The 72,089-nt window shown below is 37.3% G+C and overlaps 1 protein-coding gene across 1 annotated transcript; it reads right to left on the reverse strand.

Annotated features, from left to right (window-relative positions):
* Positions 1–2,273: 2,273 nt before the first annotated feature.
* On the reverse strand, positions 2,274–45,359 carry LOC145981860 (uncharacterized). Its single transcript, XM_083115310.1, has 8 exons — positions 45,098–45,359; positions 35,473–35,658; positions 27,316–27,943; positions 20,123–20,438; positions 17,274–17,441; positions 7,024–7,230; positions 5,292–5,478; positions 2,274–3,699 (listed from the first exon to the last, which is right to left on the reverse strand). Exons 1-8 carry the CDS (start codon positions 45,236–45,238, stop codon positions 3,661–3,663), a joined length of 1,872 nt encoding a protein of 623 aa, XP_082971436.1. The 5' UTR covers positions 45,239–45,359; the 3' UTR covers positions 2,274–3,660.
* Positions 45,360–72,089: the final 26,730 nt, after the last annotated feature.

Here is a 72,089-nt window from a genome sequence, read left to right on the forward strand (position 1 = left end):
TGTAAAATATGCATTTTTGGTCATGTTATACGTGACTGTCCCTCCTCCCGCAACACACATTTTTTTCTACTTCTTCACTTATTTTTTTGTATCATTACTGTGTAAAATACCAAAAAGTTACTATAAAACTATAACCGATATGTGCCTCAATACATTAAAAACATTTTGATTCAAAATGCACAAATACATACATGTGAATGTGTAGCATTGTATTTAATAAACTTATTAAGTAATAAGAGTAGTAGAAGTTTCAACTCGAATTAATACACATGTCAGGTAACTGATCTCGTAAACCTTCCCTCTGTAGTGGGTGCTCCCAATTCTTCTGACATTTTCAAATATCTTTCTTCACCACATTTATGGAGAAAAAGGAATGAAAATCACAACTGCTTTAGGAAGTAATTCAAACTAAGTTTTTCATAATTTCTGATGAATCAGAGTCACATTGGGGGCTATTGTGACCAGAATAATGCAAGCAAATTTAAAGATTTTAATAAGATTCAGACAGCTGCTAGATATTGCTAGAGGCAATTATTTTTGGTAAATAAAAAAGCAAAATTTCGGTACAAAAAGCGAGTCAACTTCAGGTTCAAAAGCGGTAAATAAAATACAATTTTGCTGTTATAGCGGTGAAAAAGCGATACATAAAATGACATTTTGGTTTTAAAAATGTGAATGTAATTCCAAATTTGATTTAAAAACTACACTATTACACAAAATACACATATCCCTTCTAATAGCACATTAAATCATTACCAGAATATTAAGTTTGTTCCTGTATAAAGGGGTCCATTTTTGCTTCTCAAATATTTATAGCAAAATTAATTAATTTTCTATGAATTGCATAACTCACAGGATACTTCACACTACAGAAAGTATAGCGTCGGTATATAAATAGTAATTTCGTGTTTAAGAGTCTATTTCGCATTTTGCAGTTCATTTCGCATCATTTCGTGACAACACAGGGTGTGAAAATGTACCTCACACCTTTCAGAAACATGGAAAATTAACTTTACAATGCGTTATTTCACATTTCATGTTTTCGTCATAAATGAAATATGCATGCTTCTAGATATTGCATTTCAATGAAGTTGGTCAAAGTGTTTGAAGAAGACAGACTTTATATCTACGAAACTTACAATTTGCTTTTACTGTGGTCCTATGATACCGCACTTTTGCAGTAGATGTATGATAAGATATACCTAGTCTTACCATAAATACTGTAACAACTTTTGAGGGTGGCTGTACCTCCGACCGTACAAGCATGCACATGCTGGAACTGTGACGTGAAATGTGAGTCATTGCTGGTTGAGGTGCAGAAGTGGAAAGTCGTGTGTTTGAAGTGTTCAAGATGGAATGGGGCGAGTACGGGAATTGTGTGGTTGTTATAGCTCTGCATAAGGTAGGGCAAATCTCCAGGGGAGATTTTCAAACTTCTGCAGAAGCTGGAAATTAATAAGATTCGTTTGCCGCACAATCCAGCGCTTCATTGAGACTGAGGCTGTGAAAGATAGCCTGAGGCAAGGCAGACCACGCACAGTACGGACTCCATAATTGGTAAAAGCCGTGGTGGCACGTGTCAGTGATGACTCGAGAGCTAAAATATCCAAAATGTCTACGTCTCGTAAGTTAAGCAGTGACCTTGGACTCCATGCTTACAAACGACGCAAAGGACACTTCCTGACAAGTGAATTGAAGCGCCAGAGACTCCTAAAATCAAAGCGCTTACTGCAGCGTTACGTGACACATTGACATCGTCGCATCTTTTTTACAGATGAAACGATTTTCAGTATTGAGGAGACTTTCAATGCCCAAAATGACAGGGTATATGCCAAGTACGCTAGAGAAGCTGGTGAAAAGGCTGCAAGGGTCCAGAGGGGTTATCATCCTTCATCAGTCATGGTGCGGTGGGGTGGGGTGTCAGCTACGAGGGCACAACGGAGCTCCATTTCTGTGAAAAATGGGTCAAAACATCAGCCAAAGTGTACCAGAAGACAGTGCTCGAGAGACCATGGGTAGAACTGGAGCTTCCAACAGGATTCAGCCCCAGCACATAAGGCCCGAACAACACAACAGTGCCTGAAGGCAAATGTTCCAGACTTCATTTCCACTTCAGATTGGCCTTTTGCACGTCCGGACCAAAACCCTTTGGACTACAAATTGTGGTCCAAGCTTCAGGAGATGGCTTGCAAGAAGAGACATCCCAATATTGAAAGTTTAAAGCGGTCTCTTCTGAAGGCAGTTGCTGATTTTCCAGTCGATGTGTTGCATAATTCAATTGATGCGTGGCCACAAGGACTTACGGAATGTGTGCGTGCTAAGGGTGGCCATTTTGAATAATGATTTGTGATTTTGATTTTTCATGCATCCATTTCAGTAATGTTATTAGGATATTAAAATATCTCTTAGCATTTTGTGTCAATTTACTTAAAACTTTGTGAAAGTATTTATGGTAAGACTACATATAGAGAAACCCCAATTTTACATTCCTGGATTTTAAATTTACCCGCATTTTAAGTTTTTTCAGCTTGGTCCCCTCAAAAACATAAAATCGAGGTTCCACTGTATTTCTCTTACGTTATTACTATTGTTTCTGATGAAAAAGTATTTATTGTAGCTGATATTTGGCAGAAAAATACTGTCTCAGTATTGTTAGTACCAAAACCCTATCATAGCAGGAGACCTAATTGTAAAATGTATACAAAATGGAGCACTTCAAATTTGCATCTCAAAATTTTCATTATTTTCTCACCAAAATGTATCTATCTACCTTTCTTTGTTCAACAAGACTTCGCACAAATATACCAACATAACAGAGATATGTATTAAATTTATTTTTATTTACTTTAGTTTAATAGGATGGCCATAGTGGCCTGAAGAAGAAGAATTATTGTGTACAATTTCAATGTTCTTCTTCTTTTAACTTCCATGACAATTATTTGGAAGGCAAGTGTATAAACTTAATTTCCCATGACAGTCTTGTGGTTCAGCAAAACAGAAAAGCACACTTCACTTCTCCATGATAATTACTTCTTCTGCTATGATCTGTTTTGCACATCATAGCATATTTGAAAAGTTTATTGGAGGACTTACAGGCTGTCCACTACTGGTTAAAATTAAGAAAATTATATATTTTGCATTAGATACAAAGATAAAGGCTAAAGAAGAATGTGTACTAATGTGGGTTCACTGATTTGAGAAAAATGGTAAACAGCTAAAATTTTCCTAACCAAAAAAACTGTGGAGGTGAAAACTTTTCTTTATCAAAATGCCAGTTTTATCTTACCACCTCTAATTATGATGCACAAATTAGCAACTGATATCTTTTAACATATCCTATGCCACCAGTAGCATACTAACATCTCATAAAAAGCACTAATTTAAAAACAGTTGAAATGAGATAATACCACATAAGTAATATATCCCTTTTCAAAATAATCACCAATAGTAATAAAATAACACAAATTAGAATCACATGATGACAAGAAAGAAGAGACAAAAAAAAAATCCACCAATAAAATATTAGACAGTAAAATGTCTATTGATAAAATGAATTAGCAAATTTCACATTACAAGATGGAAGAATACGTGGAAGAGTTTCGTGTCCTGTAGAGTAGAAATTGCATTTTTGCTTGGGAGGACATGTTTGTCTTGAGACTTCTATTTACTTCCACCATCACTCAATGGTTCTGGACTATCCTGTGTGTAAAGACAAATTTACATACATATTAGATACTTGTGCTATATATGTGTGTGAGAGATTAAGATTACATATATACACACTGACACAATACGTATCCATACACGGTGTTCAGAAATTATTTGTCAATTTTGTAAGGCCATATTTTCACCAATGGTGTACAGAAATACATGATACTACAACCATTTGAAAGAGGAATATTTGCATAAAGTGGGCTTAAAGCAACAACTCAACTCATTCCAAGAATATAACTTCCATCTACTGACATATAATTTATATATACACATTTCATATTGTTACATTTCATCAGAAAACATGTTCTTTTTGTCAGACATATACAGTGGTCCCTCTATAATCCGGCACTTCGCCAATGCGGTCCCTCCAGTAGTCTGACATTGAGCGAGCGGGGAGCATAAAAGGGAAAGCAAGTTACTGCATGTCGGTGTCAGAGACCTTGACACAAGGTAACACTAGGCTTAGTATAGTGATCTGTACATGTCATTGTTGCACACGCAACCCCACGTGCACCTTTTTTTGTCTCAGTGTTAATTACGTGTATTGCTGCAAGTGCTGTGAGTGAAAAATGTCCCTACAGAGCAAACGAAAACATAAAACTTCATCTCTAGCTGAGAAACACGCAACAAAAAGGTGAAAAGTTCGTGACCCCGCTAATGAATTTGGAGTAGGCCATGCTACAATACACGACATAAGGAAGAACAGTGAAAAGATTAAATCTTTCTTCAAAAACAATGAATACGAGAAAAGTTCACGCAAAACATTAAAAACTGGTGAGTTTCCTGAAGTTGAAGATACTCTGTATCTTGGTTACATCATGTGCGAGATACAATTGTAGAAAAGCTCGTGGACACAGCAGATGACCTGACAACAGACGACGTAAGCAAGTGGCTCGCCAGTGGGTAAGAAGAAAACAACCAGTTTTTGACAGATGATGACATAATCAAGGATGTGACGACTAAAGAAGAGAATGAGGAGGGGGATGAGGGAGAAGCAGCAGCAGCTGTTAAAACAATACCTCACAACGCTGCCACGGATTCCTTCACTTCGTCCATTACATGGGCAGAAGAAAATGGTGTCTGCACGGGTGATATCTTGGTGTTAAAACGACTTCAGGAAAAAGTGTTAAAGTGTCATTTCAAGCAAACAAACAAGACAATTGACATTTTATTAGACCTGTTTCCTCAAAGCAATAATAATAATACACCATACTACAGTGCAGAAATGTAAATTTATCTCTTATTTTTGTTATAACGTAAACCTAACGCAGGCCTACGTAAGATTATGTAAACTACAGGAAAATGCAATATGTATCTTGTTTTCTATTTTTTACAACACTAATTTCCATATGTTTTGCTTTTAAAATGCATTTTTTTAAATGAACCTTTGCTAATCTGGCAGTCCTCTGGTCTGATATCTGCCGGATTACTGAGGGATTACTGTACTTGCACCCAAGGTCATTTCTGCTTTACAAATATATGACTGATGAAAAGACTGATATCTCTGGAAATATAACAAAAATCTTAGCAATAACTTTGCTACATAAAGAATTGATACATTACTAAAATCTACTGACCTCATTTCTTGCATCCGAAGTTTCTACATTAATTGGTAGGACTGTAGGAAGAGCTGGTAGGACTGTAGGAAGACCATGTTCTTTTGCATGTGCTTTCAGACTAGCTTCATTAGAAAATATTTTTCTGCATATATCACAATAGAAATACTTTGTGCTGAATGGTACAAATGCCGTTGGTTTCTTTAACCTGGAAGTAAAAACAGAAGAGAACAATTTTAAAAATAGCAAAGCTTATGTGACAACAAATGTGAAGAAACCGTATACCAGTGATGGAACTACTGCTCACCTCTGTATATATACGAGGGCTAGGGAGAAGATAGTGCTATGTCAAAATTCAGTTTTTATATTTGTAGGCTTAGTCTGATTTGGTCTCCACTTTATGCATAGTAAGGCTAATCTGAACTGAACCGACAGCTTAAAGAGGGATCCAAACCACTATGTGCCTCCACCGGGTATCGAACCTGGGACATCTTGATTACAAGGCAATGACGCTAGGTAGGCTTAGTAGATACACTCTCTTCTGCTATAGTTAATGTTCTGAATTTGTCAACAGGTAACAACAGAGTCATTTGAGTTTATTCTTCCTACGCTCAGGCTTAAACTTTTGTGCTATGTTTTTTTCTTCTTCAAAATGTCAATGTGCATTGTGATGCTAGCACTTCAGGCTCTAGAAAAATAATTAAATTTACAAGTATTTCTAGTTCCATCAGTGAAGTGACAAATGAAGATAATGCTGAGTGAAAAATTGTTCATAAAGGGTCTGGCAGGGAAGTCTGACGGTTTTTGAAATACTAGTACACGGTTGTACTTTGATACAAAACAAAATGTATTTTTTTGATTTATGAATCATAACAAAAAAACTAGATAAAGAAATGTGTATGTTTTAAAAATGATGTCATGCAAATGACAACCACCCTTGCGAACGCACTCTCGCAACCTGTCACTGACATTCCGCACAGCATGTTGGACCATACATATCTTGTGGAATTGCCGCGATTTCCCTACGAATTGCAGCTTTCAGTTCTTTTGTAGTGCGTGGTTTGTTCATAAAAAGTTTCCTTTTTCCCCATAGAAAATAATCGCATAGCGATAGGTTTTGTGTGCGAGGTGGCCATGGCATGTTGCCTTGTTGAGAGATGATGTGCGCAGGAAATATTTGTGCAATTTAATGCAGAGCTGGAAGTCCTAAAGTAATGTATCCACAACAACATTGTGTTCTGAGTAGGAACTCTTCCGTGATGCCCAATACTGAACTGCAACCTAAACGCTTGTTGGGTTCCAATTACAGTTTCTCCCATTTTTTTTAAAAAAAATTCCAGAACAAAAGCACGATGTACAGCATTCCACTGCTCCATGCCGACTGAAATGGAATCACATGTCTAGCAAAATCTCAGCTCCCGCGTTAAGTTTGACTCTGCCTACCAGCAGTGTTGCGAAACTAAAACCATTCCCTGGCAGACCCTGTATCTTTTGTAAGGACACATCATTTGGATTGCTAAACAAAAAGAATAAATGTTATTATAAATTTTCCAAATTTATGACTATTTGTAATTATGAGAGAACTACAGGAAGGCCAAGAAGAAAACAGAAAGGCAATGTTGAGTTGAGTTACATAAGGATGGGTAAGAGCAAATTGATGTTGCTCAGGATAGTAACTGATTTGTGTTGCTGCAGCAGTTTCAGGAATAACAGAGATAGTTAGTTATTTAATTCTTGATTAACCAACACTTACTTGACAAACTGAGTATCCAATTCTAAAATTTGGGTAAGTTCGTCTCTGCGCAAGCCACGTGACACCCTTTTTCCAGTCTGGAAGCATCTTTTTTGACCTCTCCAGTATCTTATGTTGGCCTCTGGAACACCATAGAAACGCTCAGATGCTCTGTTCCCATGCTTTTCGGCATAATGGATTACTTCCAGCTTAAATTCTGTCGTGTACCTGTAATATGCACTACATAATAAATCTATCATTCAATACTTAAACAGTTAAAAGTTAACCCATAAAAATAGTTAAAGTAACAATTCCTAGAGCATTTCCTTGCACATAGCAGCATGTCAAAAAACTAAAAGCAACAGTAGCTCACCAAGCAACATTCATAATTGGGATAAAGAGACGCGGTACCATATAAATATGGAGAAACTAGTACTCACTTTACCTCCAACAACCAATATAAATGGTTTGCCTTCCCCTACCATCCCACCACATCCAACTGCATATCCAAAGCCCTTCTCCCATATGGCATCAAAGTAGCGCACAAACTCAATGCCAAAATAGCTGATAAACTAAACAAACACAAACGGTACTTCCTCTCCCCCTTGATAACCCAGGTGGATACGATGCAGAGTGCGAGTGCAAGGCACATTACATTGGCAGATCAATCAGATCTGTCAATGAAAGAATCCAACAGCACCTATCAGATGCGAAAAAAGCCCAACCCACTACTGGTCTTGCCAAACACATCAAACCATAGCCATAAAATTCAAAAGGTACAGGTCAAACACACTGCTCACACACTCGTAGACACCAAAATCAAGGAAACGCATGTCATAATGCACTTCCTGAATGAGCTGAACATCGATAGTGGACAGGCACACCACACTTGGATTCCCCTACTACAACAGTTAACACCGGGAAATAGCAGATGACACGGGTGCGGACATACAGTTAGCAACAGTGCACCTAGCGGCTGCCGGAGAACTACAAACAAAAGACGCACGCCAAGCAACAGTACAGCGAGTTCCAACAAGGATGGTGGCAGTGGCCACAGAAATTAATAGAACAAAGAAGAAAAAACAGTTTCACGGATAAAGTGAGTACTAGTTTCTCCGTATTTACAAGCAACATTTTAAGTTCCCGAGAGGATGGTGAGAGTGGTCACTGAAATTAATAGAACACCATGCTTCTTATGGTCATGTCTCAGAAGTAAACAATCCACACTTCCTTAATCGTTTTGACCTTACTCCAAATAAGGGTTTTAGAGCTCACGAGGACATTGAAGATATCTCATCAAGTGCTCTCTATGGAAAATCGCACTCACAAGCCAATGTAGAAATAAAGTCAGGAACATGCAAAATCTTGTCCGTTACACAATTAAATGTGAGTGCTGGCCATTCTGTGCAATGTCGCAATTTGAACAGCATGCGAACATCAGGTCATGTGCAAATTCGTGCAAATTCGGAAAATCTGCTTCAGAGATGCTATCGAATCTGGAGTAAGTATACATGATACTGCACTAAAGAAATCCACAGTTTCCAACTGTTTTTTCTAAGTTTCCAATGGACAGGTGATAGAGACTGCCAGTGTAGTGTGAGGCCTTCCATATCCAGAACCAAAGAAATGGTTGAAAAGTGCAATACATGATTCGGTCTGATCCAAGAATGACCATCGTTGGAGATTGAACAAGACATTGGTATCCTCTCATGGATCCAATCATGTGATTCTGTTCGACAATTTGAAATTGAGATGTGTCAGTGCACACCAAGCCACTCACGATTTGTGCAGAAATTCATCACCAAGAAAGCATCTCAACCACTGTACTCTTCAGATCTCACTCCGAGTGACTCTTGGCTGTTAATTGGTCTCAAGGGCATGCATTTTACAACAATGGAGGACCTCAACTTGAATATGATGGCAAAATTCCAGAATATTACAAACAAAGTTTTCCACCTGCTTCCAATGGCAGGATCAATGAAGCAAGTATGTGTGTATGCAAAGGTTCTTCATTGAAGGTGATTATTAGAGCCCGGAAGTTTGGAAAAATGCCTCTTTTTATCTACTGCATATATTGATAAAATTTTTCCAGACATATGTTTTTTATGTTGTTTCGAATGTTTTAGAAGGCTTTTCATTTTGCCTATTTTGCCTACTTGGGACCCCACTGCCTATTGTTAATTATAATGCCTTTTTTTTTGCCCTTTTCAATGATTTTTTTTTAAAATGTGTATATAAATTATTTTTCTCCCAAAAAACGTTGTTGGCATTTATTTTTCTTCCGTTTATTATGTGAATAATTTTTGCCTTATTTAGGTAATATTGAACTCGCGCATGTTTCAACATTGCTGAAAGAGAAAAGTGTGAGAAAAAGTATTTCATGCTGATTTAGGATATTGCCTTTCGGTTAACATTTCCTTGTGCATGATTGACTGCTGAAAACCTGTTGCAGAACACCTGCACAATTACGTCATCACGTCCAGCATCCTTGTCAGGAGGTTATTGACAAGAAACAGCACTAATGCCCAAGGGCCTTTGCATGGATTCCAAAATCAGGTTCTCTATCTTTAGTTTAGTTCTGCACTTTGGAGGGAAAGAATCGTGTAGTTGTCATCAAGCTGAAATTTAGTGTGCCATGAAGTGATACGTTACATGATTACGTGCGTGAATTTGGTGAAAGCACATTTTCGACAGACAGTACTATTCTTCTCTGCAAGATATGTGAAAAAACAATCAACCATGAGAAAAATACTTTATATCTCAGCATGTGTCAACAGCAAAACATAAATCTGCAGCTGCTAAAATGATCGGACAGAAGAAGATATCCCTAATTTCAACAGTGGGCACTTCATCCAACAGGCAATCTCAGTTTTCTCTTGAACTGTGCAAAGCTTTCATAGAAACGGTGCCGTCGGAATCTACGCTGCAGAAAACATATTTAAGCATCTGCTATGAAGAATTCATGCTGAAGTTGGTGGAAAAAGATCTGGATTTCAATAGATGGAAGTACTGACACTATGGGATGCTACATAACCAACATCATCATAGGAACTATGGATGCGGAGAATCCTCGTCATTTCTTCTCACGTCAGAACAACTAGAGAGAGCTAATGGTTCGTCAATAGCTCAGTTATTTTCAAATTCCCTACTTCTGCTCTGGCCAGATGGTCTACATCATGATGAAGTGTTACTTTTTATCAGTGATGCAGCTCCCTATATGAAGAAGGCTGCCATAGTATTGAATATTCTCTTCCCGAACATGCTTCATATCACATGTGTAGGCCACGCAATGCACAGAATCGCCGAAGTTAGTGTGTTGCACCCAGAAGTAGACAGGTTGATTTCGAACACAACGAAGATATTTCTGAAATCTCCCTCTCGAACCCAAAAATTTCAGGAAGTTGTGCCTGAGCTTAGTTTACCTCCGCAACCAGTCTTGACGAGATGGGGAACCTGGATATCAGCAGCTATATATTATGATAACCACCTTGAAAAAATCAGTGAGGTGATCGATGCTCTTCCAGAAAATGAAGCAGCTTCAAATCGTGAAGTGAAAAAACTCCTGTGCTATTCAGAACTGAAGAATGAACTGTCATTTATTTTTGAACATTATGGTGCATTGCCAGAGACAATTACAAAGCTAGAGAAAAGAGGTGAGACTCTTGTAGCATCCATGAAAATCTTCGAGGAATCTATGCAGCAGATGATGGAAGTGCCAGGAGAAAAGGGGTCAGCTGTTGCGGAAAAGTGCAAACGGGTAGTGAGCGCAAATGAGGACTTGAAACAATTGAAAACAATTTGTGATATTCTAAAAGGTGAAAATGCTGTTACCGAAATGAGTCCAGCTACATTAGCTTGTTTTATGTATGCTCCAATAACTTCTGTCGAAGTAGAAAGATCATTTTCTAGTATGAAAAACATTCTATCTGACAGACAACTATCAATGAATGTTGGGAACTTTAAAAAACACCTTGTAGTTATGTGCAATCAAGACGGAGAAAATTGAAATGCTCTTCCCAATGTAGATTTTAACATTTTGCCAGAAATTATAGATAAAAGTAAGCGACTTCCAAATGTGCCTTTTTTCCGGTTTATTTTGCTTTTTTTCATTTTTAGTGCCTATTTTCCACATTATAAATGCCTTTTTGCCTGCCTATTTTAACGAAAATAAATGCCTGAACTTCCAGGCTCTAGTGATTAGGTAAATGTTGCCAAATGTCCTGATGTTACAGTGCTATACCACAATTCCAGAAACTTTTGGCATGCTTTGAATGCTTCTCTGATATTGCCTACCATATTTGAATTGTTCTTCTATTTTGGAGTATTTTCATTATTCAGAAATTCTCTTTTATATTTTCTACATATCTTATGTGCCTATTGAGATACATTTTGTACGGTGTGCATTTTAAAAAAAAAGGGTCAATTATTTATAAGAAGTGAATGGCGACAGTGATCAGATTATGCCTGTGCAGTAATATCAACTGGCCCATTGGCGACCAAGCAATCACATTTTCGCTAGTCAGCTGTTGGTTATCCTGTGAGTTAATTCATGTTAAAATGGCTGCGGATTACACAATCCAGCCAGTTAAGTACAGTTTGTAATACGATTTCTTAATGTCAAAGGCCATAACTAGGCTTTGGATAGTTATGTATTTTGCATATAGCATACGCAAATGCATATTTTCAGTGTCTTCAGGATATATTGCAAATTTTACAGATTTTTTCTTACAAATGCATATTCTGCTGTTTCTGTCTGAAAATTTGTAGTTTCCTTTCCTGTGGAGCAATTCACAAACATGATTCATTTGTCAGGTGTTCTTCGTAGTCAAGATTGGTTTGTTATCTTTGTTCGCAGGTGAGTCACATCTCTGGAAATGCCCCTGCAGTGCAGTGCTAATGTGAGTAATTTTAATCTTTGTCTACCAGTTGTTTTCGAGTGGGAGAATTATTAGTTTCACGATGGCTGTGCGAGACTGCAATCTGAAGATGCCGAAGGAGAAGCGGCGATCTGTACTTTGCTTAGTGTGTATGTAAAATAATTTAAAGATTTTTCTACTGACGGCATAGTCTTGTTTTGTAAATACTGAGAAACCTCAGTGTCAGCTGGGAAAAGGTTCCAAGTAACTCAATATCTACAAACTTCAAGAACAGGGAAACGAAATCAAAAGCAAGAACCAACAGTCTTTAATCAAGCCATCAGTAAGTAAGTCAGGACCTCAGTTATCTCAGTTCAATGAAGATTTGTGCAGGGCCTTTGTGTCAGCAAACATACCACTGGCAAGGTTGAAAAACAGGTCTTTGCAGACTTTCTGAAGAAACACACTGAACGGCCTGTTCCAGATGAATCTACCCTAAGAAAAATTTCTTCTGGTGTTATACAATGAAACATTAAGTAAATTGAGAGCAAAAGCAGTGGACAAAACTATCTGGGCTCCTTTGGATGAAACAACAGATACTGAACAGAGGTGTGTTGCTAATTCTGTGTTTGGTATTCTTGGTGTTGAAGAAAAGAGAGAGAATTCTTATTTACTCACAGTGTCTGTGCTAGAAGGTGTGAATCACTCAAGTATCGCAGCGTCTTTTAATGATGCGCTGAGTCTTTTGTGGCCTTCGGGCATAGCCTACAATCGTGTGCTTCTGGTGTGTACAGATGCAGCAACTTACATGACAAAGCTATTACGGGTCTTGGAGTTCTGTATCAAAAAATGATGTCCGTAACTTGTGTGGTGCATGAACTTCATCGTGTAGCTGAAGTGGTTCATGCGTTTTACCCTAAAGTAAACAGGGTAATTTCTGTGAAAAAGGTGTTTGTAAAAGCCCCAAATCGCAAAGCTAAGTTTCAAAACTGTGCCATGAACACTCCCCTCCCTCCTTCCCCCGTTATAACAAGATGGGGCACTTGGCTTCATGCTGCAGCTTACTATGCAGACAATTTTGAAGCAGTGAGCAACATTGTTGAACAATTAGATGCCAAGGATGCTGTTTGTATCAAGGAGGCAGAAACAGCCCTGAATTCAAACAGTGTTAGAGAAGAGCTCGTATTTATTAGCTTGAATTTCATGTGCATTGCAGCAGCAATAAGGAAACTGGAGACAAGGGAACTCTCTCTTAAGGACAGTCTCCAGGAGGTGGAAAAGGTGGAAGAAGTTCTGTTGAACGCTGGAAGGCCAGAAGTACTTGAAAAATTTCAGTTATGTGTTCGCGAAGAATTCTGGCTACAAGCTCCTAAAGGACATTTGCTCTATTCATGAAGGGAAACAAAATGTGGACGGTATTTCAAGTGAACTGGACGGTATTTCAAGTGAACTGCACGTTTCCGATTTGTTGAAATTACAACATGCGCCTATTGTTTCTTGTGATGTGGACAGTGTTTTTTCAGAGTATAACCGTATTCTCGTGGATAACAGGCATAAGTTTACTTTTGAGCATCTGAAACAATACAAAGTTATTAAGTGTAATAGTAACCTTTCATGCTGAGTAGAATGAGAGACAGCTGGTGAAATTCCACCTTCTGCTAATCGTGACGCTCAGTGAAGTCAGAAACAGTTAGTGGACTTATGATAAAGATACACATACAAAAACCATATGAACAGCACAAGGAAATAATGGGTTAAGTCCATTTTATCAATTTTTCAGGAGAGCAACTTTGAAGTTTCTCTCTCATTGCATACTATATTTTCCTATGGCAATAGCTCTGTCACTTGACTCATTTTTATAAATTGAATTTATGCATCTGCACAAGTGTCTAAGGAACTATAGAACTGCATCAATAACACATTTTCGGTAAAAATGGACTTAACCCGTTCTTTCCGTGTACTCTTCATATGTAAAATATGGTCAATTGTCAATCCGGTAAGCCAAACCACATTTTTTTTTACTTATGTAAACAGTGGAATTAATAAATAGTTACAAGTTATGGCTAAATTTTCTGAGTTTGATGTACATTTTTAAATGCATATTTTGATCATTAAAATATCATATTTCGAGCATTTTAAGAGCATATTTGCATTCATATTTAAAGGTTTTTTAGTGCATAACTATCCAAAGCCTAGTCATAACGCTGCCAAAATTCACTGAGAATTGTGTGAAGTGTATGGTCCAAGTGGAATGTGTGAAGGAAAAGTACAGCAAGGGTGTCGTGCATTCATGCCCACTAAAGGCAAGAAGGCTCACACTCCATCTGCACGAAAAGTCATTGCAACTGTTTTCTGGGACCAAAAAGGTGTGCTTTTGATGGATTTTATGGAGCTGGGAAAAATAATATCACATTGCAGGTGTGCTGTGAAACACTGTCAAAACTACGATGTGCCATACAAAACCAACAACTAAAATTGAAAAGAAGAGCACAAAACATTACAAAAGAAAGATACAGGAGAAGTTAAAAAGATAGATACAAATATAATATAATATGGTTATTTGCATAGAGAAAAAATGGCCATGCAAACCTTTAAGAAGAATATAGTGATGAAGGAATTGGGAGCATGAAAGTAGAAGTATCAATTTTACTAAAAACGTCATCCTGAAGATCGCCAGTTGAACGCTCATTCACCCAAAATTCCACCAGATGGAGAGCCGAGCAACATGAATTTTCCACTCTGCTCTGCACAGTCAGCAAGTCAACGGCCCTCGCCAGAGGTGAGAGTGCACCTCCAACTGTAACTTTTCACCTGTACCTAGGGATACCCCAGGTGAACAGTAGGAGGTGCAAAGTCCACCACGCCACAGCGAACTTCCGATGTATAAAAACCCCTGGAGACGGTAAATCAAGACGATCAACGAGACTACGATATCTGCCAGCTGAGAGATCGCAACCTTACTAGGTGGCAACAAGCGAGCAATTCAAGAAGAAGTCCAGACTATGGAGAATCATCAGCTTAAAGCCAGCCCGAGTCTGGAGAATTAGTGCTCTGTTAATTAAGTCGCCGTATCGCCAGCCACCTCTTATCGCCGCCAACAATCTCTCCAGTGGACACCCATCTCCATACCGACCGTCGCCGACGCCAGAAGCTGAGGGCTAGAACAACGAGCAAGGGGTGACTAGCGTACAACAACTTAGGCTCCCAACAATCCTTCATCCGCACCACTCAGGGTAGTCCAGCGAGACCCAAACTAAAACCTACTTATTTTAACTGAGCTATGTCCTGGTGTGACTCGATCCCGTACCGTACCCGACATCACGCTACAATAGATATGTTACAGAGATACGAAGAACAAACTGATCAACACATTAAGGTGGAAGACAGGTTGAGGAAAATAAAGCAAACGACCAATGAAGCTGCATAAGAAATCATCGGCTATAAGAAACACAGGACGAACTACGATTGGTATGAAGAGCACTGAGAAATGAGCACCAATTGAGAGCACACTAGAGTACCACACATGGGTAGATCCTCGAGGTTATGACACAGTGGCAACAAGTGACCAAGAATTCTACCCTGACATCCACGAAAGTTACAAAGTAACAAGTGATAGTGAATAAATTAAAAGGCAACTCTCGAGTGATACAAGTGATATTTATTAGAAATGTTTTGAAGTCACAGAGGTACAAGTGAACTGTATTATTCTTTTTAATTATGATACGTTACTCTCAGGAAGTTTATTTTCATTCTATAATGTCCTCTCTTAAGCGTTAAGTATTGAATTTTTTTATTTCATGCAAACCAAGACTTTATATAAACATTTAAATATCAAATATTTAAACACATTTTTATCAGAATGTTAATTATACCATTGTGGTTTTTGCTAGGGCTGAGCTGATAACGATGCCGATGTATTGGAAGTCATCTACTGATACCAGCCGATACCTTTCCGGCATATTGGTTTCTCAACGGGGTTGTAAACATGCCACGAGGCCCTTTCGAGGAGTCTAATTATTAGGGACATTGAATTTTCGCGATGCGCGAAATCGCGAAATGTAAAAAAAAAGATTCAATTTTGAACATTCTGCACGTAACTACACCCCCACTGATGAAATATGCATGAGTTTTATTCATGTGTGCTTTTCCACGAAATGAATGCTTTTTCGTGAAATAACCGTGAAATATCATCAAATTAAGTAGAAAACATGCAAAAACCAGCAATCGAGGTTGCGCGCGCAAACTGTCGATTTCTAACGAAACGTTTGCCTAAAGTTTCCTACCACTAGCAGCTGAAGAACGTTTTATCTTCTATCACATCAGGAAGACGCTGCAAATTGGTATTTCCCATGCACATAACCTCAGTTCGAAAACTTCGTTCCCTGTCAAGCTGCATTTCTTTCTTCTCCCGAATGTCTACTCAACTTCCAGTTTCATTGAACTTGCTAGCTGTAGCAGCGATAAGATTAGTCTGTTCCCGCACATCAAGGGAAACAATGGTGTCATTGGTGTTCAGTCATGAATGAATTTTGTTTATCATCATGTGATTTTTAACATGTGTTTGTGTATGTGCAGAAGTGATTATTTTGTTGGACAGCAAGGATATCCTTTAAATACATACAATGAATAAATCACTTGAGATATGCTTTTTAGAAATGAAGTGATTTTGTGTTGATGTTTCCTTTTTGGTTGGACAACTAAGTACTTGTGCATATGTACAGTATATAAAAATGAAGTAGTTTATCAATTTATAGGTCTTTTGTATGTTGTTTCCTCTCATAATGAAAAAGTGTGTGCATTTTTTTTTCAGCGCTGGTATAGACCGCTGATCTAACATTTTATTTACCGCTCTCCTTAGTTTTTATTTACCATAAATTTGTGTCCCTACTAATTATCCTTGAAATTATGCAAAATTCAAACTTTCTTTAAATTTTGAACCAATTTTGCATGAAAACTATACTTAGTGATTTCAAAGTATCTATTTTAACATTCTGGTGTAATTCTTGAATATTCTAAAGCAAATTTCTTGGTAAATTGATCCATATAAATTTTAATAATATTGATCAATATTATGAACAAATTTTATGTATTGCAATTTTCAAGTATCGGTATCTGTGGGAATTGGTAAGAGTAAAGGCATCAGTATCGGTTCAGCTCATTCATGGTAATTCAGTGGATATGTTTGATAACTTCCATATTAACAGTGCTTGAATTGGGGGATAATGGGGGTGACCCACCCCCCAGCTAACCCCAAGATTGAGCAAACATCCCACTTCAAGTGCTGCATATTAATATAGCTGTGCAAAAGTGGAATTACATTACACATTATTGTGTAATCAATTGATTATTATCATTACCTCAGATACGAGAATAAAGTACATAAATTGAAACCAAAATGAAAGCAAATATACTTACTCTTCTTGAGTTTTGTGGAAGTTGATGTGTGTTTGCAATCCCTCTTCAGAACGGAATTTAACTCCACAAATATCACACGCTAACTGAAGAACCTTGCTGGCATGCATCATTTTCTCATGCCGTATCCTCAGTTTATCACTTGCAAAATGTTTATTACAAACTGAGCACCTAGAATCAAAAGTTAATTTTATTACAGATTAATTAATAATGCAGGAAACACTGACAGGCAAAACTGTGACTATGCCAGAAGCGTGCGGTGACCATTTAGATAGAATATATAATTTTTAATAAACAATAGTACAGGGTGGCCCGTAAGTCCCTACCTATTCATATATCTTATGTATCTAGTGTATAGACTTTTCTGTGTGCTGTTGCGCATAATATTATGCGATGCCATGTTCTGTGACACATTTTCCGCAACATAGCAGGGTTCCTATCCATATGTTATTATGTTATGTTATGTTATTCATACATGTTACCCCCACACCACCTATATGCCTTCACGGCGTAGTGCTAAGCACAGGGGAGCACTTTACCTTTTTTTTTATGTTATTCAATTATGCATGTATGTTTTGGTTTCAACAAGATGAAGCTCCGGCTCAATATGCCCTGTGTGCGTGAATATCTCAATGACACTTTTCCTAACAAATGGATAGGTCGTGGTTCTGAAATATCCCAGGCACCTATGAAATGGCCCGCAAGAAGTCCGGACTTGACAACATGTGATAACTCTCTTTGGGGATATATAAAGGACATTATGTTGCGAAAAATGTCTCACAGAACATGGCATCGCATAATATTATGCAGCGAGAATGAAGAACAGCACACAGGTACACTGGACAGTGGACACACAAAATATGTGAATGGGAAGGGACTTACGGGCCACCCTGTACATCAAGGGGCAGGCTTGCCTTGATAAAAACACTGCACGCCACTGCTTTGCGGCATTTTAGTCTTTCACGGGCTCCGCAAAAATGCCTCTCGACACTTTCGGGGAGTCTAAGTATCCTGTGAATTATGCAAAATGCAAATTGCATGCCGAAGCAGTGCTTCGGTAGCTTACCTTGTACGCACGCCACTGAACTATGCTAAAACTTCTTGCTGACCTCTGTGGCAGGGTGGTTAGCAAAGCATGCTGCAATGCAATGGGTCCTGGGTTCGAATCCCAGCATGAACATGGGTGTTCTTTTGTTTTTGTGAGTGTCCCTGCATCAATTTCATCACATTATGAACCATGCTCATCATCGCAATTATCCAAAAGTGGCAGGAAAAATAGATTTATATTAATAAAAAAAGCAAAAATTACACAAAGCTTATACGAGGGTCACTATTTATATTTTGAGCCTTGGCAACACTGATTGAAGTTAGGTGCAATTTGACGTTTGCACGGAATCGTCTGGCATTATTGACCATAACATACTTCAAATGATTTTGTCAATAGCTTCATTTGTGTTCTTTATGTTGCCTTGGAGATTGCGCGACAACAATATAATGGAATTAACTCGTGAACATTTTCGTGCGATGATTTTTTACAATTTTCGACGTGGATTATCAAGACAAAGAGTGCATCGATCAACTTACTTCCACATTTGGCGATGAAGCCCCATCCTTTGCCACTGTAAAACGCTGTATAACGAATTTAATCGTGGCCGCCATTCGCTCACCGACGAGATTCGCGAAGGTCGTCCAAAATCAGTTGTTGTTCAAGAAAACATTGATGCTGTGCAAAACCTAATACTGCAAGATCGTCATGTGACATACTGTGAGATTGAGGCAACCATAGGCATTAGTTCCACCAGCATATATAAAATATTACATGATCATTTAGCTGTGAGAAAGGTATGTTCTCGTTGGATCCCACACAATTTGTCAAAAACTCAAAAAGACGCTCGCGTCAATTGGTGCAAACAAATGCTCAATAAATACAATCGTGGTGCTTCAAAAGACGTATATAAGATTGTAACAGGTGACGAATCATGGATATATGCATATGAGCTGGAACGTAAACAGCAGTCGACTGTATGGGTGTTTCAAGATGAACCCAATCCAACAAAAGTTGTTCGCGCTCGAAGCACATCAAAACAAATGGTCGCCTGTTTTTTCGGGAAAACTGGTCATGTGGCAACTGTGCCTTTAGAGGAACGTAGAACGGTCAACTCTGAATGGTACACAACAATATGTTTGCCAGAGGTCTTTGGTCAAATACGGAAAACAAACAAACGCCGTCGGATCATTCTTCATCAAGACAATGCCAGCTGTCACACATCTCGTCTAACAACCGACTTTATGAACAGTCAAAAAATCGAATTGATGGGTCATCTGCCGTACAGTCCTCATTTGGCACCCAATGACTTCTTCTTGTTCCCGAATGTCAAGAATAAATTGCGTGGACAACGATTTTCGTCGGCGGAAGACGCCGTTGATGCGTTCAAAAACCATATTATGGAGGTGTCTCAAGAAGATTGGAAAAACTGCTTTGACAAATGGTTCGAACGAATGCAAAAGTGTATTGACCATAAAGGAGAATACTTCGAAAAATAATAAAGCAGTTTTCAATGCCAAATTCCTGTTTTTTCATTGTTAGGCTCAAAATATAAATAGTGACCCTCGTACATAATAAAACCATTTCAATTATTTTGCAATATATTGACATCTTAACCAGCTGGTAAATGAAATTAGTTTGCTATGTATACAAAAGTAACAAATTAATGCCTTTATATAAATAGAATATATATATATATATATATATTTAAAAAACTAATTACATGTTACATGTGAAATGAAACGTGAAGTATCATGTAATTTCAAAAAAGAAAAGTTGCATTTATGGAATACGAAATAGCACAAACCTGTGTTTCATATGGTGGTCACACCAATGGGAAATGTACACATCCATTGACAGATAGGTACCACATATGTCACAAGGGTAAACGAGTGATGCACTGTGTTCCTTTGTAAGATGGCATTCGTACATTTTTATTGGTGCCTCTATCTTCTCCTGACAATACTTGCACTTTATACTAAGCAGGTAGGGGTCCTGGAATAGAAACTTATGCATTCTGTACCAGTCACTATTTTCCGAACGTGGGTTCTTCTGAATTATTAGCTTCATCTTCTCCATGTCTGCTGCTGTCAAGTGTCGTTCCACAAGGTCTTTCTCAACTCCTGTCAACAAATTACATTTTTTATCATTATTATATTTAACAGAGTGTATAATAACATTTCACTATTTTAAAGAAATATAAATATTAGTGGGAAAAAACACTAGGTGATTACAAAAGTGGAACAACTTTAAAAGAAAAAATGTTTTCCGAGTATGAAGAAGCTTTTATGGTGACTCAGACCTCGTGTGAAATCTGCCATAGTAAGCGGTCTATCACTTTGTAGCCTTCTATCTAGTGTTGTTTTGTTTTGAACACGGAATTGTTTCTGCATGAACGTATCTGGCAACAGTGTATTACTGCTGATAAGCGAGTTTATTTCATTTCTTAGTTGACACAGGAAATGTGACTTTCTGCTGTAGTGTGTGTGATAAATTGCTGTGTTTTCGTGTGGTGCACTTTATGTTGGATATCTGACTACTGTACAGGTGTATATGCTGGGAAAGTACTGTAGTAGTGTGGAAAAAGCCAGTATTATTGCATGGCGAAGTGAAAACGTCCCGATAAAGACGATATGTAAACAAACAGGTCGTGCAAAATAAACCATAATGAAGGTACTGGTAGTCGCCAGAGGACTGCCTCTGACTGTCATTCCAAAGCACAAATTTGGTGGTGGGAAGCAAAGAAAAACAACCAAATCTACAGAAGCTCTCCTAATAAGAGAAATAAAGAAAACCCCTCAACTGACAGCGTCAGAACTTAAAGAAATGCACCTGAGTCTGCTGGAAAATGTTAGTGTTCGCACGATCCAGCACCGTTTACAGAAAGACTTGGATTTGCCATGTAGTACTGCTGCTAAGAAGCCACTACTCACCCAAGACAGTCTTGCTTTTGCAAAGAAATATGCACACTGGAGGAAAGTCATGTTTTCCGATGAAAGCTCATTCCAACTGTTCGAATGGGAGCTGCTAAGGTTCGACGTCCATTATCTTCAGATCGATACGACCCAAAGTATACGGTTCTGAATGTTAGGCACTCCCAGTCTGTAATGGTGTGGGGGTGTTTTTTAGGTGAAAAGGGTAGGGCAGGTTTATATTTCTTACCACAAAACGTGACTATGAATGCACACCGATATATCAACGTTCTTAAGGACCATTTAGTGGATATGCTTCAGATCCACGAGTGTGATCTTTTCATGCATGATAATGCTCCTTGTCACACGGCTAAGAAGATATATTTCTGTAATATACATCTAGCCGTCATCACCCCTACCGGTATATGAAACTTTGTTCTCCCACATAGCCGTACATTGTCCTCTAGGGGCCCCATTGCTCATCGCTGGTGACTTTAACATCCCTGACATAACTCATCCTACTAACGATCTCCTCACGTTAGGTTCCCACTGTCGTGAATTGAAGTACTTTATTGATTTTAATGATCTAAAAACTTAAATACTATACAAAATGCCAACAGTAAAACCCTAGATTTAGTCCTAACAAATATAGAGAATGTAACGATACTCCGGCAGGAAGATTCTCACCACCCACCCCTAGGAATAAATATACCATGCCCCAAACCTAAGCGTAAAACTTCAAAGTCGAGTATTATGAGATACAATTTTAAGAAAGCTGATTTTGTCAGTATGTTTCACAAATTTAAATCAGCTAACTGGGAACAATTACATAAATACAACGATATCGATCTTGCAGTGGACAAATTTTATGAAATAATTAAGTGTATATTTGATGAATGTGTCCCATTCTCCCACTCAACTTATTCTAATCAGTACCAATGTCGGTTCACGCTAGATATTATAAAAGGTATAAAGATCAAGTCACACCATCATAAAAAATGGAAACAAAAACAAGGGAATGTAGGGTATCATGAAGCTAACTTTAAAGCCCTAAGAACTAAATTAAAAGTGGAAATAAACAAAGCTTACCAAAACTACCTTAACAGCTGCGAAACTAATCTGACTCGCGACCCGAATCTATTTTTGTCTTTAGTTAAGAATCAAAGGAAGAATCCACCAGCACAACCAACCAAACTCAATGGTGAACCTATTAGTAACAATAATATCCAGAATCTTTATGCTACATATTTCCAATCTGTCTTTTCCATGGAACCATCCTCTTACAAAACCATACGTACGAACGTGCTCCCGAAATCCCAACTTAGTCTCTTAAGCAACCCAGAAATCTCCCTAAAAGAAATCGAAAAAGCCATCAAGAGACTCAAACCAAAAAGATCAGCTGGACCCGACCTAATCCCCCCCCCCCCTTACGTTATTAAAGGTTGCTCAAGTTCCCTCTCCACACCCTCTTTAATTTAATCTTGAAAACAGAAAAATTCCCCGCAAGTTGGAAAACGACGGAGATTTGTCCAATCCCCAAAGCAGCAGATAAGACAGACAAAAGTAACTACAGACCGATTGCGAAACTGTCAGCTCCAGCTAAACTCTTTGAGCAAATAATTTATAATCATATTTACTCTCATGTCAAACCTATCCTTTCACCACATCAGCATTGATTTCTACAAAACCGTTCAACTGTGACTAATCTCGTCGAATTAACAAATTACGTTGCGTCAACAATAGACGATAAAGGACAAGTCGATGTAATATTCACGGACTTCTCAAAGGCCTTCGACACGGTACACCACGATACTTTAATTCAGAAACTAGCCTACATCTGCCTCTCCCCGCAACTTATAAAACTACTTGCTTCATATTTACAGAATAGACGACAATATGTCATGCACCAAGGATTAAATACGCCTTCATGGTGTGGTGCTAAGCACAGGGGAACACTTTACTTCTTTACTTTTTTTTTACCAAGGACTAAGGTCCTCCATTACATAGCCAGCTCCGGTGTCCCCCAAGGTTCGAACCTAGGCCCCCTGCTGTACTTGATTTTCATTAACGATTTATCAGATGCACTAAAAAACTCCGAAAAATTAATCTTCGCTGACGATGTCAAAATTTTCAAAGAAATTAAAAGCGATCACGACTGCACGAAATTACAAGACGAACTTAACGAAGTACTTTATTGGTGCAAAAACAACAAGGTTAATCTCAATCTCAAGAAATGCAAAGTAGTATCATTCACACGTAACAAACATCCCATCCAATACTCGTATAACATTTCCGACGTAGAAATCCTAAGAGAGAATACTGTAACTGATCTTGGAGTCACATTTGACAAAGCTTTAAATTTCCAGACACACACTGCGTGCATCCTCAGTGAAGTACACAGGAACCTAGGATTTGTGATGAGAATGGGTAGCCAGTTTAAGAGAAAAGAAACCTTTTTGCTACTTTACTATACATTTGTCAGATCAAAACTTGAATATGCCTCAGTCGTTTGGGACCCGTTATTTATAAAGGAAATTGAAATAAATACAGAAACTCCAAAATAAATTCTTAAGGTATTTAGTATATAAATTAGATGGCATTTATCCAAAATTCACTTCGGGTGACATCTTACGCAACATGCTGAGTGTCCCATCCCTTGAAGAAAGAAGACAGTTAAACCAGTTAACCTTCCTTTCGAAACTTGTCAATGGAAAAACAGACTCCTCCGCACTTCTCGCAAAAATAAACTTTTATGTTCCATACTCAAAATTAAGACCCAGAAATGACCTCTTCCAAATTTCACGTGGTAGAACCAGGATGGCTAAAACGAACCCCATGAGGAGGATGTGAGCGTTGTAATTACAATAAAGTCTCCAATAATACCCCTGACATTGATCTATTTAGACCTAAAAGCAAACATATTATGTCAACTCTGTATATAATAGCATTGTAACGAAATATGTTGTATACTTATGATATACCACCCTTGTATTATATATTGTTGTTATGTAATGATTATTCTGTTCCGTCTTATACGTAGTTATTTTCTCATTGTCTTTGTTTTCTCTTTCCAATTCTTAATTACTTGTTTTGTCAATATGTATGTTAACTGAACTCTGTTAAACTCAAAACACTGTAACTGGGCATTTGCCTGTAGTGTTTAATAAATAAATAAGGAAATGATTTGAGGAACAACAGATAAAGATGTTAGAGTGGCCTGGGAATAGACCTGATCTCAACCTAATTCAAAATTGTTGGCATCGTATGAAGCAATTCCTGGGAAACAAGAAGATTCAGAACCTACAGACCCTTCAAACAGAACTGAAGAAAATGTGGTGCATTGACATGGACTTAAATTACTTCCGAAGTCTTGGTGATTAAATGCCCAAGCACATCCAAATGGTTCTCAAAAAGGCAACAGGACTCTGTACTAATGTATGCACTTTTTGGCTTTATCTAATACCTTTTCACATGAATTTTCTGTATTTTTTATGCTTTTGTTATGAGGTCCGAAGTCAGTTTGTGGCAGGTGTATATGGCTGTTCATTAAACATGTCACATACAGGGTGAGTCAGAAATATGGCTAAATGTTTGAAGTAAATGTAGCATTTTACTGCACAATGTAGAGGAAAATAGTGAATGTACATTTTGAAAAAAAATTTTTGAAAATTTGTGCGTTTACTCACTAAATATATTCACAGTATAAAAAGGATAAAAAACTTACGTGAGTATAATGGTCGTAAAACTACTTGTAGATGATGTTTCACGAAGCTATGCTTCGCTTCTTCAGGTATTTCTTTTCAGTATATAAAATACTTTGTCATATATGTAAAAATAAATCCAGGATTAGGTCAAAAAGGGTATTGGGATATGGAAATTTAAAATTACATGAAGTTAAAAATGCCATGTAGGCTAAGAGATAATTCTAAAAGAACGGTGTACCCATACTACCATACAGAATGGATGACTACTGTAGCGTACGAATGCTACATCCCCTCCAATGAGAACTCGACAGATTCCGAAGCAACGCGGGTCACTTCCGGCGTGACATGGAACTTAACAGACTCTTCACTGTTTTTTCCCCACCGTTTAAACATGTATCCAGGCCTCATTCAAGTTACCATCTTCCCTATTTAGTTTTTTCCCCTATCAACACATATATTTGCAGCCTCAAGAACGTTCATATCAGGTTGTTTATGAACTCTTTTTACAACTTCTCTTTTTCTAACCTTATGATTTAATTCTAAAACATGTTCAGAAAGCCCGGTCTTCGGAGATTGTTCCCTAATATCCTTGTCATGCTCGTCCCGAGTTCCCATGCTTCTTCCTGTTTATCCAATATATATATTACAAGAGCAAGTTATCTTATACATGCCCTTCTCATCCCTGACCTCTTTTCGCCGCTTTCCATCCTTTTTGTATTCAGTAAAGTATTCCTCTATATTTCGGGGAGCTCTCATTCCCTCTTTTAACCTGAAGTCTTTTAGAATCTTATCAAATTTTTCGGACACCATTTTTACATATGGGATGCCGACGTATTTGTATTCTATTTCCCCTACCTCGTTATTCTTCCTTATCCCATTCTTTCCACCTTCTTTATTCAAGACTTTAAGTGCCCCCCCCTCTTTATTCTCCTCATTTCCTACTTTATAACCGTTCCTTAACCCCACCTTCATTATCTAATTTTCTTCTTTCTCTCTTTCCTACCTACAATTACAGAGCCTCCCGGCCCGAATGTAGAAGTTCATGTATAGATTATTCTTAATTCTGTTTGCGTGTTCAGAATCTTGGTGCATATATATCTGTCCCCTACCAACTTCTTGTGGTAAACCCCAGTCCGAAACCTGCCATTTACTGAAATATTAAAACATTCTGACTTTGGTTAAAAGCTGAGGCTGTAAACGGGCACTCAGCACACAAGGACAAAACACAGGCTCCAGAGCCTCGTTAGTTAGCAAAATGCAGTCCAAGGTACTACGTGAAAGTGAGGTTGACAATTGGGTGTACTAGGTGGAAGGATCACCCCTTGCACCCCAAATAAAAATAAGACAAAAAACACTTGCACAGATGAGCGACTTATTAGTTCTTGATATTTCTTTACTATCGCATCTTTCATTTCCAGAAATGGGAATCTTTTTTTCCATTATACAGGGCTCTTCTAAATGATCTTCCCGATTTCAAAATTTAATATCACACGTTTCTTTAGTCACAATGACATGCAAATTATTTGAAATGAAAGAAAAACTCAAAAGGTTTTAGTGTCTGGCAAAGCTGATGTTTAGTTACGCATTCTGCCGTGTGTGCGACTTTCGTCAGAAGCACCAAAAAATCAATGGTTCGTGCAAGCAGAGAATTGAACATTGCCACCACATTGGCACTGGGATGTCAGGAGGGAACTCAACAGAAGGTTACCAAATCAATGGATAGGATGAGCTAGTCGTGAGGATCAGCTTCTGCTTCCTTGCCCCCCCCCCCCCCCCGTTCGCCAGATATCACCCCGTGTGACTTTTTTGTGGGATTATGTTAAAAACCAAGTGTATGAGCCTCCCCTACCTAACAACTTACCTGAACTTCGAGTACTCATCCAAGAAGCAGTTGCATCCATTGACTCTGAGATGTTGGGAAGAGTGTGGCAAGAATTTGACTATCAACTTGATGTGTGCCAAATTACAAAAGGCACTCATATTGAGCACCTTTGACATGGAACATAACACGCATGTATGTAAAAAAAAAGCTTTTTGAGTTTTTCTTTCATTTAAAATAATTTGCATGTCATTGTGACTAAATAAATGTGAGATATTAAACTTTGAAATCGGGAAGATCATTTAGAATAGCCCTGTATGTTTCATGAATCACATCGGGAAGATCATTTAGAATAGCCCTGTATGTTTCATGAATCACATGCACACAAGTAACATATAAATAAAACTAGCTATGGAATTGCTCAGAAACAAAATAATTATTAATAAAAAAACATCAACAAAAACATCATGTCTTTATCACACCATTCAATAACACTTGGCATAATTGAAGCTGTTGTATATTAACCTTTCTCAGAGCAAAAAAATGAAAAACATTTCACACTAACCTTCATTCTTTTCAATTTTAACTGCCACTTCATCTGCATCCTGGCAGCTTTGTGCATCTGTGGAACCTTCATCCTGCATCTCAGGGACTGCTGGTTCCTCCTTAATGTGATGAACATATAAACTCGAGGAAGCCACCTCAAGTGGGTCCTCCGTCCTGGCATTCTCACTGCACACCTCAGTCTCAATTTCTACCGGTGCAAGCGATAAAGGTTCCGCCTTAACTCCTTCTCCCAAACCTGCAAAATCAACTTCTTCCTCTTCAGTGTCATTTTGGGAAGTAATCGATTCCATAGATTCGTCGTCATTTAAAGTTACAACATCTGACGATTCACTACCACTACATAGAAACTCTGCACCACAGCTTTCCCCATTGTTCTCTGAAGCAGTTTCCTTCTGAACAGCACTTTTACTAAATTGTGGTTCTGAGCATTTTCGTTGTACATTACTAGTTTCATCACTACTACATTCTGAGTCTGAGCCCTCTGGTGATTTTGAAGATGATGACGTTACTGTTGCATGAGAAACTTTCAGTCTTTTCACACGGCCTACATTCTTTCTTGTAGAAGTCGAAGAAAAATAATTGTTTTCAGAATTATTATTGTTGCATAGGTTATCGACATCATCATACTGCAATAAAAGACACATCAAAATTAACAGTCAATTGTCGTATCCATTTACAAAAAAAATTCACAAGAGTTCAACTAACTCACATCACATTGCTACACAATAAAACTAGAATTGGTACATCTATAGCAATTGTCTCCCACTGCTCCCTTTCAAACGTGGGTGCAATCAAAACCTGGAGAGAAATAAATGTGAGGGGCATTCAAGTCAAACCAGGACTTTTAATTTTACAGGTATAACAATGAATGTTGGTGTGGCTGTACTACACGCAGTAGTAAGTGGTTAGTGTGTCCTATTACTGACAGGCAGCCAACAATGTCAGTGCGTGCATGGAACAGTGTGGGCTGATGAAATTTCTTCTGAACGATGGCGTAAAATCCACGGATATCAACATAAGACTTCAAGCTCAGTACTGTGATGAGACACTCAGTTGCAGTAAGATATTTGAATGGTGCTAACAAATCAAAGATGGCTGTAAGTCCGTCAGTGACGATCCGGGTGCGGTGAAGCAGGCGTCCTTGGATGGTTCAGGAGCACTGACAATTTTTTCTATGCCGAAGCTTTCCAGGTATTAGTTAAATGCTGGGATAAGTGTATAAATGTAGCAGAGGAGAATATCGAAAAGTAAACAAAGTTTCCACTCCCTGAAATTTGTTCATCTATATAATAGACTCAAAAGTCCCAGATTAAATTGAACACCCCTTGTTTTGAATGTAAGACCCTGGGGGAAATATATGGAGCAACATTTGACGAAGGAAGGTGGCACAGGAGAACAAACAAGGAATTCTACTCTCTTTCAAGATGTAAATTCTTTAAAATTGTAAAGATGGACAGGTCATGTAATTAGATTAAATGGGAAACACCCTGCACAACATGCATTACTAACTGGGCCAGGATGACAGCATTCAAGAGGACAACGTTAAGGCTCGGCTGGATCTTTGGCCGACGTGAGGGCAGGTTTTTTTCCTCTTCCTTCAATAAACTGCTATATTCCAAAATCTGAAAAATTACTTTAGCTTAGAATTCCTTCTGGAGCATTGATGTGGTTTGCTTTTCACTGTTTATTAGATATTCTCAATAGTTTCATGATTACATAAGTCTATTAAACTATTGATAATATCTAGACAAGAGCAAAAGCAAGCAAACCAAATGAAGATTTACATGAGTGCTCTAGAAGGAATTATCAGCAGATGCAATTTTTCATTTTGGAATATCATAGCACTTTTTCGAAAGGAGAGGAAAATTTTTAAGAAAAACTGCTCTCGCATTGGCCAAAGGTCCAGCCGTGCCTTAACTACATTGCAACTGAAGACGGCGACGGATACAGGAACTATAAGAGACTGCCTGCAATCAAGATGACTGCCAGCAACTCTTGATGGAGGCTGTTACCCACACAGCTTTGATTTCATTTGGTTAATTTTACTTCGCTTTTCTGTAGAGTTCGAAGTGGTCGGAAAGTGACAGTCTTTTCTGGAAAAATAAACAGAGCTTTTTCCATGGCTTTTTTTTAGCTTTTTCCCCCAGTGTTTAAAATCGAATAAAATACATTACTTAACTTCATTTTTTTGATCCAGTTTTCATTTATCTCTCTACTGTAGAAAGATTTGATTGATTGATTTGGCATTTTAAGTCCACTTTATTCACTGGGACTGGACCTACAGTTTAAAGTGGGATCCGAACAACTATCTGCCTCCACCTAGTATTGAACCCAGGACCCCTTGATTACAAGGCGACGACGTTGCCACTGCGCCATCGAGGAGGCCCTACTGTAGAAAGACACCCGTATCTAAATTTAAAATACAACTTTCAACCTGGAATTCATAGCTAGACATAGACAGTAGTTGCGAAAATGCTGACATTTTTGCTGGATGGTTTTATCCAAGTTTACCTTCATATTTCAGTAGGCTTATTAAATATATTGACACAGTATGTATATACACATGCACACATTACTCAAGAGTGGTTTTGTATATTCTTTTTGTAAATAGAATCTGATAGAATACTGACATACTTTTAAATTTTTGAATTTAGCATAGGAACATGCATATAAAGAAAAAGGAAATGAAGAAATAAAGAAATATTGCTACATCTTTTAACACATTTATCAGATGTAGCCTCAGTGATATATTTTTTTCTTGTACTATACATCTAAAATAAAAAATCTAGTATTAAACCCATTTGCATTTGTATTTAGCATAAAATATTTGTATTCTGGCTTTCAAGCGTATCATGTATTGATGTAATAGCTGCTAAACCTGATCATGGAGCTGGCCTTGTGTAGTGCTTTACAACCCTTGAGAGACCTGAGCACGATTTTATAAAAGTCGATCTGTTGACAAATTTTATCCTTTTCTAATTTTTTAAACTTTATACATTAATATGTACACATTAAATTAATAATCTAGGCTTGTTGACAAATATAAAATCGGGTTTCAAATAGTTGGCAACCACTGGATCTAATGAAGCTGATACGGGGCCACAGCCTGGCAATTGACAGACACTGTCCTAGTGCACAATGTGAGGCAGAAAATGAAATAGATTGGTAAGAAATGACAAGAAAAAAGTTCATTTAAAAAATCTGGTTTTCTCTCAGAAAAATTTTGTTTAAGTCCACTTTATGGGATTGCACCTATAGCTTAATATATGACCTGAACCACTGTGCCTTCATTGGAGATTGAACCCGGAACCCCCTTGATTACAAAGCGGCATCATTATCTTATGCCATCAGAGAGGCTCATTCAGGGTGGCTACAAACAAGCAGAAATGAAATTCCCTGACTTTTCCAGGTTTTCCAGGACAAAATTTACATTTTTCCCTGACAATTACAAACTAAACTAAATCGATGTTTTTGCAAATAGAAATAATAAACTCACACAGATCCACGTATGGTTTTGTTAAGTACCAATATTATCTTCTATTAAATTGACTTAATTTCTATTCTCTGTGATTTGAATCCAAACTGCAAAATAGTGAATTAGGAAAATTATTACAATTCACAAGCTAGGGAAGGATTACGGAATGTTGTCATACGCAGTAAGTTTAAAATAAAATACTTGATTATTATTAAAGTTACAACTAAATGAGATAAGAGTGAAGAATGATTGATTAAGAAATACAATTTGTAATTTATCAGTCTCCTTATACATTATCGGGATTATATGTTGATATTTCCACTGAGATTTGGAACCCTCTGCTTGCAAGAACCATGAGTGCGCACTCATTTTTCAATGCATAAAGCTACTTCTCTCTTCTCTGTAAAGCAAACAACTTAACTCTTGCATATAAGTGAAACAATTGAATCGAACAAAATAAAGTGTCATATTTCCTTACATTATAAATGGGATTTCTGCTTCAGTACAGTATATCCAACTGAAGTACTGTGAAACTGACAACATGCAGTTATACCATTAATGCTGACGAAAAGGGTATGTAGGTATTAGAAGCAAGCAAGCAATTTATAGAATTTCATTGCATAGGTACCTGACTTAGCTAACCACACATTAAAACAGGAACACACTAATAATAAAAGCTTCTGAAAGTTCATATACGAGGAGCATCCTGAAAAAAGGTCCAATGGTCCCTATACGCAGCACTAGTGGTCGGAGAGCGACACACACACACATGCAGGCAGGAAGAAGTGGCATGTAGCTGTAATCTGGTACAGTTGCAATGCAGCCATTTTAGGAAAGTTCTAGGTTAAATATTGCAGCTCTCATACAGTCTCCCACCGACTGCGATGTAGCCTACGTGTAGTAATCAGATTTTTGCACGGTTAGAATTTGGCACAGAGCCACCAGCAATCGTGTGATGTGTGCAGACCAGATGTCGTGAATGATACAGCCCCTGGCCAAAATATTAGACGCACCTCCAAATTTTATGCAAAATTTTGAGGATATGTTATTATCTCGTCTAAATCTTTTGTTATTCTCTATTTTTTCATTTTTTATTTTATTACATGGAATATTACATTGATTACATGTGAACCTTAACAGAAAACAACAATTACTTGATACATTAATAATTACAAATATAATTTCTTATTGTGTTTCTTCAATATTAACTATACAATACACATGACTGGAAGTCAATTTTAATATTTGGTTGAGCTGCCTTTGGCCTTTATCAGTGCTTGGATTCGTCTTGGCATACTATCAATGCATGCTTGTACTGTCTGCTTCATATGAGGATAGTGATTCCACACCAGTGGAATTATTTTTTCAATTAGGCCAATTCTCGTCGTAATTGTTTGCTTTGCCACTTCTTTTTTCACTAGGTACCAAACATTTTCAATTGGGTTCATATCTGGCGAGTTTCCCAGCCAGGGCGAGAGAGAGACATTTTCACTTTGTAGAAACTGTTTTACTGATTTTGTGGTATGGCATGATTCTCCATCCTGCATGAATACAAACGGTTCTCCATTTGGGAACCATTCTCTTACTTGAGGTAGCAACTTTCTTCTAAGCCCTTCCCTATACTGTTCTTGCCTCATTGTTCCTTGAACCAAATACAGGCGTCCTGTACCTTTGCCACTAATGACTGACCAAATCATAACTTTTATCGGACGTTTGACAGTCTGCACAACACAATCAGGATTGTATTTTTCACCTGGAAGTTTTCTCACAAACTGAGATTTATTCACCAAGATTTCAAACGTGCACTCGTCACTAAAGCAAACAGATCTCCAAAAGTTAAAATCTTTTTCTTTGTGAGCTTTTGCCCAACGAAAACATTTACGAATCACAGCAGGGGTTAATTTTGGCTTCTTAGCAGGTCTCAGTGCCTTCAGGTTCATATCAAAGAGGCTATACCTTACTGTTCTTTCAGATGCACGAAAACCACTCTTTTCATGTTTATCTTTAAGTTCCTTTGTACTCGCAAATCTATTCGTGAGGCAAATGTTCTTCAAAAAATTATGCCCTCATCTGTCCTTCCTTTGTGGTTCACACTGTCCACCATATTCAATTTTCTTCTCTATTCGCCTCACAGATGCTTCACACATATCAGATCTTCGAGAAATCTCTCGAGTAGAGAACATTTTAGTCTTTATTAGTGTCTTAATTTCAGCAATGTTTCTCAGTGTCAAGTAACTTTTTTTTACCCATGACTTTCTAATGTTAATAATTAAATTTTAAAAATATACTGACATTGTACAAAAACAATATCACTGCAAAATTTAGCACAAATATGACTCACTATTTGCAAGACGTCCTCCTCTCAACTCAGCTTGAATTGAACTGCAGCATGTTTGTTGAACAACAATGACGTTTGGTGTTGGTATTATTGTTTGTAACAACAGTACTTCCTCTTTCCATATTGTTCATTACAATAATCAAAGTTCAGCCACAAAGAACCCTATTGCAACATTTTTAATGTGAAAAGTAAGCGAACTGTTAAGTGTGTCCACTTTGTCGAATTACATTACTTTGTATTATTATTACTATTAGTATTATTGTTATCAATGTTGTGCAAGAAAGCGCTTTGTACGTATTACTCGTATTTGCCAGGGTTCAAATAATGTACAGGAAACTTTTCAGATAACTAATGGTCAATTTTGTATAATTTTACCCTTCAAAACTCTTAATTTCAAAAAAAATTTGTGGTGCGTCTAATAATATGGCCAGGGGCTGTAGTATGGTCAGACGATGGTGCAGACAATTCACGAAGGCCAATCGAATGTTGTTGTTGTTGTTGAGTTGGTGTTTTAAGTCCACTTTATGCACAGTAAGGCTAATTGGGACTGGACCTACAGTTTAAAGTGGGATCCGAACCACTTGTGCCTCCACCGGGTATTGAACCCAGGACCCCTTTATTACAAGCCGGCGACGCTACCACTGCGCCATCGGGGAGGCCCGCCAATCGAATGTGCACAACCCCATTCAGCTGAGTACACGCGGGTATTCCATCACTTCAGGTGAGAGATTTTGGACCACTTCCTGTACAGCCCTGGCCTTGAATTTACAGACTTTCATCTCTTTGTTTAACTGAAGAGGTTTCTGGCAGGGCAAGGATTTGACAGCTACACTGCCGTAGAGATAGTTCCAGTCTTTGCTGTCAGACACATATACCATGGCCATACAAAATTTAGTGCCATGCTACGACAAATGCCAGAACAACGGTGGTGATTATGCCGAAAATTAGGTTAGGAATCACTGTTACTAATGCAATAAATTACAACTGATATTCTTGTTTTATTTATACCTAATCGGTAGGGACCTTGATATTTTGTTACTTTTTCAAATTGGTGTTCATGTACATTAATGAGATGAATTAGTGATTACGATTTTCTAGTTGAAAAAATATCCACGTGAACAAAGTAAATACCCAGTGGAAGATCCACGTCTCTATCACTTTGCTTACAAAAGTTATGTTGTTCAAAGTCTCAGTTGCAAGACTTTTTGGACATGCTGTAGAAGAAATTACAATACGAACCTTTAAACTCTTAACTAACACTGCAAGTGAAATTGGTTAGCCACAATTGGTAAAAAGATAAAATTTCCGGGTTTTGTCCAAAAAAAGCTAACTTTTTATCGAAAAAAAGTGTCCATTCAAAAAAGCCAACTTTTTTGCAACTCTACTTTTCTGCCACTTTTAGGCTAATCAAGAAGATGAAGAAGTGATGATATGAAGAAATTGATGAAGGGACAGCCACAAAGAACACCCATGCCCAGGTCAAGACTCAGCTACAGTAACTTTTGGTGGCAAGGTCCAAAGCTCACAGCTTATCATGCTGAGTCATCAAGCTGACCTTTTATGTTGGTATGAAGCATATCTATTCACCATGGATGTTCGCTGGATTTTTTCTAGGGAGGGGCAAACAATGTATTTTTTCTAGACAGGGCCACATATTCCACTCTAATAGTATTGTCCCCTAAAAAAAAAAGCATTGCTTCAGTTTGAAGTTATCATGTTCCTGCAATTCCCTTTCAATAATTAACACATATAACTGAAACTGAATTGAAATTATATGTGTGAAACATTTATTCTTTTGGTTGACTTTCATTCTCCAGGGGGTGTGTGCTCCCCTTCTGAATGTTCATACTATTCACATTACACTTCTAGGCAAAGCTCCACATGCATATAGCACCATACCATGAAGGTGCATTTAGGGGATGTGGGGATTGGGGTCCCACACATTCTCGATCTCGGCAATTTTGGAGGTGATGTAATCAGCACCATGCTCTGGCTACCCATACCGCCCACCCCTGGGTTACACTTTTGTACAAACAATATTGCATCATCTGTCATGTGAGAACCAGAGAGACTTAACTCCAATTTATCAAATCTACAGGAGAGATGAAATAATATTTCTTAGGAATATGTCTGACTGTTAAAAGAGTCAGTAAATTGGAGGTATGTCATTCCATCTTCTTGCTAAGGATTATAAATGACTCCAAAGGATTAGAAATGACTCCAAATAGAAGTCTTCAGAGGAATTTATTTAAACAAAACAAAAAACTACATTTTTGGAGTTGCGTTCCTCTGATTCTCATACGGAAATTTAAAAATACTGACTCTCTAGAGCAAACACTTACTGAGGTATTTTTTAAAGGATCAGTCTCCACCTCATCTTCATCTTTGTACACAATGCCTTTGGATTCAGCCTTTTCCTTCATCCGCTTCTGGTTCTCCTGGCACTGCAACTTAAAACTGTGGACACTCTGCAGCCTCACCACACAGTTCCTGCATATCTGCTTTGGATATGGGTCGTCCCTCTTCACCTACAACAAATATTGTTCCAACATAAGGTTTAAGGGAAGAGTTGTGTCCGTAAGAAGAATTGTAGGTAAAAATTAAAACGTAAATGAGAAAATTATGTTTTTAGGTTTTTAATAGTATGTATGAATGCGAAAAAGTATTCAGTTTTGAAAACCATGAACAGTTTTGTACATACAATAAAGTATCATCATAAAATATTCGAGAGGTTAGTGAACTGAACATACATGTTCCTCCCAGTAAGGGATAGTGTTCTAAGGTTAATAATACAGGGCTAAAGGTATACAAAAATATATGCTTAAAAAGGAAGACCCTCCCACACGTAGTGGCCGCGGTGGCTCAGTCGGTAACGCGTCTGACTACCATGCTAAAGGTCCCGGATTCGATCCCCGGCCGGTTCAAATCCGGGAACTTTTCTAACGATGGAAGCGGCTCCGGCGCCCACCCAGCGTCGAATAACATGGGTACCTGGGGGAAACCCTGGGGGGTAAAGGCAGTCAGGGGCGTGATGCTGATCACATCACCCCCACTCACGACCGGATCAAGAAAGTGTGGGGCGTTACCCCCACACCCCCTATACGCCTTCATGGCATGGTGCTAAGCACAGGGGAACACTTTACCTTTACCTCCCACACGTAAGTCCATTTATCAGTGGGAGAAATGGTCCACGTTCCATTCTCTTCTTGCACGCCACTGAACATGTGTTACTGATTTGAACTCTGCTAACCATAGCACACACTGCACCTTTGGTTGTGGCATCCACATGTTGACTGTCAGACAAATGCTGCTAGACTTGACAGAGCACATCACATTGAACATGTGGGCTCATGCGCGATCTATAAAACTCGGTGCTGACCATGAAATGTTGACAATGGGACATTTTCTATCAATTGAGCATTTACCCAACAACATCAAATGTAACATCCTTTTTAAGCATATATTTTTGTATACCTCTAGCATAAACACCCTGTATGTCAATACAGTGCAACCCAATTTTTACATTTTCATGCATTATGTATTCACTCTTGATGGTCTCAACATAGCAAAATGGTATAAAATTTCCCCCAATTTTACATTTTCCTGTATATCAAGTTTTTTTCAACTTTGTTCCCTGAAAAGCGTAATATCGAGGTTCCACTTTAGATGTATTGTTTTGAAATTCAAGTATGTCATGGCTTCATTGTGTAAACTAATCATGAAAAAATTCCAGAACTGAAATATCATGTGAAGTCTTCAAGAAACGGTATGTTAATTGCTGCCATGTGATGGATTGATTTGCTTATTTTATTTCGCTTTTTGTGCCACTTTTGGCTAATTTGCGAGTGATGACATGATGGAATTTAGGCCGAGATTTGAACCCAGGACCCGTGGCATCGTAGTGTGATGTGCTAACCACTCCACCACCCAGACCAGCGCTGCCATGCAAAATTATTGTAATGCTAGGAGCCCTAAACCTGGCTACCGAACCCAGAAGCATTTAGAGGTTCCATTTGAATACTAAGAGCCTTGAACCTGACTTGCCTAAACTAACTACGAAACACATGTGACATAGATGGCAGCAGCAGCCTGTAACCAAGACGACAGTAAATGAATGGCTGGCTGCAAGAGGAGAACCATATAGAAGTACACAGAAGTGAAAAAACATTCTCAAGAAAACACACACTGACCCTTTGTGGGTCACGCCAGAAAAATTGCGCCAATGGTTGTGCACGGTGCCAGAGACTAGGTTTTTAAAAATATGTTAAATTAAAGGTTTAAAACAGCAAATCCTCAATTATTATGATTAGATCTTTTCTTTCAATAACAGAGATTTTATTAAACAATAGAAATTGATATTCTATAAAAAATTATAAAATGGCACTTATCACTGTTGGGCATGAAACTGAGGACCGGATTTTCATTAAAAACTATGTATGCCGTTAGTCGCACATGGACTCACTCACACTGAAAACAAAATTGTGGTTTAAAAGAGGAAGGTTAGAAACTCAGCTAGGCAGAGGATGTTAAAAAAAACAATCATTGCTAAATAACAATGTTAAAACCACACACCCGGAACAAGCGACCAATGCCAAGTGTTGCTAAAACTCTCAAGTATGTATTAACAGACATATCATCCTGTAACGGTTCTGATTGTTTCATGATTGCTCCTAGCACAAAGACTAATTATCGTAAAATTTTGGAAATCATTGTCACACGAAATTTTTAACCTTCCTTAAAAAATATGAGCACTGTTTAGACTCGAAAAAAAAGTTATTTATGTTGAAAAAACAACTTAAAAGTAAACAGCAACAGTAAATATTGTAGAAGCGTGGGAATGAATGCAGAAGTAAATCGGAACCTTAGTAGAATGCATTTAGGGACTTTATTTTAATGCTAAGAGAACCAAACCTGGCCTGCCTAACCTAACCACGAAAGCATATATTGAAAAAAATTTAAGTAATTGCTAAAACTCCACAGTATGTGTTAACAGACATACATCGAAATCGAACCATGTAAAAATTGCATTCGTAGCATGATGAAATCGCAATATAACAAAAGGAACGTGGGCCTATCGTCCATTGAGAATGCAAATGTTCTATCTCCAAAGTGTAAACAAATCAAGATGTTTTGGCTGTGGTCTATTTAGGATGCACTTCTTTCATATCTGCTATCGTCTGTTGCCTATATATAACCAATACTGATATATTGAGAGTCCCTTTGGTTCATGTGCAGAATTTAAAATCAGCCACAAAAATACAAACTCCAACAGCCAATGAAATCTTGTGACAATTTCCTCAACCTATCGCAAGCATCACTTGAGTATGAGATAAACCACTTACATTCTAACCTGTCACTTATGAGAGCTGCCTATAGCTCGACCACAAGGAAGAAAACCTTCCATCAAAAACGTTCGCACATCTTCCCTGCCGTAATCGGCGCTCGGAGCATCGTAGCCAAGCAGACTTGAAAAATCAGGAGATTGTTCCTTGGGAAATCAGAAGATCTAATAGTAGCAGATGAACGACATTCTCGGGGGGCAGGGGAGGGGGGTGGCATAGGCGTGTGCATAGGCATGGGAACATCCGCAGATTTTTTCCAGCGAGGGGAGAAACAATGTATTTTTATCAGGCAGGTAAACAAGGCATATTACCCCGTAATAATGTTGCCCTCTCAGAAAAAGGCCACTTGAGTTTAAAATTATCACGTTCCTATATCCTTATTATAATAATGGATGTAAATTACTGTGACTGAAATCAACTCATATATCTGAAATAATAGGTACTTTTCTGTCAACATTCATTTTCCAGATGGGGAGGTGTGTGGCGACCATCCTTACACTTCCTTCTGGATGTCCATGCCGCTATGTAATTTTGTACAAAATTTAGTATTTAAGAATAGTATATTAAGGATAGGTCCTCCTCCGTAGCCGAGAGGGTTAAGGCGTTCACTTGTCTTGAGATTGTTCGCGGTGACGGCGTAGGTTCGAATCTGGCTCTGGTCGGAATTTATTCGGCCTACGTATAGGGCCGGTGGCAACCCACCATCGTGAGGAAATTGGGGAGCTCCGAGTGAGTGAGCGTAATCCGGTCACGGAGACCTACTATAACGGCTGGGGATACATCGGGCTGACCCCCCGACTATTCCAATACTGGTTGAAGATCTCCACGCTTAGAGGTGACGAAGGAAAGCGTTGGAGGGAGACCGGCAGTCGGTAGGTACACCTAGGCCGTTCATGGGCTGTTGCGCGACGGATTATTTATATTAAGGATAGAAAATTAAGTATTTTGAAGCCGATGAAAGTTTCTTGTTATTAACACTCACATGCTTTATTCGTCAGTTATGCATTCAATATATACAGGTATTGGACAAAATAATGGAAACACGAGTCAGAAGTGGGACACATTTTCAATGTGCCTGGTAATACTGAGCACGGCGGAAATCAACCTTCTCTTGTTTGTTGCAGGTAGTATGGACTGTGCACTGACAGTAGAGTGAGGCAGTGTGGTAGTGCACGTTGTTCAGGTGTAGTGAGTGACCAGTATAGCAGACCTGACGGAGTTTGAAAGAGGTCGAATTGTTGGTGCCCGTTTCACTGGAGCATCTGTGAGCAAAACAGCGAAGTTATGCGGTGTAACACGAGGCACGGTCTCGAAAGTCATGACCGCATACACAGTGCATGGTGAAACAGGGTCTGCTAAGCACAATAGTGGTTGAAAGACAAAGCTGCAGGAAAGGGACCGCTGGGCCTTGAAGCGTATTGTGACGTTGCAGAAGAAAGCAATGGCCTCCAAAGTGACTACAAAACTTAATCTGCACCTAAACACCCCATGTCATGCAAAACAGTGAGGCGGGAACTGCATGGAATGGGTATCCATGGCTGTGTTGCTATTGCCAAGTCCCTAATAACTGAGACGAGTGCTCGAAGGTGCATGATGCAATGACCACAAAACTTGGACGTTGGAGGACTGAAAACATGTCATTTGGTCTGACTAGTCAACCTTTACCCTCTTCTCCACTACTGGATGCGTGTTTGTATGGCGAACACCCTCGGCAACATACGATGTGGACTGTCACCACCTGACTGTCAAACATGGTGGCGGCTCTATTATGGTCTGGGGCATTATATCACGGCATTCGGCAGCCCCCTTGTCACATTACACAGTCGAGTCTCATAAGCAGTATATAGAGAACTCTTGGGAAACCAGATCCACCTAATGGTGCAAACCTTATTTCCAAACCGGAATGCCATTTTCCAGGATGATAATGCCCCCATTCATACTGCTGGCACTGTTCAACAGTGGTTTCCAGAGCATGCTGATGAGGTTCAACATCCTCCCTGGCCCCCCCAGTCCCCAGACCTGAATATCATCGAGCCTCTGTGGGCTGTTTTGGAATCCAGGGTTCGGCGTCGATTTCCACCTCCTTCGTCTCTACCTGAGCTGAAGGCTGTGCTGCATGAAGAATGGATTCAAATTCCAATCACCACCATTCAGGACTTGTATCGGTCCATTCGTCCCGAATCCAAGTTGTATTGCATGCCAAAGGTGGCCCAACACCGTATTAATACATGATGTTCAGACTTCCACAGGTGTTTCCATTATTTTGTCCAATACCTGTATATACATATACACGCACACACATACATGTATAAAATTATTGCCCACGCTACGAAGTCAGTGTTTCTACCTAGTAAGGCAAACACGTTTCACTGTGTTTGTGTCACTTCATCCATTTCATCAGTTTTTCATTCATCCATATTGTCGTACTTACCCAAAGAGAGACAAAAGCGACGTAAAATAACTAAAATAGAAATAGATTTTCGGGTGGGATAAAATACAACCATCTAAAAATAGTAATGTAGTAATAGTAATAAAATAATAATAATGTCCTAGCACAATTGAGTATCGTTTGGCATAATTTCACAGTTCAAACAGCACTTTTCAAGGCTGAGTGGAGTTCCACTCTACCTCTCCCCTCCATGTTCAAGTAAGATGAGCAGGAAACGTGTTTTTGAGCAGGCCGTTGGAGGTGGCATATCAATAGTTTATTATGGAATTCTCCCGAGAAATTAATAGGTCTGGCAACACTGACGTTGGCCCCTCTGAAGGCTCCTTCCCCCCCTTCTTTTCCCCACCCGCTAGCACGTTGAGGTTCTGCACAAGTTTCTTTCCTTGTGGTTCCACTATAGCAATAGTAGTGGTCTTCGGTTCTTACTTTCATTGTTAACAGACAAAAATTTTGAATAATAGTGGAATCAAATAAGTTGATTGATTTCTCAAAATATGAAATATATAGTTTACTTTGCTACCGAATGGCAAATTTATAAGGAATTTTTTTCATCTCCATCTCGTTTCCAGAATGCAGTGTTGTATCTGGTAGATAGATATAGTGTTGCATGCAATTGTTCTATCTGAAATATCAATTATTAATTACAGTATAAGTTCTAACGAAACAGCTACTTCTTTTTAGAGAAGCTCCAACATATCAGCCTTCACAATGATACAAACTTTCAGTGCAATGGTGACAAAGGTTCAATAAATATATCATGTCAAACTTTAAAGGGTTCTCCTGAAAAAATGAAAAATTGGACATAGAACATTTGGAGCAAACTGACAATACCGGAAGCATATTCAATTGCTTTCAAATTCAGCATACTCACTAAATTTGAACTCGTTATCACGAATCTGCAGTTAAAATTTGGCGGTCACGTCTAGAAATTGCAAATTAAGTCAAAAAAATGGGTCCATTATGAAGAAAACAACTATTTTGGAGCAAATTGACAATATAGAGAAAGTCTCCAATTTCGTTAATTTTCGATATACTAACTAATTTTGGCCTCCTAATCACGAATCTGTTGTAAAAAACCGGGGGTCACATCTGGAAATTTGAAAAAAAGCCGATGGAATTTTTTTATATATATAGGTCTACCTAGTCGTGCCATAAGTTCTGTCCCCCATTCCAATAGGTGTAAATAACACAAAATGTTGTAGTACACTAAATCCTTTATTGCCAAGTGTACATTAGGGACACAGGAACGAAACAAAACATAGTCTATTCAAAGTGGCCTCCTTTGGCCTGCACACACATCTTCAATCGTTGAGGCCACGCGTGAATCATGGCACGCACCACATCTTGGGGTATGGAAGCGGCTGCTTTCACTAAATCGGCCTTCATCGACTCAATATTGCGATGAGATTTCTTGCAGGCCTTCTCCTCTAAGTAGTCTCAAAGGCGGTAGTCCAGTGGGTTGAGATCCGGGCTTGCAGAGGGCCAATCCTCTGCGGCTATGAAGTTGGGAACATTGTTGGCCAACCACTGCTGGTTCATCTTCGCCCTGTGTGCCGGTGCGGAGTCTTGCTGGAATGTCCAATCTTCACCAGAAAAGAGCGTGTGATTCAATGGTTTAACTACCTTCTCCAAAACATTGTTCTGGTAATTTGCAGCCTTGGTCTCGACTCCCTGTTCGCAAAAGTGCAGCTGGGTGACAGCGTCGTACGACACGCTCCACCAAACCATGACTGAAGCTGGGTGGTGGCCTCGTTGGACCCTAGGAAGTTTGTTGGCAGCTTCCCGAGAACTGTGGGCATAAATCCTGTCATTTTGTCGGTTGAATTTTTTCATCGGTGAAAAGGATTCGCCTGTGTTTCCAGTCCGCTTACCGCTGGAGTAACCTCTTGGCTCTTGTGGTTCGTCTCTTCTTCACAGCAGGTGTCAGCAGTTGTCCTGTGGTTCTTCTGTAAGCCCCAAGTTTAAGGTCCTCTTCGGTATATCCATCTCCCGTGCCATAAGTTTCTGTTTTCGAAGAGGATTTCGACGAATTCGAGCAGCTACGGCTTTCACAGCTGCTGGCGACCGTGAAGTGCGCGGACGGCCACTTCTAGCTCTGTCATCGATAGAGGAGATGTCGTTGAACCGGTTGATGCACCGATACACAAATTTTTGCGTAATTTGTAATGGCTTTAGAAGATTGAAAATCTCCACTGGTGACTTGTTGCACTTATGCAACGCGATCCGATTCTCCTTGCTGCCCCACTCCATGTTAACTGGACAAGTGAACGCCACAAACTAGGGATTGGTTTACGCTACAGGATGCACACGACCTATTGTAAACACAGCTGGTCGCTGACGTCAGTCGAATGGGCCGTGTGGAGCTCGTACACTTAGGGACAGAACTTATGGCACGACTGGGTATATGCGTAGTTTTATGAACAAAAATGTAATCTCGTGTCATTGTTTATAACCACGCCTTTGTTTTACAAGAAAATGATTTATGATGTTCAATTTTAGTATGAACCCTATTTTTTCGATCAATTTAGGTGTGAAATGAATGCTAATGGAACCTAACCTAACCTCGTGTGAATGGTTCGTGGGGCTACCCGTGGATGGTTTTTGGAGCTAACGAACAATGTTTCATCAAAATGTACAATTTCCGGACGTGACCCCCGGTTTTTTACAAGAGATTCGTGATTGTGAGGCCAACATTAGTTAGTATACCGAAAATTAACGAAATTTTAGACTTTCTCTATATTGTCAATTCTTACCACTATTTTTTGCAATGATTAGCATTTCAAAATTATGTTTACAATCACCCTTAATTTTAACTATGCTTGCCTAACCTAACCTAACCATACCGTGAATGTTTCGTGGGGCAAACATGTTACACACCTTTACGCAAGATGCCATTTTCTCACATGCAAATGAACGCTCCATGCAATGGGTCTCACTTATTGCACAATACTTGAGCAACGTTGTGTTATGACTACGATAGCAAGACCATTGTGCGGAAAGGAAGACGTCTTCATATCAGCAAACATGGTTTCCATGTTAGTGTATGGAGAATCAAAGCGGTAATTGACAAGCTTATTTTGCAATTTCTAGACGTGACCGCCAATTTTTAACTGCAGATTCCTGATTATGAGGACAAAATTAATGACTATACCGAATTTGAAAGCAATTCAAGATAATTCCGGTATTGTACATTCATACCGAACATTTACATTGTCAGTGGACGATATATAAAAATCGAACCATGAAAAAATGACTGCGCACCATAATGAAATCGGAATTATTAAACAATCAGAACTTTTGCCAAGTAACAATAATTTCCCTACGTGAATTCCTTTACATACATATTTAAATAATATTTAGCAATATACTTATACTATTTAAATAATATTTAGCAATATACTTATACTATATGTAATAAAATACACGTGTAATCATAAAATAATTCGTATGTATGTATGTGTGTGTGTGTGTAAGCGAGAGAGGAGGAGGAGGAAGTAAAGGTAACACTTTACTATACCGGAGACAGATTTCTTCAAATGTACAGGAGAAAGTACTTACGCAAATCATTTTCTGTAGCGTTGTTGATGTTCGGGAATGTAGTTTTGATCCATTTTAATGTGAATACATATGGTTTTCTACGAAAATCTATTTCCGACGTGCTATTGCTGCTGCCGCCATTTGCTTTCTGCACAAGAGCACAATACGCACTATTGCTGCTGCTACAAGCCGATGTTGTCCGTATATGCTAAATTGAACGAAAGGAGTGCTAATGGAACCTAACCTAACAGGCCTAACCTAAGCTAGTACGCATACCTCGTCCCCGTTATAGTTTGTGGGGCTATCGTGAATTCTTGGGCTAACGTCAATGGTAGGGCTACCCGTGGATAGTTTGTGGGAAATAAGGAACAACAGTAAATACTCGTTAATGTAAGAAATAGACATGATTTTCGTTACAAATTCATTATTTCACCTAAAGAAATGTTCTGCAATGCAGAATAGTATGTTAGCAATGTAAAAAATTGCGAAATAAATCATTGATAGATGTCTCCGGTATAGTAAAGTAGTACCGAAGTAAATTAGACTAAAAATTAAGACTTTCCTCCCCTCCACCAATCTTCAATCATTTCGTTCCCTCAGTACACTTGAGACTAAATAATTACTTTTTAAAGAACTTACACTTATTGATAAATCTTCTCGTATCATACGAAGCAGAGGCCATCTAGTGTTGTTTAAATCTTGTGGAAACAATACAATAACGCCTACGTTTTCTATTAAACATAACCTGCACAGTTTTGGTGAAAACGGTGACGAGCCCATAGTTATTTTGTAACGGCGAAATTACAATTCCATGTAAAAACTAAATTAAAACACGTAGGCTTCAGGACATTAAAAAGATATAAAACGAAGCAACCCTGCAAACGTAAACTAAACGGGTCTTCCTTGCTTCTCGCACAACAGTTTTGCTACATTGTGTTCTGACGTCAGATGATAAATGCTTACGAGGTTAGGTTAGGCCTGATAGGTTAGGTTTCATTAGCATAAATACAATGAAAAATTATTATTTAGGCTAAGAGAACTAAACATAGCTAGCCTAAAGTAACAACGTAGGCATTTAGCCTAAAATTAAAAAGCTCTCTTCCCGTGACGTCAGAACACAAGGTTGCTCAAGTGTTGTGCGATAAGTGAGAAGCTAAACTAAACACTCACATGAGAGAGTGAGTGTGATGAGTTATTTTTTTTATCGTATACATGCTGTTCGGAATGTTAAGATTTGTCACTTAAACGTTTCCGGTTGCGACGCCACTTTACGCCCTGTCCTTGAAGCAACCAACCACAACCTATGCCACAACCATAGAATGCCACAACGGACATTTCCACTGAATTTTATTTCCAACAATTATAAAAACTACACCATTGAAAAATGTCTCTTGCACGCTCTGGCGTTTCTGTGCGTTCACTTTAAGACAAAAATTGAGGGTAGTGTCTGCTGCCACTTTCTTTTTCTGCTGCAACTAGGGGTGTGCGGGACAGATTTTTTTGGATCGGGACGGGAAATATTTTAAATTCCGACTTCCGACATTCAGGACGGGAAAAATTCTCAATTTTACGACAAAGTCGGGAAATGTTCGAAATTTCCCGAAGCTCTGGAAATCTCGAATTCTACGTCATTTTCACCTTAAGTGATTGTTTTTGCATTTCTTCTACAAAAACTAACAGTTTCCGATAAGTTTCAGACATTTACAATGCAGAAAACGTCGAGTATTAACGACTTTTTAAAATGCTCTCACCTCCTTTATCTCGATGTGTAGATTAGATGTTGCGGCAGCGCGGCTTCATAAAACTCCTGCCACTTCAAGAAGATTCCATTGTCATAATAAGAGAGGTTCTTATTATTATATAAAATGTATTATATTAACTCAACTTGATAATTAGAAATTTCCGGGCCTCAATTTAACCCTCTCCAGTGGCAGGAATTTCGTGGAGCCGCTGCATCTACACGTCGAGATATTCGAGGTGGACTGTTTTCCACTGACTGACCCTTATAATATGTATATGTCCGTTTTGAGTGGAATATACTGTAAATAAAAGAGCCTAATCTCAATGAATTAAAGCCAGGGAGAACATTTTATGTAAAGGCAAAAATTACTAAAATCTACTGACCTCATTTCTTGCATCTGAAGTTTCCACATTAAATTGTAGGACTGTAGGAAGAGCTGGTAGGACTGTAGGAAGACCATGTTCTTTTCCATGTGCTTTCAGACGAGCTTCATTAGAAAAAAAAATTCTGCATATATCACAATAGAAATACTTTGTGCTGAATGGTACAAATGCCGTTGGTTTCTTTAACCTACCCCCTATACGCCTTCATGGCGTGGTGCTATACCGCGTTTGGTAGAACCTGTCCCGCTTCCCGCGCTAGGGAGCGCTCAACAGTTTCGGTGTCAATGAGAAACGAGGAAAAAATCGTCTGCTGGGCAGCGAGGAGCGAATGAAAGCCAGAAGAGAGGCGCTTACGTAGACGCTGTTGCGACGTTGCGTATTTTAATTGGCTGCCTGGCTTTGACTTTCCCCAGCACGGAAACTGTTGAGCGCTCCCTAGCGCGGGAAGCGGGACAGGTTCTACCAAACGCGGTATAAGCACAGGGGAGCACTTTACCTTTTTTTTACCTTTTGGAAGTAAAAACAGAAGAGAACAATTTTAAAAATAGCAAAGCTTATGTGACAACAAATGTGAAGAAACCGTATTAAGATCGACATGCTTAAATTCCATACAAGAAGCATTTACAGGTTTTCATTAATCATAATTTTACTGCCTGGGCGAAATATATTAGAATTTTATTAAATAATTATATTGTCAATTATTCCTTTAGTTTAAGATAATCAAATTTTACTTAACTTATGCATAAAATATAATTTTTGCATTAAAATTTCTAAAACTCACCTGCTCTCTTATGTGGTGGATAAAAAATATTCTTTATGTGGTTGAAGTAACAAAAATAGGTACAAAAAGGCAAGCATCAAGCATCCATGTGAATGTCTTGTCCAACCTTTTGTTCATGCATGGACAGGCTCTTTTGGACTGGGCCTACAGTTGCGAGTAGGATCTAAACAACTGGAATGCACCCTCACTGGGAAATGAAGCCGCAGGAACTCTAGACTAGAAGGTAGTAGAAAATGCCTTTGAAGAGGCCCACAAATTGTTTGATGTGGTAATTTTATCCACCTAAAATTAATTTTCCTAATTGGTATGTTACTATGGGTGTTTCAGAAGTTTGAAACCACTGAAGCAAAAGAACAACATGTCTTATAAAATGTAAATACAAGCAGGTGTTCATGTTCTTTGTCACAATGTAAAAGGGAAAAAAGAAGATGGTGTTTTTTTAAGAATAAGAGTGAATACAATTTCTGAGTCATGAGATCCTGAAAGGAAAATAATATTTCGGAAATGATTGCAGCATTTAAGTTGTTCTTAGGGTTACCAGAGCACCATCAGCAAAAAGTAGGACACTGTCCCAATACGTAATATGCAATTATTCATAGTAAAGAATATGCATTTATAGGGGGAAAAAAACTACCTAACAATGTGAAATTCACATATCTTCAGTTGAAAAATTATGATATTTAAAACTGATACAATAAGTACATTTGTGTCAGTCTCCATCGTGGAGTGGTCACTGTAAAAGTATTAAAAAGCCAGAGGTTTCGGGTTCAAATTGTGAACAAGGCTTGGATGTGTTTGTCCTATTCCATTCATTCAGTTCATAATGATTGACCCGAGAGGTAGAAAAGTAAGGTGAACTAATGAAACTAGAAAAGAGAACAGAATTGTTCATCACTTGGATGATCTTTCTGTGATAAGAGAAAGAATGGATTTTTGAATGTCTCCCATATATCAGGTCATAGAGTAATAAATTCCCTCAGGACTCAATGACATGTTCTTAATGCAAATTATGTTTTACTCAAAATATTGGACATTTACAATATTTTTCAAATAATTTTCTGAATCCCGACATTGGACTAAAATGAAAAAGGAAGAAAGATCATCTGATAACCCTGCTTCCTCTGCAATTTCTGTAAATTTGGAAAGGAATTTATACATTCCAAAATAAATAAATAACACAATAAATTGTTTCCTCTGAAAGCAAAAATTTCTATTGATAATGCATAAACACATCTGATTTTGTAAGTAGTTATAGCAAATCATTTTTTTAAAAAAATACGCAATCCTTCGAATCGCCATGTAAATTTTTGGGCCCATTCCATGACATAGGTGTAATAAATTAACAATAACAAAAAACAAATAAAAAAGTCATGTGCAATACCAACAATTTTTATTGAAATATTGTGTTGAAAAGATATATTGTGTATAATACCTTTATTTCTGGGCAAAATACTTTGAAGAGTGGCTAAATTTGACTTCAGGGAGATGGCAATGAAATTGGACCTTGCTTCATATGTGTTTAAATCTAATGGGCAAATCTAGGTGAAAATTATTGTGTATTTCAGAAATTTGGATATAATATAGCCCACATATTTAGTATTGATTTCCCATATATCTGGATTATCAGTCATCTAGATTACATTCAGATTATCTTGATTTGAATACTCAGAATAATTGAAACTACCAGATTATCTGTTGCCTTCCTAGTGTGTACTGAAAAATTTTAAAATCAGATATCTATCATCCAGGATTTTGGTTCTCTCTCAGTCAATGAATAATCGGGCCTGTGTTGGTATCGTTCCTTGAATTTACTTTATTTATTTATCTCAATGTAGAGTTGAACATTTATGTGTAAGGGGACAAGTATAGAATTCTATGCTTATCTTTACTATCAAACTTTTCTCTCAATTTCAGGTGAAGGACATCCAGTACACTAGTCATGAGTTGTCTATTTGAAATCTCGTGCATTAGGTTTTTAGTTTGTAAGATATTTTAGTATTAATCATTTGCCTTACTAATTTTATTTTTTAAGTATTTTTTGACTCCGTATGTAGTTTATTAAAGCGCAGTGGAAGTATTCCATCAGACAGGAGGTTGATTACAAAGCACAGAACTATTTGCACTTACAAGTAGACATTAAATTTTGCTCTCAAAGTAAACATAAAACATGTAGCATGTTACAATTTAATGCGTCCTCTTAATTTAATTTAATTCGATGATTGAAAAAGAAAAGATTAATAACTATTATAGAGATTTCAGACAGTGTAAATCATATAAATAATAAGTCTACACTTATTGCCTCAGGAATGTCTGGAGCAAGAAAATGAAAATATGTGTCTACACTAATTGTGACTTGAGATTATCAAATGTGAAAAGGGAAGTGAGTACATGGAGGGGTTTACAAGACTACAGCAGTGTGTACTGCCTTGCTCTACTCACTTGCTTTCTCCCCTTCTGTACCATTATGCATGTCTTTGCTCCACAGATTCCCAAGACAAATGTACAAATTACCTGTAAGTGATGCAAAGTTACGTTTAAATTTGTTTCGGTTTTCATGCTGGACATTTTTTTATCCTAATGATTCATTGATACAAAATATTCACCCTTGTGGAATGCAACTCCTACATTTCCCACAATATATTTAATTTGTTGACAATCATAAAGAATGACAAGAATGAATGTGTGTGTGTGTATATATATATATATATATATATAAAATTTCTTGTGAAAAATAAGTGCATAGTGAACTAAATATTTTTGCAAGAAACTCAGAAAGATGACTAAAATCGACTAACAGTTGATAGGGTCAGAAAAAAGAAGAAGAAGTATGTGTAGAAAAAATAACAAAAGAAATGCAACAATAATCTATTAGTTGCTTTAAACGCATAAATATCATTATTTTCCAAACAATTTTGGTAACATGGAAGAAGCTTTTGTATAACCTCTACATAAAATTCCACTGCTTGGATGTTCAGCCAGCCTAGTTGAATCTAACTCTCTTTGAATCATTGAGTTGCAGTTTGTTAAGGTACAGGAAAATGTGTTAGTCACTATGTGTAAGGCCAGGACTGTAAAGGGGTAGAGGTAATTACATCAATATTCACCTCGAGAATGAACAATAAACAATGTCTTTACCTTTTCACAATTTAACGCTAAATATTTTACACAATAAGTCAAGTAACTTGGCGAACTCTTTTCTGAGAAGGAGAAATCATGAGTAGGCTGGCCTGTTGCAGTTCCTTAGTGGAATTCATACAGAACAGCTCATGTCACAGTGACTGCTTCTGGCAACAGGCAAAAGCTCAAGGGGTACATGGGCAAAATACTCTTACATGCAAACGGATACTGCTGAACCTTCATCTCCAAGAAAGAGACATGCACAGTTCGTGCTGTCACAGAAGTCGCAGCAGAAGGCACCATCCTCACTACTTCCTCCCTTCTAGTGTTGCACTGTGGGGTTGAAGTTTGAAGAGCATACATTACATATTCAATCTTCTCTTTGTATCATTTTTGTGCCAAACTTCTGACTAAATGCAAGATTGTGGCAAAGAAGGATGAGTAGAAATGAATACAAGCTGGAATTAGATGCAATAAATTAAAATAAAAGAGATACATTACCAACATAGCTCGTGCATGCATCCAGAGGTTTTTCCTTGTAGGTGGAAACAGTTCAGGTATGCCAAAGTAAAAGTTTGGCACAAAAAAAAGAAGACGTAACTCACTCTTGGTGTCAATGTCTCAAGTTTGTTAGTTTTTTAAGTATTAAATGATGCTGTGTGTGAAAAGAGGGATGGACTATACCTAGGTTATGTCATTTGATGCAGTGTAGGTGTTACTGTCTGCGCAGGTAAGAAATGACAACTAGAAATGCACATAATTAAAGTAAATATCTTTTAGAGATAAAGCATGTGCTGGTTGACCAGCTCCAAATTTGAACACAGCTGTTCCGTTTCAATGAAAGGGTCTCAGGTTCGATATCTAGTATGCACATGCTACTGGTTGCTATTTCCCTTAATAAATGTAGGACCAGTTCTGGTTATTCGTTTTTTAATTACAGTCATAGATGTTTGGAAGGGGAAAAGGAGGGCCACGCATCCTTGGAAAATGAATGTCAACCAAAAATTATATATTACGAGCATGTAATTTCATTTCAGTCACAGTAATTTATGGTAATTATTATAAAAGTGTTGAAATAACTTCAGACTGAAGGAGTGTTTTTTTGAGGGACACCTATACAGGAAAAAAGTTCCTTGTTTACCCCCCTGAAAAAAATATCTTCCTTGCCCTTACCTGTGGAAAATTTTCCAATAAAACCCCATTTTTATCTAAAAGACACAATTTATTGTAATTTCATCCCTAAATGTATTCACACACCACTACTATAAAACCTTATACTCCCAGACGAAAAAATCTGGAGAAATCTCTTAAGTCCCCTCTCCCTGAATTCTTTTGCTTGGCAAAGAAATTATATTCACAGAAACTGAATATGTATCACATGGCTTTAGTGAACCTCCATGAAAATAATGCACAAGTCACGTCTGGGTACCTGTGATACCAAGGTGGCGGGAGGATTGTGCTAATCACATCATCTCCAAAAAATGATCATGATTGGGATCATCCTATGTGCTCTTATGGCATTGTGCAATGAGATGGGAACTTTACCCACCTTGATCTTGCTTTGAAAACAAAAGACTTATTTAGATACTACTTTACAAAACAAAGTATATGCTTTTATATCACAAATATAAGAACAAAATGGCAAAATTGTGCACTAATTTAAAGTTTTTTTTATAGAAATACAGGATTTCTACCAAACTTTAAATACTCACAGTACCATCCCTATATATATATTAGAATGCCTCCTATTTGTAAAGTACATCATCAAAAACCTGAATAAAATAGTAATATACATAATCATAACACAAGAACAAAGACAAATATACACATAGACAACCACAGACTGAACCTATACAAAAGGAGTGCTAGAAACACAGGAATACTACTATACAATAAACTTCCATGTGAAATAAAGAAGGAAAGAAATCTTAAGCTATTCAAAACTAAAATAAAAAACTATATCTTAGAAACATCACCCTACAACATAGAAGAATTTCTACAGCATATCTAAAACTACTTTCTCTGTCTCACCCATGTACATAATCAATTGACACAATATATATATATCAACATGTATGAAATCTTAATTAATCTGATATGCATCCCATATATGTAATCTAGTGAATGTAATATATATTTGAAACTCAATTATGCTGATCTGCATCCCATATACGTAAACTAGTGGATGTAATATACATTTGTAACTCAATTATGCTGATCTACATCCCAAATATATTATCAAGGGTATGTACTATATATTTGTAACCATAACTGCTGTATGACATGTATGTAATGTAATAATATATACTTGTAACTTTAATTATACTGCATCCCAAATAAGTAATCAAGTGGATGTATTTGTACTGAAATCATGGTAATGTTATATGTAACAAATGACATCCTCTATACTGCTGCAGATAGAAATATCTACAATGTAGTCAACAGAACAATAATAAATTACAATTACAATTACTGAAATTTTACCAATAAACCAATATGCCTATACTGATTAATCCATCCAACAGTAAAAAAATACAGTTATTAAAAGTTATCTTACCGATTTCGGACACACATAAATCATGTTTAATGAAACTCAAATACGAAAAGGTTATATCAATTAAAGAGTAACTCTTAAAGTTTTATTTCATATTATTTCCGATATGGTTGGTAACACTGTTGTTGCATAATAACTACAAGAGAAAATGGCTGTAAGTGAAGACAGGAAAATATTTTGTGTGTTAGATTTCCACGGGCTAGACTGCACCATCGAGCCTTGTGTTTTACTGTTTGAAAGTAAAAAATAATATTGTGCGCTAATAGTACATATTTAACACTTCAAATTGCCACTGTGCATTTCTCAATTTGAAGTTACATTTCTATGAAATAATAATAAAAAAATACTGCTACATTACTTGTCATAGCTGGTTTCCTTGAACCTAATCCATGTTGTAAACACACAGTATTACCAGGTCGAACTTAGGTTTTCAAAAAATATATACGAATTTCCACTAGGATTCAACTTTTTTTAAATCATGTTTTCATTCGAATTTCTTCATGTTTTCATTCAAAGGGACTCTATAGAAAAAGGTGGGGCTGCGGTAGCGGTAGGGGGTGGTAGGTCAATTACCCCACGGGCAGAGTCCGGAATCGGTGGGCAATTAATACTACTTTTCTTCCACTTCCAATTGTTTCCTCACCTAAAATTTTACATTTATGGAATCCTTGATTCATGCCCTTTCCAATGATGTATCAAACATATTTCTATTAATTAGGGTCAATTCGACATCCTTACCTTTCCACGTATACCAGTCTGTTATTAGTGTGCAGCTACATTTCCATACAAAGTTTGGTGCAGATCCACCCAGTGGGCATTCAGTTCATAAACATGGTACTCTGATTTTAAAGAAAGGGGATGTATCTGTAAGAGAAAGTCAACTGGCCACCAGTCAGTAAATGAAGAAACAGGCTAGATAAGTGTCAAGTTACAAAAAGGTCTCACATGGAACACTTGTGAAGTAACGAGGCAATGAAAAACTTTATGAGTTACTCTTTACGTTGATATAACCTTTTTGTATCTGCGTTTCATTGAATGTAATTTACATGTGTCTGAAATCGGGAAGATCATTTGTAATAACCCTGTATTAATATATGAGTATCCTATTGCAACTACATCATATCAATCTAGATTTTGCATTAGAATTATCACGGGTTTGCATAAGAGATATTCAGTATGTTAAAATGGTTGACATTTGAACTTAAACCCACTGCTCTGCACATTACCATAAAAATTAATGAAAATTGTGTATTCTGCATAATTTACTGAGTACTGAGTCTGTCAAAACATTCTAGTGTCTCAGAAAAGTTTCAGCTGGTATCAGTGACTTAATTCACGTAAACTGAGACTTTCTAACCCCAATATCAATATATTAGTATGGTAGTTTATCCTAGAAATTTTTTATAATAGTAGTTCATTATATTGCACATATTAGACTTGTACTCAAGTGACAAAGTTAAAACCATGGGTTGATGTATCATTGGGACAAGAAATTATGCAGTACTTCTTAATAAAAGGTGAATGTGAAATTGCACAAAAAATAACTTCATTTGATGTTATCAATGTTTTGAATCTACAGCAAACCTATTTATGCATGTTCATATATATAGTAATTATACTAAAAACCTGTTATACCAAATACAGAACCACCATAATGTTTACATTTCCCCTGTATCTGCTCTTCATTTTTTTGTCACTGTTCCATGAAAAAAAATACAAATAAGACTTCACCGTACATGTAACTGTTCCTTCTGAGAATGTTACAACTAAATCTTTGTAAGTATGCTGACAGATTGGACCCTTGTTAACATTTATTTACTTTTTATGCTATTCACAACAGGTATCTGTCCATTTACGGTGCACATTCATTATTCATGTCTGAAAATAACAGCTCTTCATTGCTTAGGAGAACAGGAGGGTAACGTTACTAGTAATATAATATTTTTAATGCATACTGTGATAAGGTTCAGTTAACACTACAATCCTGTATTAACTGATAAACCAATGAACTTCAACACAAATAACTTGTACCACTTATTGCACAGATGAGCATTTGAAAGAAGGAAAAAAGATTGGTGTACAATATTGTGAGGAACATAAAATATTCATTTCTCAAACAGTCTGTTTCTCTTTATTTGTGAAAGACAGGATAACAAAAAATGTAACTTTTCAAATCTATACTTGGGTTTGTTAATTAATTACCAATTTATATTACATATTCTGATTTTGTTTCCACAAAACACAGCAAAATCTAACCTATTGATACGAACAAACTACTTCACAGAATGGACCAAGATCTCTTAATGAAAGCACAAACACATGCACAACTAAAACTCCTTAGCTCTAAATAATAACAAATGTGAAATAAATTAACATGTATCTGAGAAAGTTAATTCATACAAATTCACTGTTTGTGGAATTGGATCCAGCCCATCATGAATAGCAACTGAAAGACAAAAGAAGTTGCAAGTATGCTACATTCAATGTAATGGAATATTATGAAAATCTGTCACCATTTCTTTTCATTTTAGATCTGGTAAACACATTCTTGTGTGTATTGGAGCTAATTTTACCATTGTGCCTCTATAAGCTGAAACAGATAAGCTATTAATTAATCTGCCCTATTCCTAGTAGATGTATATCGACCATATTTTATTTTTAATAGGGATGAGAGAGAGGAATTGGTACCCTGTCTGTATAGGTTGATATAGTCATTTCAGTTTTTAGCAAAATTAATTTTAAAAAAAAATAATTAATATTAATTTAATAGTACTAGCTTGTAATTTAGAGCAAAATTCTACAATTTTGTTGTTACTTTTATGGTTAACATAGAATTCAGGGGGAAACCTTTAAGTCACATTTTACTGTTTTTACAGAACAAATTCAAAATTTCAAGACTCGCTACTCTCCCCTGTACACCATTTTTAAAGTTTTACATTTCTCAAGACTTAATGGAGTTTTTCGCCTGTACAGTTACATCATACAAACTACACTGATGGAGGTATTTAATGCCATCGACAAGAGCAAATCGATTGGACTTATCAGGTTTTTCCCTGTACTCTTTTGTAAAGTAAATGTCTAAATTGCTTTTTCAAAGGAAAAACCCTTTTCAGTCACCTGGTAAGATACATTAATTAGCAATGTTATTTAAACATTCTTGTTCTTCAAGGAAATTTTGATTTGATTTGATTGATTTTACTTCGCTTTTGTGCCACTTTTGGCTAATTTGCGAAGATGGGGATGAGTGATGATATGATTAAATTGATGAATTGACACTCACAAAAATTCATGACCAGGCCAGGATTCAAACCTGGGACCCCTGGATTTGTACTTCAAGCAAATTAGCAACTTAATCTTGAATACATGAATAATACAATAAACTTTTGTTAATAAAGCCAAAATAATGTTGAATTCTTCTTGCAGATTTCATAAGTTTATTTTTCTCTGTTTCTAGACTGCATTCCAGGTCACACCACATAACACAGAAGAATGGCTAACTGTGTTCTGTTAGATGAAAGTCTGAAGTTTTTTGCAAGAAGATTTGGTGAGAGTGAACTGGAATATTTTGATGTGGGCTTTGTTTCTTGGGTATATTCTATATGGACCCTTTTAAGAGTAGATAATTTTTTTCAAAGCTCTTCTTTAACATAAATCCCATATATAAATTGATGCTCAGAGACCAGAGAAACACAAGTGAAGGAAATTGTTTAATTTTTTTTAAATGTGATGAACTGTGCAACCAGATGCCCAATTCCAATTCCTTCTCCCCCTCCCACTTTTTTTTCTAACAAGAAAACACCAAGCGTGATGACGAGAGAGAGCAAGACATTTAGATTCATTCATAGTGAAGCCAGTCTAAATTGAAAATGAGAACGTTTCGATAACTTCCAGTGAAAAAATTGTGTGTATTGGTTTAATAGGGGCAAAAAGCAAAACTAAGAAAAAATATAAGCAGAAAGTATGATTTGTAGTTTCGTGTTGAAGTCATGCTTGGAGTGGTGATAGTATAGTTTTCCCTTCCCTGATGTAGTCTTAATAGATCGTTTGTTCTGATTGGTTAACTACCTTTTCCTTTTTTGAAAAACACCTCTGCATTTTGATTGGACATAAAAACAGAAAAAAAAAACTTATGTTCATGAGTGTGTATTATTTGCTGTGCTTGCTTGTCCTGCATGGCATTCGCAAAGAAAAAATCCTTATTTTTTCAGTTTGTTTTGCCCCTTGTAATTTTTTAAACTTATATTTTAGTAATTGCCTCATCCCATCTACTGATGAGAAAATACCATTAACAGCTATAAGTCAGGGATTTAATTTTTTTCTTCAGGTACTGTTGATGTCTTCCAATGACCCATATACAGGGTGATTCAAAAGTTGCGCGACATAGGACAACTCCGTTATTTGTGCAGATACCGAAAAAACGGTAGAGGGCATAAGTGTAGGAAATACATTGTTGGAAATCCTGAGCGTAATTGTTGCGACAGCAGATGGACCATTTATTAGTCTGCTTGAAATCACACACAAAATAAAACAAAATGACTCAAAATGGCAAACTGAAAGAAACACAAAAAATCAATGTCATATCCGTACTCCATTTACGACCGAACAACAAACTTGACAATTGCAATAGCAATAGCAACTGCACGGAGTGGCAAACTGATACAAAGAAATGACCTGAACTGACATGTCCAGCAGCTGCACCACTGGGACACTAACGGAGGAATTGTTCAAATTGATTGCCATCCTGTTGACGGCACATCCGAATACGGTTCACAGAACTCTTGCGCACATTACGTAACACCATAGGTGTTAATGCTGCACAGGCTCCTCTGATGTTTTCCTGAAGTTCCTGCAGTGTTCGGGGCCTGTTTCTGTACACGACAGATTTGAGATAGCCCCAGAGGAAAAAGTGAAGTGGTGTCAAATCTGGCGACCTAGGCGGCCATTCCATGGGACCCCTGCGACCTATCGAACGCCCAGGTAAAACTTCATTCAGCAATTCGTGAGTTGTTAGTCCGAAATGCGGCGGTGCTCCATCTTGCTGAAATAAAATCCCCTGTCGTTTTGCTAGGGGTAGATTATCCAAATAGGCCAGGAGTGTCATCTCGAGATGCTCTCTGTACAGTTCAGCAGTGAGCTTATTGTTAAGAAATACGGGACCGATGAGAACATCCCCGCGTATGCCACACCACACATGTAACCTTGGATCAGTCTTATGATGAGCATCTACAGCAATGTATGGGTTCTCGGTTGCCCAATACACAGCCTTATGTCTATTCACTGTTCGGTTCAGATGGAAACAGGCCTCATCGCTGAAAAGAATATCAGCTTCAAGGTGTGGCTGCTGCATTCGTCTTTCAGTAAACTACTCACAGAACTGCACCCGTCTATCTGTGTCATCTCCATGCAGTTCCTGGACAAAATGCACACGATATGGATGGAAATGATTTCTGGATAGTATCCTGGACACGGATGCTTGACTTGATGCCACATTCTTGAGCCATTTTTCGTGTTGACCATGTTGGACTGACTGTCAGCTTAGCTAGTACGCTAGCTGAGGTCACATCATCTGTTGCTGTACGTGGCCGCCCAGACCGTCGTTTGTCATGGATACTGCCTGTTGCCTTGAACCGGTCCAGTAAATGACCAATGGTTGCATGATGTGGCAGTGGTTGATCTGGATGCCGTCTGTGATATTCCTCCGCAGCTTCCCGTAGACTCATCCCTGCAACATGGATAAAAACCATTTCCACCCTTTCCTGAAATGTGTACTGGGACATTATTGTTGATTAATGAAAAAAAAGAAAAATACAACATTACGGTCATGATTTAAAACATATTTTCCAACAATTTTGTTCTTGTTTCCTGCACACAATGAAAATAATACAAATGCAACATCACGGTCATGATTTCAAACATATGTCCAACAATTTTGCCCTTTATCGTTTTTTCGGTAACTGCACAAATAACGGAGTTGTCCTATGTCGCGCGACTTTTGAATCACCCTGTATATGGAAACTGTAGCATAAATAAATCAGACAATCCATTGTGATGTTGTTTTTTTTTCTAATGGAGATAAATGTTGCCATCGTTGAACTGTCAGCAGACTGGCAGTACACAACATCTGAAGTGCCTGTGAAATGTTTTGTGGGATTGTTTTCATAATTAGGAAGTAAAAGTTGAGCGACAATAAAAAAATTGAGTGGCAAGTTCATTTTTCTTTACTGAAGAAAGGAAATGACATTCCTCATATTTTAACAGAAAAAAAATCAAAGTATTTGCTTTTTCATTACTCCAAGATTGAATAAAAAAAGTCTGAAGGTCGCAATGATGGAAGCATGTGATGCTTATTTTTTAGGGAATCAACACGTTGTATTTATTATTTATATTTATGTTCATTGTTGGTATTTAAGCAAAATGTCAAGGATATTTTTTTTCAATTACGTTTCTTAGATAGTGTTCTTTTGATATGTGTTAGATCTGCATGAATTATTTTGATTGTAAGCGCACAATCTAGGCTGTGCTGCTTAAGAAGAAAATATTACTATTCTTAGCACTTTGTGCATGCAAACCAATATTATATATACAGGGTGTACCATAAGTAATAGCGCAAACTGACACAGTTGAAAGTAGACGATGATAGAAACGAAAAATGTCTCAGTAAACATGGGTCCACAAATGAGACATTTTCGAGATAATTGCGAATGTGTGGTTACAAGCCGCCACTGACTTCATTGTTTGTAAACGTCGCCCTAGTTGGTAAAATGCTTGAGATAAAATAATAAAAGAATTTCATGAAAAATGGAAGGAAGTCCTGACAAGAAGTTATGCAAGCAATGATGGTAATTTTTTTTCTCCACCAAGTAGAACTTTGTGGTAAATTTGAATATTTGGATGTGTTTAAAAATGGTATGATACCAGTGTTAGAATGTACACTTAACATTTTTTTTCGATAGACAACATAGTAGTTTTTTATTGTTTTTTCTTGTTAGACGATATTAATTGTATTCATAGATAAACAATCATGAAGTGCAGGATAGGGAAAAATGAGTGATTCCTATATTTATGTAACTTAGTTAACCCTGTAATGCAAAAGGTTAACTTGTTAATTCCCATAATTACATTTTCGATTTTTTGGACCCTTTTGAACAACTTATAACAAATATATTCAATTTTTTTTAAAAAAAAAATTGTAAAGAAATAAAAATTTGGTTGCATTTATGATACACTGGGCATTTATTATTATTACATTTACAAAATAATCCTGTTTGATGCCCACACGTGAGCAGTTACAATACAATAAGGTAAATGGTTACATGACTTCTCTTACACATGATAGTTGTAAAAACAAATTCTGTCTTTGTTGAGGCATAGATTTACTTTACATTTAATACAAGATACATATGTGTAACCCTGAGGATAAAATTTACATCATTGTCGATTCTTTTCCCATTGAGGAAAAAGGGCCTCCCCCATGGCGCAGTGGTAGCGTCATTGCCTTGTAATCAAGGAGTCCCGGGTTCGATACCCGGTGGAGGCACAAGTGGTTCGGATCCCACTTTAAACTGTAGGTCCAGTCCCGATTAGCCTTACTGTGCATAAAGGGGACTTAAAACACCAACTCAAAAAAACCCATTGAGGAAAATGATTTACTACGTCCCTCCATATCTCTTTCCTTGAACCATGCGATACTGCCTTCCTCTTTTTCACTTCAGGTGGACTTTGAGAAAGTCTACCTTTTCGTGCCTTGAAGCTTACAAGAGATTCTGCCACAAGGGCTTGAACTTTTCATAAGGGTAATTTGTCCTTATGTGGTATACTACGGAATTTGCTGTCTCTGCAGTATAGAAGCCATCCATTCACAAGAGCACTAGTTAGAAGATGATACCACAAGTACATATACCACCTTTGACTCTTTATAGAATATTTGTACAAGCTTACTAAACAATTATGAAGATCAATGCCACCCATTATTAAATTGTACTCTTGTATGATGTTTGGGCATGGTACATTTAGAAATTGCTTCATTTTCTTTTCCCATCTTCTAACTTCTATTACTGGTTCCAAACTAGCATAGGTAGATATGAGTATCACACCACGATTGTCATGCCATTTCACTATCAATATTCTGTCATCTGTGTCTCTTCTATAATCAAAGGCTCCTCTCCCATTTTTCTTCAAATCTTTGTCACATAGTAGAGGACATCCATGTAACCTGTTGACACGTATGGTGCCCAAATAATGCAGCCCTTCTTCCAATAGTTTATCGGCCAATGGCACAGAAGAGAAAAAATTGTCAGCACAAACAATGTAGCCTTCGTTTCTTGGTACTTGCAAAGTCATTTTGAAAACAGTGTCTCCACCCAGTCCGTACAAATATGGATTGGCTGACTTGCCTTCATAAACTTCAAATTGGTGAAGAAATCCTGAGCTACTTCCTCCTCCCCACAATTTAAATCCCCATGGATTTAATCGCCACATCTTCACATCCGGATCCCACGTACCAACAGCAAATGCAACAACTTCTTTTATACAAAAGCCTCAAGGCTATCCCTAGAACAAAGGTCATTTATCTATAGGCTACAAACAAGGTACAATACAGTAAATGATCCTCTAGGCTTTCATCTATCTAAGCAGGCTTTCAGAAGTGTGTGCATCAAGCAGCTGAAGATAAACTAATATATGTTATACCCTAGTTTTTGTTTAATTATTATTATTATTAATTTTTTTACTTGTTACATATGTGCGCGTGCTTCTAATTTGTTAATTTCTATTTTTCTCTCTGTTGATATCCTGATATAAAATGGATTCTCTCTGTATTCAGGATTTCTCAAATAAAAAAAAAAATAAAAATATATATATTGTCTTAACCCTGGACTTCTTGTGCTTGTGAATGGCACAATCATTTCATCAACACTTCGATGTTGTTCTTGACTAATTTTTGCAAAATTATTTTGTAATTGGGTAATGAATGGACGACGTTTCCACACTTTATCCTGTTTCTGATCATCTGACACCTCTGCATTATTTGTAAAATGAATGTACCTACACAACTTTTCAAACTCATTCCGAGACATTACATCTGCAACAAGGTGATACCTACACTCTCTCTCCCAGAAAGATCGAATGTTAGGCACCTGAGCAAGACCCATTCTAATATACAAACCAAAAAACTGTTCAATGAGTTTGAAATTTACAACATACACAGAACCAGTTTCTTGCAAATAATATATACTTGTTTCTTTGGCTATTTCTTCAATCATTTCACTAGTGATAAACTCTTTGAAGTACATGTATGGTGTCCACTCATCAGATGAATGACATTCAACATTACCTTTAAATTCAGGGTATGGTTTATTCAAATGTACCTTCCTCCATTTGTAGGAGCTTTGGCTCTTACTAGAATTACACTGATGAACAAATTCAAACTTTTTTTTGCTCCTTTGAACGAAAATAGGTGATTATTTATAATTCGATTGATTTGATTGATTTGGTGTTTTAAGTCCACTTTGTGCACAGTAAGGCTAATCGGGACTGGACCTACAGTTTAAAGTGGGATCCGAACCACTTGTGCCTCCACCGGGTATCGAACCCGGGACCCCTTGATTACAAGGTGACGACGCTACCACTGCGCCATCGAGGAGGCACTATTTATAATTCGACCCCGCTGAATCCAAATCTGAAAGTAGAAATGCTGTATCACCTATCGTTTTCCCTGGATTTCCATTTTTTGTTTTTAATAAAAATTTAATTTCCCTTTGTAATAATACATCGAAATTTGAAATTATTTTTGTTTGTTTGCTCATGAAATAAGATTTAAATATTGAAGTGAATAACTATGAAATATAAAAAAAAAATTAAAAATATATATAGGACCGATTTTGAGTGTTCAATGAAGAAATTTCATGCAAAAAAAAAAAAAAAAAAAAACATTTTTACTCACATTTTCAAAATTTCTTTCTTGAACTCTGTCGTTTGTAACTGCCACCAGAAACCTCTTCCTTGAGGTTCCAACGGTAATCTGCTAACATGTTCTGTACCGATTTTCCTGCATATGTTTCTCCATGACAGAAATATCCTGGTGAAATCTCTCGCCGCATTCGTCACTAACCGCGCCCAAGTTAGGGGGGTAAAAGTCCAAATGCGAATGTAAAAAGTGAATTTTCAAGGACACATTGCACCCCATGCGCTGATAACACTTCAACAAGTTCTTAACAAGTTCCTTGTAGTTGTCAGCTTTCACATTTCCAAGAAAATTACAGCATACTTGTCTGAAAGCTAACCACGCGCATTTCTCTTTTTCTATTAGCAATTCCACAAAGTTGTCATCATGAATGATCTCACGGATTTGCGGCCCAATAAATATGCCATCTTTTAACTTACTATCACTGAGTTTTGGAAATGTTTTTCTCAAGTACCCAAAACCCTCACCGTGTTTATCCAAAGCTTTAACAAATATTTTCATCAGCCCTAACTTTATATGTAACGGTGTAACAAAATCTTGTCTTTCTCAAGTAGAGGGTGATTCCTAACACTCTTCTCTCCAGGAATTAAGTTTTTTCGTATGGGCCAATCCACAATGTTGTAATGTTTATCTTTCGCCCGGCCGTCCCATTCGCAAAGAAAGCAACAAAATTTTGTAAACCCAGACTGCATGCCTAACAGTATACCAATTATTTTGAGGTCTCCGCATATCTGCCAACCATATTTTTCATAATTTGTCACTTTTAATATTGTATCCATATTTTCATATGTTTCCTTCATGGTGGAAGAATAGACAAGGGGTACTGATGGGTATATATTCCCAACAATACTACTTTTGAACTATTCTTAGATGAATCTAAAAATAGTCTCCACTCGTTTGGGTTGTGACTCCTTCCAAGTTCTTGCAGAAGGCCTTCTACATCTGCAGTAAGTTGACTCATTACTCACAGAAAAAAAAATGTGTCAGTGATTGTTGGCGTTTCCGATATGACACCTTAACACCATCTTGTAATAAATTCCACCCTCGGAGACGAGAACCTAATAATTCCGCTTGAACTTTAGAAAGGTTGAGGTCTCTGACTAGATCATTTAGTTCGGATTGGGAAATAAAGTGAGGTATATTTGGATCAGAAAAATTTGGATTGGTGTTTGAATATGAGGGTCCAGGTTCGTCATCTGGAGAAGCACTGCTTGGTTCTGTTTCATCCACTGTCCATTATTTAGGAGGCTTAGGAATTGGTATAGAATTGGTATAAAATCATGACTCATAGGTTTCTTGGCTGAAGGAACATCAGGATATAATATAGAATGCTTTGATTTAGAACTATATCCCACTATGTTTGTTAAACAGAAGTAACAATCCGTAGTATAATCTTTCTGTTCTGTCCATATTACAGGGTTTCCGAAGGGCATTGATTTGTGAGTGCCATTAAACTAACCGCGTAAAGTTTGCGAACAATTACAACAAATTTTACCTGGTGCCCAGCTTTTTCCCTCATCTACTTTACTTCCAAAAACTCATATGCTTTTTTTACTATAGGAGTGATAGTATTTCTCTGTGACTTCGGAGTAAATTATCCGCAAACATAACAAAACAAGTTCGGGTTATTCACACATTTGCGTGACATGGCGAATTCATTAATTGAGTTATAATATATTTCTTTAAAAGAAAACAATGCTCTGATCGTTTTGTTAAAATACAACTTACACTTCACTTCACTATACACAATATTACATTCACAATTTCACGAACATACACAAACATAAAATACGGCTAATCGCGAAGATATCGGAAAGGAAGTTAAGACTCGACTAACCCACAAGAGAACAAATTTTAACAGAGAAACAGGAAATTACTCTACTGCCAGATGTTTCCTCCACGAAATATTAATTGCCAGTCATAAACACACAAGGTCGCTGAAAGGTTCTTATCCATTTGCTAGGAACCAAACGTTAAGCCGGATGCGGAGACCTGAAACTATAAAACTATAAAATGTGGGTTTTCTGCAAAAACTTTAGGTGATACAGGAAAACGGATACGATATTCGTTATCAGCACATCTGAATACATAAAGATCACTTAGTTTTATTTAAAGGAGTATTTCATTGTTTATCAGTGTTATTATTTGATCTGCTGTCGATACTGTTGCATGGATCTGATACAGAATATGTACAGTCACTTTCATCTTCTGAATTTGATAGAGACTGGGTTTTGTTTTTAGGAACTTCAGCTTCTTCTTCTTCTTCTTCTTCATCATCATCATCACTGAACTCAAAATCACTTTGGACATCATCCAGGGCACTAAGAATGTCTCTTGCATGAGTGAAATGACCTTGGTACTGTAAAATATACAGACAAAAGTCAGTTTAGTTGCTGCTTTATATTTTTTTTGTCACTACAGTTAATGATACATTATACAATGCATTGTTTATGTATGTGACATAACATTACAACAACCAAGATTTACATAATTTATTCAACATATTAGATATGAAATTAATGCGAAATAGCATGTATATCATAACTTCTGCATCTACTTTCAAATTGTACCAAGAGTTTTGCTTCATTGACATACCTGTTTAGTTATAAAATGTCATTATAATCAATTGATATCAATTTTCTAAATGAAGGACAGTCTGATTATTATTATCACTTTCTGCTTAATGCCCCAATTATAATACTAGATTTCTTCTTGAAATAGTTCTAAAGCAATGACACATGCAAAGATAAAAATTTAGAATTAGAATAAAACATAACTATTCCAAATAATGTAAATTAGTTGCAGATATGCAACACTGGAAACATAATTGCAGATATGCAACTCTGGGAACATATGGTGCAATTCTAAATGGAATTCCCAATGTTGCATCTGTGCAACATTTTTTATAACTATATTTTCTCAAAGAATGTACACTAAAATCACTAATATATAAAAGAAATGTGAAAACTAAATACTATATAAATTAACAGAAAGTAATTATCTCCCGTGATGAATTTGGTTTGTCCATTCAAAGATGACCCAGACGTGCCTGCAGTGACAATTGACTAACAGTTTTCGATGACGTTAAAGGTTATGTGTCAACAAAATATGTTTTTTGTACAGCATAAAAGTCAAACTTGGCCATAGAGATTTCATATTACTAGAGAACTCTATACAAACCTTTAAAATGGGAATATGAGATTACGTTGCATACATGCAACGTATGGCATTACTGGATTAAATTGTCTTGGAGGAAATATTTGATGTGCCATATTCTTTGACAAGATCTTTGGTTTTAATTTGGTCTTGAGTTATCCATACAAAACGGAATAAATTAGTTGGATTTTTTTTGTTCTGCTGTTATGATTAAATTTAAGTGAATATGTGGGACAGTAAAATATAAGTTTTCGCGAAGAAAAATCAGTGATAAATTCAATGATTTTTACATTTCCTTTGCAGTTTAATTAAAATGGTTTCCCCCACTGAGTTTTACTGCTGTATGAAATTGGAATTCAATTTGTAAATATATGTATTATGAAGTTGTTACTGATACATTGTAATAAGTAATAAAAATGTAATATTTTAAACAGATTGTCGTGTTATGTAAAATGCTAACTAACCCATATTTTTGCCATTGTAGTACTATTTTTTAAAGTTATTTTTTTAGACTTTGCAATCGCCATTTTGTTTTTATTATTTTTATGGTGTGTTCATCACCATTAATGTTGGTACTTGCACTATTCAGTTACAAGCAGAGTGATTATTGTGTGTGTTTTCTCTTATTATAATTGTAAAAGAAAAGGGTGGTTCTTGACTTCTTTGTTATCTTCCTCCATGTCAACATCATCCTTCGCTGTTTCCTGCTTCTGGCTGGGTTCACGTAGAAGTGAAGCCTCTCCATATTTTCCTGTTCTTCCACCCCTCCTCTCTTTCCATTGTATTCCAATCTTTTCCTCTTACGTCAGTAAGATTGTTGTGCATAAAGGAAGACCATTAACGAATTGCGAAAGAAAGATGGTTCCGAATTGCTGTGTAGGGACAATCAGCGTGGTAAATCGCAAGCCACCAGCTTCAGTAAAATGACGTGCATTTGCATTACGCGAACATAGCATTATGGACATGTAACCGTAAAGGCATATTAATATTATACATGTATTGCAAAGTGCGTCCAAGGTTATTTTACAATTTCTAGACGTAAATGTACAATTTTAACAAGCTACCGCCAAATATGAACTACAGTTACGTCATCAGGACACCGAAATTAGTAAGTAGGCGAAATTGGAGAGTGGTCCGGTATTGTAAACTCATGCCCACATTTCTACGTCCATGCTATTTTAGTGATAATTGCAATTGCGTAATTCCACTGCGCATATCCTCGCACACGAAATGGCGTCACAGCACCCTTGACAATTCTGCTCAGTGTATGTGCACTGAAGGACTGAAAAACATTTCAGTTACTAAGCATTAACATACAATGCCCTTGCCGAATTAAAACTGCAGTGAATATTACACTTCCTATCACAATGAGAACTTGCACTGTGTTTCGGGATTTCAGACAAGAAACAGCTGATTCCTTACTTACACATTGTGGACATCGCTGGGATGACGAGCATCGGCGGGCAAACTTATTTCTTCTTGCTACCCGAACCCCATCATCTACCTCAAACGATCTTTACTGTCCAAGGTCTCCAAAATCCTTCACAAACCAGGACCACACAATGCTTCAGGCCAAGCTGTCCTTTGCCAACCTGAATTCCATTCGAAACCTGAATAACTATTTACGACTACAGCTTTTCGTCCATTGTTCCACCGTACGACCTTTCTCCCCGCTTTTTAGCGTCTGTCCACGACGAAAGTACATTCTGGTCGGAATTTTAATTCGTATTCCAGAATATGAAATCACGTTTGAAAAAACAAAGCGCCGTTATTAGTACATAATAACAATGTGTGTATTCAAATACAACAATTTTATATATTGATACATTCGAAATTACCTTGATGCAGTATTTTACCTAAATAGAAGAATCCTGGTCATCAAAGGCACTCCAGACATCTATCGGATTCTCTACAAATGACATCAAATTTTCATTCATTTAATAGCTGGTAAACATACGCCATCTATCGTTCAGATTACAACCTAAATGGTCGATGATACCGTGGGCAAGCATACTGAACTTAAATTTACCCACGTAAGAATACATACGTCAACTCCTTCGATTTTACATTAATTTAATCATGAGCTTATGATCCGTCATATATGGCGCCCAACAAGGGCAGAACCCAAGTCGACCATATATATAAACCAACTAAACATGTTTACATACATAACATATGACACTTTCACCTACAAATTATTACATACAAATTGACAAATTTACATTACATTAACATTTCACCTTATACATTTTAATATTACTCATTTACAATATTTACAAGTTTCACATATTGACTTTTCCAAACAACATACCCATACAGACGGAAGAATTTTGCGTGCTTACCGTACATTCAACCTTTTCAAAGTTTCTAAACGTTAGGGAACAGTAGTCATGCCGTCACCTTCTGTACTGGCCCACCGCGTAATTTTACCTACTTGGTCTTCAGCCCGCAGAGGGTAATATTAAACTTGACCCACAGAATGACTTCAAGACATTTTATTTCCTTTTTCCACTAACATCTCTCTAACCTGAATCATTACCTTTACTCCCACAATTATCCCTCAACTCCTCCGGAACCTCGTTCATACCTATCCATACCAAATCTAGCATTCTTTTCAACCAAACTATCAAGTTATCCTGCGAGCACTTCCATAGTTTGCAATTCTCTATGGACTGGTTCTCGACTTTCTCGCCCGTGACACAATCAATCAAGACCAAAGTTGAATTTTGATTGTTATCGATACACAAATATGGGTCGAGAAACAACTCACAGTATTTCTTTATTATCTTGTTACCTAAATTTCCGAGAGCATGGTTCTTCATAAAGGTTAAGTCTCCTTTAGCAATAATTGAATAATTGACTCTTAAAAAACTCCTATCCTAGCACCATATGGTATCCGAAGAAGAAGAAGAAGTTCCAAGGAAGGACACAACTTCTCTCTTTACTTTCAGAAGATGAACCGAAATTTATATAACTATTCTTAATGTCCCTATTAACCATAACAAAGAGCTTGTACACCTGTTCACAAAAAGTGGCACACTCGTTTGAGTTGAAGTCCAGCTTCGTGGTACAGCCGAATTAATTATTCGGAAAGCAGCAGTGTTGCTTACTATCAATACATTTAACCATATGCAGGGAATTTTGTGTCTCTCAGACTCAAAGAAAAGGGCTAACGGAAAGATTGGAGCATAAATATTAATTAACTGGAATTTCCACGTCTACAATCAAAGTAATGTAAATGTGAAATATTCCTGAAATGTATTTTAAAAAGAAACTCGTTTTTGAAGCTCGTGACGAAGTAGTTATCACAATTCGTTAGAATGCGGCCCCGGGTTCGAATTTGGCCTGAGCATGGGTGTTCTTTTTTAGTCTCTCTTCATCGTCGCGAGTAGCCGAAAATGGAAGAAAAGCAACACTAAATAACGAAAAGGAAAAATAGCAATAAGAATAAGCGAGACAGAAATAGTGCTGTTGCAATTCCTGAAAATGATGCAAAAAAAATAGTGTTAGTATTCTAGTCCAGGAGAAGGCTTGAAGAAGAAATAAACTTCTTCCCCATACACTTTGGCAAACAGGATCGCAAAGTTGGCACTGAATATGCGATGGGAAAAATGATAGAAATCCAAAGGAAGAAGAGTATGTCACAGCCAGGGGGCACATGAGAGGAGGTACCCCACCCCCCACATCACTCATCCAGACTATCACTGGTTGTCCTCTCATTTAACCTTATTGGTAAATAGAATTTTTCTAAAATAAAAATTGCCAGGCTTTACTTTTTTACACGTGCACGTTGGTTTCGTAATGGAGCACAAAAATAGAATTGTGACTCTCGTAAAATTCTTACCGAATGAGTGAATACCTCCGTAGATTCCAGAATAATGACTCTTCATTTTGAAATAAATAGTTTAAGATAATATAATTTATGTGCCGTTGGTTAATGAGATTCGTCGTCACATAGCAGAATCCGCTATATTAACGGAAACTAGAGAAGGGTCATCATTCAGGGTTGGAAACACTAACCTTCCACAAAAGCACGACTTCCCAACGTCTTCATTAATTTTCAATCACAAGCTTCACTTGTATTTTGTCAGGAATGTGTACAGCATATGAACCCTATCTGATGAAGCGTATTGCTTTCAAATTAATGTAATTAGCGAGAAGCAACATCAAAAGTTTCGAGCTGGACAGGAAAAGATCCTATCTTATGGATAAATTACTCGAATAGCTTGGTTTTTACACCGTGGCTTTTGGCCATGTCGGTTAAAGGCCACCTTTGTAAGCTGAAACTCTAAGTTCGAATCCCCGTGTCTCCAAAATATTTTTTTTACCAAATGGGTGCTACATAATGTATTTTTTCTCGTCACACCAATTGCAGTCTGAAACTTTGTTATTGTTTGCGTGCCAAGAAGAAAATATGTATTGAAGCTATTACTCGTTCAGATAACGTAACACTTACTCGAGACGACTTGAAATTGAGATTTTTTAGTTGCTGCTAAGCCTCGATATTTACAACAAGTGCTAAAATTGAAAATTGTTGTGTGATTAAAACACACCGTTAACATTCTCAAGAAGAAAACCACTGAAATTAAATTAGTAAGTTGTGAGGAACATCAACAGATGTATTTTAAGATGTTCCTTCATTCACGTGTCACTCTCCTCGATTTATACATAGATAGATATTTACAAGTGACCCACTCGATGAATGCTCGCACCTTAAGAGTAATTTTAGAAAAAAGCCTGGTCCAAATTGTAAAGTCAACGACGTGCGCAGATTGTAGATGTTATTATTAGAAACAAACAGAATTAATCAGTAACTACAATTATTTACCTAAACATCACTCATATGGCACTTAGAATAGAGCTGTAAAATATATATTAGTGCTGATGTCACCTTTAATAATTAATAGACAGGAACATTTCTCTCCCGTTTTATTGTCGGTTTTTCAACAGTGAAAACTCCAGTAGTAAATAACCTGGTAGTGAACTTTTGTCTGTAAAAGAGAAATTTGCATATCATATGTAGGAATATGGGCGACGTAAAATTGGGATCTCCACCCTCAAAATAGTCTCGCTCGTCTCCTATCACGCCCTCACTCGTATTGGGGAGTTACTCCTTTCCAATCATCCTTGCGTTTAATCCAACTTTATAAAGATGTCACGTCAGTAGTGTTGTCCAAGGGACGAGACGGGACAGGCTTTTAAAAATTCGAGACCATGTGGCCCGAGAAAATATAATATTTTCGAGACGAGACAGCATTTCCACGAGACTTCCACGAGACGAGACAGGTCAAAGTCTCGTCTCGTGGGCAACACTACACGTCAGGGATAACTTTTCAAAACTGTCATGAATTTTCAAGAATGTCACTTACTATTGTCAATTATAATAAACTTTATATGCTATTTCGAGCGGGATACATAGGTCCGAAGCACTAAAATTGTCCCCTCTCCCTAGGAATCGAACCCTGTCCCTTTAATGATAAGACGACTGCATTAGCCACTACGCTATCATCGGTGAACAGCCAGTTTTTGTAATGTTAAGTTATTCTCGGAATCTTAACTAAATGATAGCAAAAAAGTTAAAATATTATACAAGCCATTAAAAATATTCTTAATGCTCCTTACAACATTTTTTTTTCAGAATTTAAAATAGCGAAATGATTCTTGGAAAGGCAAAAAAAAAATATTTTCAGAAGTCTGAAAAAATAAAAGATTTTTGTTCCTTAGTCTGAAGTACAGTGTTATATACAATCGCAATTTTCTACAAGAACAATAAGCAGGAAGAACAAACCAATAAATATGTGAAGTTGTAAATTGGTGTTTCTTTTCATGGTTAAACGTTCATTATATTTAATTTTGACGCGCTGTGGTGAATTTACATTGTTTCATGTAAATTAATATTACCACGTGCTGATTTTATAATTAAATTAATAGTGCATAT

Source organism: Lepisma saccharinum, chromosome 30 (assembly GCF_977018435.1).
Source record: "Lepisma saccharinum chromosome 30, izLepSacc3.1, whole genome shotgun sequence".
NCBI classification, from domain to species: domain Eukaryota; kingdom Metazoa; phylum Arthropoda; class Insecta; order Zygentoma; family Lepismatidae; genus Lepisma; species Lepisma saccharinum.

Coding starts and splice junctions, on each gene's coding strand:
- LOC145981860 (XM_083115310.1), bottom strand. CDS start 45,238: ATGGGCTCGTCACCGTTTTCACCAAAACTGTGCAGGTTATGTTTAATA. Junction 20,439..27,315: donor TAAAATTGAAAAGAATGAAG/GTTAGTGTGAAA, acceptor ATTTGTTGACAG/GAGTTGAGAAAGACCTTGTG. Junction 3,700..5,291: donor CTTCGGATGCAAGAAATGAG/GTCAGTAGATTT, acceptor CTTTACACACAG/GATAGTCCAGAACCATTGAG.